The following is a 72,089-nucleotide window of genomic DNA, read 5'->3' as shown; positions in this document are numbered from 1 at the left end:
CACTTCGTACGATGTGGAAAATAGAGAGTGTAAGAGAAAGTACCAGGTAACCTGTTATTATCGTGTTGCAGTACCACAGAGGCAGTATACCCAGTAGTTATAATTACCCTAAAGATATAGAGCCTGTATGATAATGTTTGCTACACAATTTTTTTTTACCAGTGGAGGTGAGAAGATGAAGTGTCAAACAAATCTTTCAATTTTGTCTCTCATGGAGGTTACTAATTTTCAATGAAGAGAAGATGAAATGAAGAGAGAGATAGATGAAGTATTTGGTTATTTTGTTGCATGAATCATTAATATATCTAATATCATATTGTAAATGGTTTTTTTTTACAGCATTATTGTAAATGGTTATGGTATAATGAATGCAAATTTGACATTCTTTTTGGATTAGTGAACTAATGTATAATATTAGTCGAGATAATCCATTGACAAGTTGTATGAATGGTTTTGATTTTTTTAACTTTATTGACATGTGTATATAAATGTATAATATTATATTGTAAATATTTTAACTCAACAGCAAATTAGCAATGATTAAATACCATTATAATACTTTAAAGTTCATGGATTTTAATACTTCAATAGCAATCATATTAGTATATTAAACTTCCACATAAAATCATTTCAATTTTGAATCGTTAGTGTAGGATGAGTAGTTATTTTAGGTAACGAGACAAGTACAATACTACAATATCCAATTCATTTAAGGAAACTACCATAATTAAGTTTTTTATACTTTTTGGGCAGTGGGATAAAAAAAATCAAATTACAATATCTATGTACAATATGAAAATGAAAACGGTTTATGTTATAATCAGAAAATTAACGAATTAGAAGTTTTAGAAATGGTATATGTCAGTTGAAACCAAGTATATAAGAAAAAAAATACCCTGCTTAACGATTTTGACAAAAACCATTTTGATTTATAATATTAGTCACATAATAGAAATGCACTTTAACAATATTATAGAAAGAGACTTGAACAATTTAGGTAATAAATAATAGCACCATCATAAAAAGTTCGTTAAAAATCATATAATCCTAAAATAAAAGTTAAAAAATGATAGTACATCCATCTTTGTAAGAATTAAATAAAATGTTGAAACATCATTAATATTTGGCCAAAGTCAATATTGATTTGAAGAATTTTTTTTTTCCCGATTTCTCTAATTAACTTTGTTTGTTGTTTTTTAATTAAAAGAAAGTTTCAAACAAAAAACATTTCTAATTATAATGTGAGTATTATTTTGTAGAACAGGAAATGAACATCCCTCTTTTAGTGATCTAAATTACATTAGAAACCATATATTTTACATTCAGAAGTAGTCTTTGTTTTTGCCAATAATATCAATTAGTATTATATAAGTATCAGCTAAATTAAGTACATATGAATCATTTACTTGCTCACACAAACAAAAACATCAAGGGATGAAAATAAATCAATTGATAAATGGAAAAGTTTTAGATCACAACACAAAATCGAAATTTATCCCTGAATAATAACACTCTTAAAATTTAAAACTTAAACTTTCATTTACTGCTTTATAGCATACTCTAACAATATTACAAAAAGAGTCATATATAATGAGCATCACTATACAAATTTACATAAAAATCATATTACGATCATCTTTTTTGGAAAGTGAAATACAATTTTGAAATAATATCATTAGCTGGCTTAACACCAAGTTAAGAAATTCTTTTGCTCCAACACTATGTCATTCAATCTTTTATACGAACCAAAATTTGGACCCCAAATTGTGCAATAATTATTTTTCTTAGCACTGAAACGGGAATTTCTTCTTTTAGACGCCATTGTAGGAAATCGTTCTATAAAGTATACTCCCTCCATTCTTGAATAATTGTCATGTAATGTTTGGACACACATATTAAGAGTATATAGTGGGGGTGTAGGTATTGTTGACAAATAGTGTACAAGTATAAACAAAAAAATTGATTGAGTAAGAAAAAGAACAGTGTAGGGCTCCACATCACATGAATATGAGAAGAATGTGTGAGAGAGATGTAATTAGTGGAGGGATTTATATCAGATGGGTTTGGAGGAGTATATCATTTAATTAAGGTAAAAAGATAATTATTTATGAATGCGTGAAAATTTGATGACCAATGGAGTCTGTGCAAACATATTATCACATAATGTTACTAATAGGATGAAAATATAACTGTAAGAATGAATGTTAAACATTTGCATATAGTTACAAAATATCAAGATACGTGAAATAAGCAACATATTTGGTGCTTTCTAACAAATAGAAAAAAACATAGTAGTTGAAATCTATAACTGGAGAACAAAATGAATAAAAAAGGAAAAATAACATAATACAAGATGACAAAAAAAATAATGTAACAAAGTCAAAAGTTGCTTTAAATAGAAGGATCCTTTCCACCATAAAAGTGTAAATACTATTAAGAGAAAAGATATGAAAGGTGATAGGATTACTCTAAAGCAAAGGAGTATTAAAAATTAATTCATATTAATTTTGAATGTGACATACAATGATACAAGACTATAAAAAGGTATATAACGTTAATAATATGATGAGACTTTGTGACAAGTCATTGAAGATTATCATTTTTGTGCAATCACTCCCTTAATTAAATTGTACAATGACCAAAATTTTCTAAATAGATAAGTTTGAAGAAATTCCCCGTGCAAGTAGTGGTTGCTTGGTGGGTGACCTGGTGTATTGCAATGATGATGCAATATTATAAGAGAAGAGATGGTGAGTGGGCTGGGGAAAGTGGGAGTGAAAGTGGTTGCATGATAGAGTGCAAGTACTGATGCGAATTGTGATTTTGTATGAGCTTCTAAGTGAAGCAATGAGCACATCGACGACCTTCTCTGGTAAACCTTTTTAAAGAAAAACGGTTGGTCACGTGTCCCACCATAATATTAGATACGTTAGTTACTGAACATATGGGTCGTAAGCCAGTTTAATATATTCTTAATACACGATATGATTATAAAAAGGTTGCTTGGAATTTCAGGAATATAATGACGTATTATATAAAGGAAATAATATGATGAGACTTTTGTGATAGATCATTGATGATTCCCATTTGTGTGCAATCACTCCCTTTATTTATACAATATGCCATAATTTTCTATAAGATAACATCTGATGAAGTTCCCAGCCGCAAGTAGTGGTAGTTTGGTTCATTGGTTGGTGGTGGCCAGTGGGTGGCCTGGTATAGCGCAGGCGTGCAGCAGTGATGCAAGACAACAAGAAAGAGGGGGAGAGCATGACTGTAGAATGTAGGAGTGGAAGTGGTTGCATGATTGAGTGTTAGTAGTGGTGCGAATTAAAATTTTATTTAAATGGGCAAAGCAAAGAAATTTCCAGTCAGATTTTCTAAAATATTGTTGCTCACATGTTCCACCATAAATTAAATAATGACTATATAATTTAAATCACAAGTTAATATTCAGACCATGATTTAGGAGAAACATATTAAAATTTTAAATTTATAAAATAAAAAATTCCTGTGTAATTTGCACACCTAATGAAATAGTTGAGAAGGTAAATGATCGATCATGTGTTGTCCACAGTTCCAGGTGATGAGAAAATGTACTTGAGTTGTGATGCAATTAGTAAAGATGAAGGGAACTTAGGGGCTCATGAAATATATTATACTGAATTCCTAAACAAAATAAAGTGTTCGGGACTGCCAAATCATAGTATTAAGTTAAAAGTTGGTGCGCCGGTCATGTTGCTTCGTAATATTGATCAGACATCTGGATTGTGTAATGGCACGAGACTGGTAGTCAAGCATTTAGGCAATCGAGTGATTGAAGCTACCGTCATTTCAGGGAGTAATGTTGGTGGCAAGGTATTCATCCCACGAATGACACTAACACTGTCTGACTTAACAAAATTTCCTATCAGATTTCAAAGACGGCAATTTCCTTTAACGGTGTGTTTTGCCATGACTATAAACAAAAGTCAAGGACAATCATTGTCGCGCGTCAGGTACGGTTGTATTTACCAAGGCCTGTTTCCAGTCATGATCAGCTATATGTCGCTATTTCTCGAGTCACGAGCAAAAAAGGACTTAAAATTCTTATTTGAGATAAAAAGAATAATGTGCAAAACAACTACAAATGTTGCTTTTACTGTAGTTGGTATATAAACACGCTTATTAAACAAAAAAGTTCCCGTGCATTTTTGCACGGGTCCAAAAGCTAGTTTAAGATATATTAAATCATCATAAATGATTTTCTTATTTTATCCAGGTATTTTTCCTAAAAGAACATACTTCTGGTAAGAAAAAATGGTTAAGTGTATCTTCTCACATTTGGGTGAAGTTGTGGGGGTTAATCACCATATGTTTAACCTAAACGACCTACTTTCACTTTTGAGCAAACCAAAGGGGACTAATCATTACTTTTGCCAAATGCGAACCATGCATTGATCATGCTCTAAGACGATAGTCCTTTTCAAAAAAAGTGGTATGGTCTTATAATAACTTTATTGTAAAATAATTTGACACAAAACTTATTATTTTACCTTATTTACAAGAATATTGTGTATGTAATATTTGAAGATACTAACTTTTGCTCTACTTTTTTCTTAAGTGGATATCGCTATTTGAAATAGTCACTTTCCGATATATTTAATTAAGGCTTTCATATTGATTTATTGATTTTAGGAAAACAAACATATGCACTACTCCCTTCACCTTTCTATTGGACATTCTGAAAAGTTGATTGTTTGGAATACTCATCAAGATGAATTAAATAAGATTTCACATGATAATATTTTACTGTTATATTAATTAAGGACAGTGATATAGACCCTAAAGGTTGACAATTATAAAGTAATATAGAAAACATAATAAATAATAAATGCAGTAGTTATGCTGACTTTTTATTCTCTGTAAAATATTTGTTTAATATTACTTTATGTCTCTTTCTCTCACAAAAGTTACAAACCCATAGGGACACCCAAATATTTTCTCCTGTGTCCATGGGAATCTAAGGTCAAATAGGGCCTTATTCTTTTGGACTTATTTTCAATTCAGTTCAGTTCACCTTACTTCAATTCAATTCATTTCAGTTCAGCTCAATGTTTTCATTATTATTTTTGTTTTTATTTTACTATTATTATTATTGTTATTATTATTAATATTATAATTATTTTTGTATTATTATTATCATTTTTATTGTTATTATTATTATTGTTATTATGTATTTATTTATTATTATATTACTTTATTATTATTATTATTATTATTATTATTATTATTTATTATTATATTACTTTATTATTATTATATATTATTATTATTACTTTATTATTATCATATTTTTTATTATTATAATTATTTCAGTTGTCAATTCAATTCAGTTCAATTTCTCATATTCCAAAAGAATATAGCCTAATTCTAAGTTTGACAACAAAATGTTCGAATAAAAAAAAATTTAAGGAACAACTAATTGATCAATAATAGTAATTGATAGAGGATAGGAAATGTAACCTATTGTTTGTATGAATAGGGTTTGAATCTTAGAAGCAACATATATATATTCATTCCCCCCTAGAATGCAAATATATAGGCTTTTATCTTATAAGGATTCAATCCATAGGACTTTACTTAATTAACTCATTTTCTCACTAATTGCTTGGCTTGTTTATATATAAAATCGTTTTGACTTTTGACTGAGACATGTCTTAATCATTCAGAATAATTGGGATAAGATTATTGCATTTCAATTTATGTATATTTGTTATCGATTTATGCATATACGATCTATGCATATTTTCTATCAGATGGACACATTTTCTTATTAGTTTAATAAAAATTTGATATCAATTTAACATATTTTCATATCACTTTATGCATATTCTTTATCAATGTATGGAGATATGTTGTTAGTTTATGACATAACTTATTAGTTTATATATATGGTGCATATTTCTCTATCGTGAAACTAGGCAATGCTTCTCTGATTATACAATAAAATTGCTTATTATTAAGGTAGATATTTATTTTTCAATAAATTCATTACTTCATATATGAATTTATTTATAGCCAGAGCTTCTTCTACTCCGATGTGGACAATATCTCGACAAATACTAAGTTTAAAATGTAGGGTTCATATGATCAATCCTTCCCTTTTTTCCTTTTCCTTACTTAATTTTTGTTCCCCATATATATATAGAAATAATATAAGAACAAATGAAGTATTATTTAATTTACTTCATTTTATCCTACTTCGTCTCACCTATCCCATTCTACAGAATTGCATAAATGGCACAACTTAAGATCGATTCATTTGACTCACTAGACAGAGGGCTTGGATAAGAAGTTTTGAAAAATGTTAAACTGTACTTGTTGAATCTGTTATTGTTATTGGGAAAACAAGGCTAACATAATTTCATAAACTTGTTGGCCTGTTTGACTCAAATTTACAAAAAATTAGATTTTAGTTTTTTTTTGAGGGAAAAAACAAGCTAGATTAATTTAAAGACAACTTGTCCATGAGTACATGCATAAGGTGCGACCTCCGGAGGGGAGTGGTTTTCCCATATTTGTTCTAACACCAAAAGGCACTAGCTTTGCTAGGTGATGAGCAACACAATTGCCATCCCGCTTGACATGAAACCAAACAAGAAAAGTAAAAGAAATAAAACAAGCTAAAATATCATGGAGAACCTTATCAAGGTCCAAGAGAAAGGTGACACTTTTAGAGAGACGTTTGATAACTACTTGACACTCATACTCAAGAATCACTTCACTTAGTCCAAACCTCTTGCCCAACCACAACGCTAACTCAATCGCTTTGGCCTCGACCACTTCGGGGATCCAATAAGCCTTCACACGCCTTGTAGCAAAAAACAATACCACACCATTCGAGTCACGCCCAACAACCCATAGACCCACCAAGACAACATAAGATAGAGAGGCATTTACATTAATTTTAACCATTCCCAGAGGGGGCGTTGTCCGTACCTTGATGTTGGGCGTAAAAGGGCAGCCTTGATGGTTGTAGATACGTGTCAAGTACTTCCCGTGGTCCTCAAAACCAATCTTGCAACACACTCCACTAGAACATTGTTGGATCCACTTGTTTTGAAATACCCTTTGGTTTTGATCACCCCAAATGAACTAAGTTAGGAAGACTCCCTTTGTGATCATGTTCTTGTCATATTTGCTCCAAATCTCCACCAACGCACGCATGTTAAGGGTTGATGCACTTTCACATATCTTCTCACACCCACATTCGACCCACAGCTCGAACACACGGGGACAAACAAACAAATCATGACTCGCCGATTCTACAACATCACAGCCCCATGGGCAAGGAGCATCATTAACAAGGTGCCTATGACTTAGGAGTGCATGGATTGGTAAGAATTTTGTACAAAAACGCTAAAGAAAATGTTTTACCTTTGGGCTAACCTCCATGCTCCAAATGACCACCCAAGCTTGATGAAAGTTGCCAAGATTACACCTTTTCCCAAGCATGTAAGCTGTTTTGACTAAGTAAATACCATTTTTTGTGAGAGCCCAAGTAAGATAATCAGGAATCTGAGAGTGGCTTGAAGGGATTGCCAAGATACATTTTGCATCACATTCATTAAATAACTCCTTAATAAAACTATCATTTCAATCGAGGGTGTATGAATTAATTAGATAACGAACTAACCTTCTTAATACTCCCTTAAGGAGCACTGATAGGTTGTCGTAAACCTGTCGAAAATAATTCCTGCAAAACCTTCTAATAAAGTAGTAGGGTAAGTAGGGTCGAATCCATATAGAGATGGTCGTTTTAATTTAACTTCTAAGGTATGAAGAAACTAAATAAAATCATAAATTTGAGATTTAAGGTTCTAAACTAGTAAAATATGAAAATCAAACTAAAATGATCTAGGGCAATGGTTCACCAAGTTCATAATCAAAATCAATCAAAAAATCATCAACAATTCAATTAATCAGATATCTAGACCGTAGGTTAATCCTACGGTAGGGTATTAATGCTCTCAAATAAACATATGCAATACGGTCGCTAACATAATCAGATTTGCTAATTGTAAGTAAGCCTCTAAAGAGTACTATCTCCCGATCTATGACTCAATATTAGCAATATTTAATTAGACAATTGATCAAATGGCAAGATTAATAATAAAAATACTAATCAATTAGAGATACAAAAAACTAATCAAACCATCCATGAATATCAATCAAGATTCATAGCATATAAATATGGATTCTCAAACCCTAGAATATAAGACTACTCAATCATTAAGTAAATAATAAAATAATCTAAATCTACAAAAAAAAAAAAAACATAATTGAGGAAATCAATGAAAGAAACTAATTGAACTCATGAATAAATGGAGAACATGAAAAACTAGGATTTAGTACTAAGCTAGGGAGACAAAGAAGAAGAGAAAACTAATTAAACTAAAACTAAAACTAAGAATAAAACTACGCGAGAGAGGAGACTTAGGGTTCATAATCTAAATAAAATTGAGTAATCTAATATGACTAGAAAAATAATCTACAAGATAAGAAAAGTCGAATAATCATTAAATAGGTGGAATTAATGATTTGCAAATACGGTTGACAGACAGCAAAAACAATTCGAACTTTCGGTAGGCGTAACTCATTGACTAGAAGTCTCCTCGGGGTGTGCCACTTATCATTGGAAATTTCTTCAAGTCTAGTTTCCAAATACACTGGAATCATCTAATTCACATAATCACATTAAAATTTATGGTCAAAAGAGTAGACATCACACTTTTTTCACATTTCTTCAAATGATTTTACGCTTTGTTTTCGCTCAAACTCGTACTATGAGATATCCATGACGGTCCTTATGCAATGTACCTTCTTCCAAATGCTCCTAATCCTCAAGCTTAGCTAATCATTCTCCAAAGACATTCTCTATACCTAAAACTCATCAAAAACAAGAAAACGTACCGAATAGGAGTAGAGTAACATAACTTAAGAACATAATGCAATATGAACCTTAAAACAAATCCAAATGTTCTGAAATGCAACCTAAATGCACCTAAAAACCATATATAAATATTACACATCAAGCACTAGTAATGAACCAACCTGCATCATCAACGATCCTTGGATCTTGCCACACACGAATTTCCGCACCATCCCCAACGCCCTAAATGCTCTCTTCTTTGATTAAAGCCTTCGAACTCCATATACTTCTTCATGAATAAATACAAGAATAATCAAGATAAGCATCAAGAATGTCTTTAGTAGGATAATACTTGGCCTTCACAACTCGACCAAGCAAAGATTGAGGTTCGCGGGTTAGACGCCAAGCCTGACACCCTAGAAGGGAATCATTAAAGACATCTAAATCCCTGAAATCCATTCCTTCAAAGTGCACAAATATTATAAGGATTGGAGCTACCCCACCAAAAGCACGCCATAGCCGAGTGGATTTGTTGAATCACCAATCGTGAAATTTCATACCCACCCATAAGATATGTGGGAATGGCTTGGATAACAAATTTTAAGAGTGTTTCTTTCCCTGCTTTAGATAATAACTTCTATTTTCACCCTTGAAGTTTCTTCGAAATTCTATCGAGAAGAGAATCAAAAATAGATTTCTTTGATTTTCCTCCAATAAAGGGGATACCAAGGTGCTTGTCAACTAGCCGCATCTTTAAAATACCCACCAAACTCTCTTTTTGATCAATGTTGACTCATCTGCTGAAAGAAACTTTCGACTTTTTATAATTAATTTTTTTATAGAATGCTAATTCATAGTGGTTGAGAATATCAACTATTACACTGCATTCCTCTCGGGTCGCTCTTATGAAGAGAAGACTGTCATCTTCAAAAGGAGGTGAGTGATTTTCGGACCATTACGACTAGCTTTAGCACCATGAATCTGCCGTTCCTGAACCTTACTCTGAATCATTTTAGAGAAAGCGTCAGTTATAAAAATGAATAAATAAGGAGAGAGGGAATCACCTTATCGAAAGCCTCTAACAGGTTTTGTAAAGCCACAAACTCCCCATTCACAATGAAAGAGTAAGAGACAGATGAAACACAATCCATCACCAGATTTACCCAACGCCCATCAGAACCCATAGTCCGGAGAAGCTTCTTAAGAAAACCCCCTCAACCCGATCCTAGGCCTTACTCATGTCAAGTTTCATGCATGGCCATAGTACCCCTACGACTTCTATTTCTATGCTTCATCGTATGAAAATTTTCCAGAGCAATGAGAGCATTATCAGTTATAAGGATCCCCGGAACAAAAGTACTCTAGATTTTCCAGTAACGAGATCAAGGAGGAATTCCTTCAATCTGATGACAATAGCCTTCGAGATAAGTTTATAGAGAATATTACAGAGGGTTACAAGGCATAACTCTAAAGCAGCAATAGGGTTTTTGACTTTGGGAATAAGAAATATATCCGTATGATTGATGGAGCTTGAGGACGAGCCACCATGAAGAATACTGCAGACAAACTGAGTAACATCATCTCCAATAATGTGCCAACATCGCTGATAAAATATGGCATGCATACAATTCGGGCCTGGAGCTTTACTGGGATGCATTTGCTAGAGAGCATCAACAATCTCATCTTTTGTGAAAGGGTTTAGAAGAGCCTGGTTACAAGTTTTAAAGATCACAGGGCTAATACATTGCAAAACATCCTGTAAATTCGCATCAAAGAGATTCATAGAAGTGAAAATATCATGAAAATAAGCCCCAAAAATACCTTCTATGCCATCAACACTTTCGTGCCAAACCCCATATTGATATAATTCCTTTTCTTCCTCTGCGAAGCTTTGTGGTGAAAAGATCTTGTGTTTCTATCAGCATCCCTCATTGTAGAGACTCGAGAGCGAAGGTACGAGTAAGTTTGTTGTGCAAATCATCAATTTTTCCAACTCCGCATATTCTTCACAACTAGCATCTGTTACTGGACGTTGTTGGGCTAGTACCAACTTCTTTTCAATTTTTTCAATATGCTTGCCCAGCTTTACGAACTTGTCTACACTCCAACTTACAAGGTCATGAGCCATAAAAGAGATGCGAGAAGAGAACAAGTCACCCACAATTGAGTCCCACGCACCACGAACTACATTTTCACAACTTTCATCCAAAGCCAACAAGTCTCAAAGCGAAAACCACGACGCTTCCTTCTATTATTGTGCTGGGTGGGAGCACAAGTGACGATGGCCATGTGATCAGACTTCACGAAGATGCCCGGACAAAGATCAACCCATGAGGCAGACCCAACAAAACAGCATGGAAAGAGATTTACCACGTTTCCAAGTGTACCAAGCACCCATATACCTCAAGTCACGAAGATTTAGATCATCTATAAATTCATGAAAAGAGGTCATTTCCTTCCGAATTCTATCAACACCCCTTCTTTTCACCATAAACGAGGATCTCGTTAAAGTCACCACCAAAAAGAATTGGGATGGTTGATTCTACATAGAGGTGACGAATCACGTTCCATGTTTTGTATTTCTCTTCCTCTTTCAGCCATTCATAAATACCCACAAGTCTCCAAACATTACTACCATCTTCAAGATCTCCATATATATGATGTCGGGAGAAAGAAATAAGAGTGGACTTTAATTTATATCTTCTTTCTAATAAATGCATAACCCCCATCTTTCCCTATACTAGGAACAACAAAAGCATCTTTTTAAGAATGCCGCCCCCTCCCCCCTTTTCTCTTTTTCTCTCTAAACCTAGTCTCCCCTTTCCCCTTTTTCATCAATTAGGGGCTGCCATGGATGTTTTCATCCATGGTAAGCCCCCCTCCCCCTTTAATTTCCAATTTTTAGTTTTGTTGAATAAATTAGTATCTTTTATGGGATTTTTTTAGTCTCTATTGTGGAGATCTCCTTCTCCCCTATGGGAGTTGTGAGTAGGGTTTTTTTGTTTTTAGGTATGAGAAATTGTTCTCATTGGTTGAAGTTTGAGACTCAACATGAAGGTATTGGAATCTCGGATGCGGTAAACATGGCTCGATCAAGAATGTTCTTCCCAAACTATGTCAGAATGATAGACTTCCTCATCAATAGCTGTTTGATTCAGCAAATACAAGGGGGACGTGCTGTATTGCTCGATCTGGTTCATTATAGTTTTTTCAAAGACAAATTTGATTTAACCTTGTTTGATTGTATCTTATTTTTCTTTAATATCTATAATTGTAGATGCCGTTTGACCTTCAATCAATGAAATTTTCTCCTTCAAAAAAAAAAGGAACAACAAAAGCATTATGGAACCCTAATCGATCTTTAAGAGCTTTAGTCTCCCTCTTTTTAATCATAGTTTTCGACAAAAAAAGAATGTTGGGGGCATAAGTAACACTCTAGCGAAGAAGCTGGGGAACTGACCAAGGGTTGCACATCCCTCGACAATTCCAACACATGCTATTCATAATGCTTGGTGGGATTGGTTCTCGCCAACCTCCGCCGTAGTCATAGAGTTAAGATCATAGGGAGTACTATGTTTAGTGTGCTTCATAGAACTCTCATACTCTCCAAACTCTAAATCTCGATATCCACACTCGAACGCTTGTTTGTTATGCTTTCAAGGTCTATTTCCATGTCCTAGGCTACCCCTTTATCCACCATATCACTTTGGGCTAAACGCTTCCATGATCGAAGTTGGGAAACTGCAGTCCCCTTATCCACCTTAGCACTTGTAAAAAAAAGAACTTCATGTTGCTTGGGGATTATTGTGGCTGCGTTCCCCACAGAAGGTACAACAATGTGTTCATTATTGGAACACCTTGTTTAAATTCATGCACAACAAGGTCGTTTTCTCGAGGTAATGGGATATCATGGCTGACATTAATGTTTTCATTAATTAGTCCAACATCTAAGATATTATTAGGAATATTTACTACTTCATGCAGAGGGTTCGAGACAAGGGCCACATCCTTCACAGTAGGGCTGACAATCATATCAAACAAAATTTTCTTGCTTGAGTGAAACTTCTCCTCCTCTTCAATCTTCTTTGATCCACCCTTCCTAGGAGTGGCTTTTAAGTCAAAACTCCACCCCAATTTCTCTTGTTTCTCCTCCTCCAGAACCATATGGCAATTACGCACAAAGTGCTCCATGATCCCACAAGAGAAACAAAAGTACGACAACCTTTCATAGGCGAAATCAACCTGCAGTTCTCACCCTTTTGTCTTTTAGTTTTCGGTATCTGCAAGGGTTTAGTAACATCGAGTAAAACTTTGACACCCCTATACCTCCCAATTCCTAAAACATCATCTTCCATCTCTATAATTTCCCCCGTGTTACCAATAAGGGCACGCACAATATCATCAGTGCGGTAGTTAAATGACAAATTCTTAATGTGCACCCAAAAGGGGGATTTGGTGATTGTTACCTGGTCTAGTTGCTCCACTCGATCATTCTCCTTAAGCAAAATAACCATGTTATCAAAGCACCATGTATGCCCTTCAAGGACTCTCTCCAAATCCTTCCAATAAAAGAATTAGAAAGCATAAAAGCTTGGACTCTCGTATAACAAGCCCTTTTTCAGGAGCCCAAACGGATGTGATTGTACGCTTGAATGCTTCGACATTGTAGGATTTATCCGTCAATAATTGCCCAAATAGGACCAGAGATAATTTATTCTCTACACTAGGGTTTAATGTGTTTAGGTCAAGAATAGTGTCTTTGTAACAGCCCGTTTTCCCGAGCTGCTAGATAAACACACTTAAGATTCACTAATCAAAATCAAAGCTTAATAAGCCTCAAATTAAACATTAACTCGCAGCGGAAATATAACCTAGAAATCGATCCTGGACCTGTGGGTTATTGGCCCACAAAATAAAATCCTTAAAATAACACAATTATCTCAACTAGATTCCCAAATATTATACATCGAAAATATCAATAACTATTCTCAAACCAACTATCTAAAATACAAGCTTGTAACTAAGCCCCTATGACACCTTGATCTTGCTCCACTTCCAATTCCGAGCCTTTGATACCAAACCTGCAAATTCAGGGAAGAAATACAAAACAAACAAATTTCCAAAATGAGTGGAAAACTCGTAACCTTTACTTCAGCCCGTTATAAACATTTTATTTCTCAAATCATTTTCATTTCGTAATGACGCTGGCATAGCTCACTCTCTTAAATAAATCAGTGGCAAGTACAAGCTTTGGACAAAAGGACAAATGACAAATGCTGTCTCCAAGCTGCGCTATAGAGTCCAGCAACACTACCTCCAAAGTTCGTAATGGAGCGTAGCCGACCTGTACCAGGTCAAAAGAGTAACACTACAAGAAATTATTTCAAAGAGGGCAATATTTATCAATCAAGGAGGGCAATTAGCTATTTGCCTTGTCTAATAGTATCAAAAAGAAAATAAAATTCCCCCTTTTTGATAATAAATAAGAAGATAATTTTATCATTTTGCCCTATTTGATATCACCTAAAAGGGCAATATTAAATTTTCCCTCTATAATATTATCTAATAAAACAACTTCATAAATTTGCCCTTTTAAAAGACACCTACTAAGGCAATTTATTTGTTTGATATCTTTGAAAAATTTAAAGGACAATTGAAACATTTTGCCCTCTCTGAAATATATTTAAAAAGGCAATTTATCTAATTTTGCCCTATTTGAAATTAACTAAGAGGGCAAAATAATGTAAAGTATTTGTCTTCATTAAAAAAAAAGTAAAGTATTTGTCCTCCTTGATATTCATAATCCATAACTTTTTAAAAGTGGCAAAATATTTACTGTAGCAATCAAAATATTCATAATCTCTCTCTGAAAGCATCAGCAAGTAACAGAGGAAGGGAGGAACCTGAAAAATTAGCAATCAGTCAAAACTCTCTCTCTCATCTTATGGAGCTTCAATTATCTCGTCAATGGCGGCCTCTGAGACCGTCAATGTATCATCTTCTAGACAAGCTTGCGGAAATGTACTTGTTGTTTTCATCCTCATATTGATCGGAGTTCTCGCTTTCTCGATCCGTCTCTTCTCTGTAACTTCTTATATTTCCTTATTCATGCTTCTATTTGTAGATCTAATCGTAATTAGGTTATACAAATTCGACGATTTGAAGCTATGATTTGTTGAATTCTGTTTGATTTTCAATTTTTTAGATACTAATTTCAAATGCATTGTGATTCTGGTCTGGATTTTGTGTTTGCAGGTCATCAAGTACGAGAGCGTCATTTATGAATTCGATCCGTATTTTAATTATCGAGTTACTCAGGTCTTCGATCTAATTTTCATGCTGAAATATTATTTTTTCCGTCGAATTCTGAAATTACAGTACTTTCTACAATTTGGACTTGCGGAGTTTTTGCCTTTTTTTTAGGTTTATGTGTCTTTTAAACATAATGATTTGTTGAAGATGCTGAATTTTGCAAGTTAGGTTATTAGGTGTTAGATAGTCAGCGGATAGCAAGTGTTAGGGTTAATTTTCTGTTTATTTTGCTTCCATTTTTTTTCCCTTGCGCCTTTCATATTATCAACATTTCCACATTTTTTTCCCCTGTACTGCTTTGAAATGTTAATATCTACAGAAATGTGTAGTACTAAAGATAAACTATTGTTTATTGCTGGTGTAAGAGGGACTAGGTATAGTGAATGATGATGTTTCAAGTCAATTAGCAAATGCAGTTCAAGTGGAGTTTTCGGGTTGCGGAATAATATTGAGCTTTTGGAGACCATTCAGGTTTATCTTGGTAGGTCTCTTTCGTTCAAATCTGTAGTATGATCTGTATTGCTTTGTGGCTTGATTGTGTTGGTGCTGCTTCATAGAGTGGATAATGATAGAAGTTGTGATAACACAGCTTATCAGAAAACAACAATGTCTATTTGTGATAACACAGCTTATAAGAAAACATCAATGTCTTAAGGCGCACCTGATGTATGGACTCACGAACCATTAAGGATGGTCACTTCTTGAACATGATAAGATGATTTGAGGCAAAGTTTTTTAAACCTTAGAGACTTAATTCCTCATGGGAGTGTTAATCCCTTATGGGGGTTCAGTTGCATGAATCAATAGTTCTCCTCGAAATAAAAGCTTCTTATACTAGGGTAATTATTTCATATATGCAGTTGTTTGCCTTTGCCAATCGTATGCCTTGTAGTTCATATGAAATGTGAACTTATTCGTGTCTTGGTTGTATCTCCAGCAGCCTGTGCGGCATATCCTTAATATATTATGAAATTTTTATGTGCTTAGTCGCTTAGTTTCATACTAATGTGGTATTTATAACTTGGTCCCCTACGCCTAATTTTCTTTAAACAATGATGATGTGCATTATTGGGATGTATCACGACTTTCTGGCATTTCATCTTATGGTTTCATTTTTGTTAAGTTATTTCAGTTATTAATAAGTAGATTATATCAAATTCGTCAAGTATATATGTTATACTATTCACATAAAACTTTTATGTCGGAATTTATTAAAACTTATAAACTTAGGTGTAACATCATGAACATATTCATATTAGAAATATGTCCAATAAATTAAAGTTGTCTGCAGGCTGCAGCTTCCAGCATACTTCATCCTTCTTGAGAATGTGAACTTGGTGTGTAAGCTGCTGCATATTTCATTCGTTTTGTGAATTGTGAATTTTTGTTTTGTCTTTGTTTCATGTGCTTCTCTCACGTAGTTGATTGTGGTATCAACTATCATCTAAATATTTTATTAGATACACTCACTGTCTGAATCCTACACTCCATTACCACCAAGAATTCTTGGAAAAGCATAAAGTCCTTGAAATATGTTTGATATCCTTGTTGTTTTTGTACAGTTCAACAGTTTTAGAAGAATAGGCTGCAGTTGTTTCTTTGACAGTTGAAGTAAATTCATGAAATCTATTCTTATTACACTAGAATAGAAGCGATTTCGTTATTCGGTTGTCATACTTACATTGTGATGAATTTTAAGGAGGTGCTAGAACCTTTGTTGTCTTGCTCTGTTCCCCTATTCAAGCTAAGCTACTAAGAACTTGGGTTCAATCTTAATCTTAAACTCCATAAGCTTGATGTTAATATGATCAGATTAGATCACTTGGATGTCTAGCTATGTTTTTGTAACTGAAAAGGGCAGCTTCACGTTTCACATCAGATTTCTAGAATCCAGCAATTTCACAGTACTAGAACAATTTGAGATTCATGAGAATGTCATTTTTTCTAGTTTTTATCTAATACTATGTGTAATCTAGTTTAACTCTAAAATACAAGCACTAGATATAGTTAAATATATGTTGAAGTTTTTCTTATTAATATATGATAATGTGTAACACCCCCAAATTACTCACTTTTAAATAAATAATTTAATAAATAATATTTGAGTAATTTAGGAGTATTACCGCCACGTGACTAACACGCTTTCGGCAACCAACTACTAACTAACCAAAATAACTTGCAGCGGAAGACTTTAACCAAAAATAATAATACTTCTTTATTAATAAAAGTAAATATTGTCTCAATACTAAAAATAAATGAAACACTCTAATCTAGGTGAAGATCCCCTTCCTAGTATGCTCCCATGCACATCCAAAATTCACCTGCAAATCTGCTTACCAAAAAGGTAAACAGGACAAAGCCAAATAGGAAAAAGAAAATACGCGTCAGTATAAAACTGAGTACGAAATGTACTAGATAAGTAACACATTTGTTAGTTCGTAACAATTTTTCATTTCGGAAACTCCATCACCAATAATTCAAGAATAACTCTTTAAGAATAAACTGTTTTCAAACACTTAATAATAATTCAAGAATAACATTTTAAGAACAAACTCTTGCCAAACACTTGAATAATAATTCAAGAACAACCTTTTAAGAACAAACTCTTTCCAAACACTTGAATAGTAATTCAAGAATAACCTTTTTAAAAATAAACTCTTTCCAAACAACTTGGATTAAAAATAATCCTGAAAACAATTCATCTTCTTATCTCCCCTTCTATTTTGCTAAGTGTGCACACCCCCCAAGCTAGTCATCCCATCACGGAGCTATATCAAGGGGTAACTATAATTGCCAACAAGTGGACTTTGAATCTCTTGATATTAATCAAGCGGAAATAATAATAATATGACTTGTAAGTCATGAGTAAACCTCCTTCCTCATAAACAACTTTTTGAACATTCAAAGTTTATAAAAACCAATCAACCTTTCCTTGTAAAAATAATTTAATTTTCCAAAAAGGATAACAAAACTTCTATATAAAAATGATTGATAAAATCATTCATTCTTTTCACTTTCAAGCGTGAATAATAAAACATTGTAACCATTTTAAATCAAATTTCTAAACCAATCCAACCAATAAAATCAATAAACAACTTTATCATATAAACCACATTCTTAAAAGATCTAGCTACATAACGTACCTTGATCTTGCACAAACTAATACTAGTATCTTCACTTATTCTTATACTTGAGCTTTCTCATAGCCAACCAACAAGCAATCTACCACATGAACTTAATCATGAATTTAAACATGAATGATCTATCATGAGCATAATATTTTTGAGTAAGAAATATGAAAATATTTTTTAAACAAAAGAAAATTGAAACTTGAATAAGAAATATAAAACTAGAATACATAGGAAGAGAAAGAAGAACTTTGAAGTAAGAAATTATAGATTCTTCAAAGTTTTTGTGTGGAAAAGATGGCTAAAGGTGTGGGGTATTTATAGGAGTAGAATAGATAGTACTTAATTTTCAAAATTAAAGAGTTTGTAACATTCACCATAAATTAGGAGATTAAACCAAGATTTGTAACCTTCATCATAAATTTGGAAAACAAAACTCCCCCATTTACTTCACAATCCCGTCAAAAATAATGGCCTAAAAAAAATTTTTTTTTTTTTTTTTTTTTTGGTTTTTTGAATAATTTTGACTAGGATTTAAAACCAAAAGTTTAACAAATCCAATTTTGGCGCCATATTCCCGCCAAAATAATTTAAAATCAATAAATATACTAAAATATCCTTTGCTTAAAATATTTATTTTAGAAAATAAATATAAAATACATATTTATTTATTTTAATAAATACTAAAAATACGGGGTATTACATAATGTATGTACATTGTCATTCTTATTTAAGCATGCTGCAGAATTCCTTGAGTAATGTATCCTACTTTTTCTTTGTTATAGGTGCCATGTGCCATGGAGGTACTAATGTGATCAAATCTCCTTCATATCTCTTTGTTCTGTGTAGTTTATCAGCACATGACAACTTTGGCTCGAAATCAGTGCGGAATTGTTATCAAATGATTGTAGAAATATTAGTTCACTTGAGCATTTTCGATGAGTTCACTTTTGATCCTTTTATTCCTTTTCTTTACATGTGTTTAGATGAATAAATTGTTTTAGTACATTTGTTGAACTATCTCAAGTAAACATTATGTGAATATGATTTTGTTAAAATTTTAGTAAATCAGTATAATAATATTTTTTTCCTTGGTATTACCATGGTGTTATGTAGAATAATGTACGAGGTTTATCTCTCAACTTATATTAGATTGATCTTTGATGCATAATGGTTTTTAGATAATGACTAGCAATGCTTGACAAAGTAAAAGAGGGCAATATCTTATTTTTGCTCTGCTTGATAAAGTACAAACAGGGCAATATCTTATTTTTGCCCCGCTTGATAAAGTACAAACAGGGCAATATCTTATTTTTGCCCGGTTTGTTGTAGACCAAATAAGACAATTGTATTTGTCTTCCTTGTTTTTGAGCAAAGAGGGCAAAAGTATTGCCCTTTCTGATGATCATAGAGGGCAACTTTATTTGCCTTAGTTGATGAAGCAAAGAAGGCAAAAAATTTTGCCCTTTTTTTATTGGATCAAAGAGGGCAAAAACATGAGTTTTGCCCTTGAAACCTAATACAACGGAGCTACAAGGGCAATGGAAGGGCAATTTCAAAATTGCCCTCGTAGCCTATGAAGGCAAATTTTGTATCAAAGAGGGCAATTTTAATTGCCCTCCTTGAAGCTGTTTGTTGTAGTGTAACCCTCCTCCACCCATACCTTGCCCACTTACTATTTTCAGTTCATAAACTAAGCCAGCAAAACAGTTTTCGTATTCATACTCATCGAATAATATTTCATAATCAACTCACAACATCACATTCATAACTATGGCCATAGTACGAAGTTATATATGAAAATAAAACACTCCACACACATGGGCAAAAGTAATACATTTTACTGAACATAAAAGTTACCTGAATCGTAATACAAATCCAACAACACCTTCAATAATCTTCATCTCCAAAATCATCCTCCAAGAATCACCTCACAATTATAACGATAATTAAAAACCAAACTTAAACTAATCTAAACTAGGAAATATAATCATAGGTAATTCCCAATATGAAAATCCTTCACGATCTTAATTCCAATCATATTACTAAATTCCCTAAACTAATTCTACACTACGTATCATGAACAGCAGCAAAACAACAACGCATCACCACTACTAACAACCATCACAACGCCACCAACCATAACAACGACTAGAACTACAACAACAATACCAAAGCAACAGAACAACAATACGACTTCACTCCACCACAACCACGACACCAAACTCCACAACAACAACAACTACACAACAACAACATCAAACAATGACAACAGCAACAACGAACCACCTAAAAATATAGCAACATCAACCCAACAACCATAACAACACCGAACAACAACAACAAACCAACAACAATTCAGACCAAATGGCATCACTGTGAACTCATAGTGACCATGACGCGTCCTAAATGCAGTCTTAGAAATATCACCCTCAGCAATCCTCAATTGGTGATAACCTAACCTCAAATCTATCTTCGAGAAAATCCCCACTCCTTTCAACTGATCAAATAAATCATCTATTCTCGGAAGTGGATACTTATTCTTGATCGTCACATTGTTCAACTCCCGATAATCAATGCACAACCTCAAACTACCATTCTACTTTTTCACAAACAATACAGGTGCATCCCAAGGAGACGAACTAGGTCTTATATACCCTTTTTCCAATAACTCCTCCAACTGAACTTTTAACTCTTTCATCTCAGCTGGAGCCATTCTATAGGAGCCTTTGAAATAGGTCCGGTTCCTGGCATCAAGTCTACGATGAACTCAAGATCCCTAACCGGTGGCACACTCGGTATCTCTTCAGGAAACACATCAGGAAACTCAGATACGACGGAGATCTCCCTATTCTCATCTTCCTTTTCAATCCTTTGAACTCCACATAAGAATAATGGACACCCCTTCTTCACATAAGATTGAATTCTCATCGCACACTATCTTCATTCCCTTCTCCTTCCCAAGCTTCCTATAAGTCACCCTTTCTTTCTTAGGGACCGACTAAGGACACCTTGTGGGCCTCACAATCAATCTGAGCCTTGAATCTTCCCAACCAATCCATCCCCAAAACCACATCGAGGTCTGACAAATCAAACTCAACTAAGTCGGATGGAAAGTTCACCCCAACTATCACTAAAGGTACTTGACTATGCAACCTAGTACAATTAAACATTTCCCTGATGGCAATGCAATTTCAAAGAAATAGACACTGGACTGCTTAACTGGAGCGTCTACTAAAGTGCTAGAAATAAATGAATGAGATGCTCCTGAATCAAATAACACTTTGACAGACAACGAATTAATGAAAAAGGTTCCAACTACTACCTCAGAAACATTATGAGCCTCACGGCGGTTCATGATGAAAACTCTGCCTTTAGACTGATTCTCCATCCCTGGTTTAACACCAGCACTGGAAGAAGCTAACTTCTGTTGATCATTCTGAGGTGCCTTACTACTCGGGTCAGGTTTGACTGCAGGTTCTCCACCAGCTTTTCTAAAGCACTCATACTCACGGTGCCCCAATTTCTGACAATAATGGCATGTCACCAAGTTGCCTTGACAATCTTTTCCAGGGTAGTTCTTATCACACCTTTTGCAGAAAAAGGTTCGCTCACTTTCTTCCCATTCCTTGGCTCCCATTAGGCTTCCGACTAGGATACCTATTGTCTTTTTCAGTTTTTGAAATCCACCATTAGGCTTAGGCTTCTTATCTTCAATTTGTTGGTTCCCATTGTTGTTATACTTCCTCTTTTCCCAGAGAAGTTCGTGCAATCTTCCTTCCTTTAATCCCATATAAGTGAGCAGCTCTACCATAAATTTCATCAAGAGTCTCAAAAGTTACTCCTCCCAACTTACTTTGGAGAGTTAAGGTTAACCCTTGCTCAAACCTTTGGGCCTTCAAAGTCTCAGATGGTACTATCTCAGGTGCGAACCTCATTAACTCCAAAATTTGCTATAATACTCATTAACAGACATAGTCCCTATCCTCAAATTGGTGAACTCCATAGCCTTTTGCTTCCTTAAGTACGCAGGATAAAACTTAGTCCTCAGGGCTTCTTTAAACTCGTTCCACCTGAAGTCCGGATCCTCTAAAAGATCATCTTTCCTTTGTTTCCACAATAGGTCTGCCTCATCTCTCAAATAATAAACAACATTATTAACTCTAAGGTTTTCAGGGCACACTATGACATCAAAAAGCTTATCAAATTCTCAGATCAGTTTTCTAAACTAGATGGGTCCTCTTTCCCATGGTAAGTCGGAGGTTTGACAGCTGCTACCCTCTTAAAGACCTCACCAAAACTATCGGTCTCACTCTGCTTGGTTGCTTGATTAGCTATCACTTGAGTGATGTTTTCAGTTATCTTTGCTAGCCTTCTAACCATAGAACTTATACTCTTTCTCCTTCTTTCTGCCATTCTACTAGATATAAGGGTGTTTGAGGATAAATCTCAACTAACATTCATAGAATAGTTGTGTAACTACCAAAAAAATTAATAAATAACCATGCGGTATAACTAGTTCAAAACATAGCAATCACATATTTCATATATCACGGCCAAATATGAAGCCTTATTTATAACAACTACTAGAATATTTGAGCATATCAAAATATTCTTAAGACAACTAGAACGTTTCATGACCAAAACAAAACTATATATGTCTACGATCTGAAAACTTTAAACTCTGGTACGTAGTCTGTCTAAATAACATTCTCCAACTCATCAATGGCCATATAATCAGACTGGCCTGAGTATTTTCGAAAGGTAAAAAAAATACACATAGTACTACTATTTGCTCGCCAATGCAGCATGACTTCTTGCTTATCCCATACATAGGGAATAACATAAACTTTTTCCTTAACTTCCAACAACGATCATATAAAAGCAAAAAGAATTGAAATATTACAAGTACATCATCATAAAAGTAATACTAATATATGATAACTAAATATATATAGTTTAAGATTTGTACTAGATGCACCACTATGGCTTAAAATATTTATTTCAAAAATTTTAAAGTGTACTTGATTTCAAGATATAGAATAGCCAAGGTGATTATAGCTCCCAGGTAAGGAAGTTACCCACAGCGTCGGGGAGAGCCTTCCTAATCCTAGACAGAGCTTGTCACCCCAACATATCTACACCCTTCATCTTTCAAAATAAAATAATAATATAAATATATATTACCTTTTTGTGGTACTAGCAAGATGCATCTATACAAATCGTCAAAAAGAAAACAATTAAGCTTAACAAAAACAATTTAGAATGCAAATGCGAAACTCTTATCTACCCATCCTATGTCTACCCATCAATTTTAAATTCAACTTTTATTTTTTAAGACCTGAAAAACTGATACCACTTTGTAACACCCCCAAATTACTCACTTTTAAATAAATAATTTAATAAATAATATTTGAGTAATTTAGGAGTATTACCGCCACGTGACTAACACGCTTTCGGCAACCAACTACTAACTAACCAAAATAACTTGCAGCGGAAGACTTTAACCAAAAATAATAATACTTCTTTATTAATAAAAGTAAATATTGTCTCAATACTAAAATAAATGAAACACTCTAATCTAGATGAAGATCCCCTTCCTAGTATGCTCCCATGCACATCCAAAATTCACCTGCAAATCTGCTTACCAAAAAGGTAAACAGGCAAAGCCAAATAGGAAAAAGGAAATACGCGTCAGTATAAAACTGAGTACGAAATGTACTAGATAAGTAACACATTTGTTAGTTTCGTAACAATTTTTCATTTCGAAAACTCCATCACCAATAATTCAAGAATAACTCTTTAAGAATAAACTTTTTCAAACACTTAATAATAATTCAAGAATAACATTTTAAGAACAAACTCTTCCAAACACTTGAATAATAATTCAAGAACAACCTTTTAAGAACAAACTCTTTCCAAACACTTGAATATAATTCAAGAATAACCTTTTAAGAATAAACTCTTTCCAAACAACTTGGATTAAAAATAATCCTGAAAACAATTCCTCTTCTTATCTCCCCTTCTATTTTGCTAAGTGTGCACACCCCCAAGCTAGTCATCCCATCACGGAGCTATATCAAGGGGTAACTATAATTGCCAACAAGTGGACTTTGAATCTCTTGATATTAATCAAGCGGAAATAATAATAATATGACTTGTAAGTCATGATAAACCTCCTTCCTCATAAACAACTTTTTGAACATTCAAAGTTCATAAAAACCAATCAACCTTTCCTTGTAAAAATAATTTAATTTTCCAAAAAGGATAACAAAACTTCTATATAAAAATGATTGATAAAATCATTCATTCTTTTCACTTTCAAGAGTGAATAATAAAACATTGTAACCATTTTAAATCAAATTTCTAAACCAATCCAACCAATAAAATCAATAAACAACTTTATCATATAAACCACATTTAAAAGATCTAGCTACATAACGTACCTTGATCTTGCACAAACTAATACTAGTATCTTCACTTATTCTTATACTTGAGCTTTCTCATAAGCCAACCAACAAGCAATCTACCACATGAACTTAATCATGAATTTAAAACATGAATGATCTATCATGAGCATAATATTTTTGAGTAAGAAATATGAAAATATTTTCTTAAACAAAGAAAATTGAAACTTGAATAAGAAATATAAAACTAGAATACATAGGAAGAGAAAGAAGAACTTTGAAGTAAGAAATTATAGATTCTTCAAAGTTTTTGTGTGGAAAAGATGGCTAAAGGTGTGGGGTATTTATAGGAGTAGAATAGATAGTACTTAATTTTCAAAATTAAAGAGTTTGTACCTTCACCATAAATTAGGAGATTAAACCAAGATTTGTAACCTTCATCATAAATTTGGAAAACAAAACTCCCCCATTTACTTCACAATCCCGTCAAAAATAATGGCCTAAAAAAAATTTTTTTTTTTTTGGTTTATTTTTTGAATAATTTTGACTAGGATTTAAAACCAAAAGTTTAACAAATCCAATTTTGGCGCCATATTCCCGCCAAAATAATTTAAAATCAATAAATATACTAAAATATCCTTTGCTTAAAATATTTATTTTAGAAAATAAATATAAATACATATTTATTTATTAATAAATACTAAAAATACGGGGTATTACATAATGTATGTACATTGTCATTCTTATTTAAGCATGCTGCAGAATTCCTTGAGTAATGTATCCTACTTTTTCTTTGTTATAGGTGCCATGTGCCATGGAGGTACTAATGTGATCAAATCTCCTTCATATCTCTTTGTTCTGTGTAGTTTATCAGCACATGACAACTTTGGCTCGAAATCAGTGCGGAATTGTTATCAAATGATTGAGAAATATTAGTTCACTTGAGCATTTTCGATGAGTTCACTTTTGATCCTTTTATTCCTTTTCTTTACATGTGTTTAGATGAATAAATTGTTTTAGTACATTTGTTGAACTATCTCAAGTAAACATTATGTGAATATGATTTTGTTAAAATTTTAGTAAATCAGTATAATAATATTTTTTTCCTTTGATTACCATGGTGTTATGTAGAATAATGTACGAGGTTTATCTCTCAACTTATATTAGATTGATCTTTGATGCATAATGGTTTTTAGATAATGACTAGCAATGCTTGACAAAGTAAAAGAGGGCAATATATATTTTTGCTCTGCTTGATAAAGTACAAACAGGGCAATATCTTATTTTTGCCCCGCTTGATAAAGTACAAACAGGGCAATATCTTATTTTTGCCCGGTTTGTTGTAGACCAAATAAGACAATTGTATTTGTCTTCCTTGTTTTTGAGCAAAGAGGGCAAAAGTATTGCCCTTTCTGATGATCATAGAGGGCAACTTTATTTGCCTTAGTTGATGAAGCAAAGAAGGCAAAAAATTTTGCCCTTTTTTTATTGGATCAAAGAGGCAAAAACATGAGTTTTGCCCTTGAAACCTAATACAACGGAGCTACAAGGGCAATGGAAGGGCAATTTCAAAATTGCCCTCGTAGCCTATGAAGGCAAATTTTGTATCAAAGAGGGCAATTTTAATTGCCCTCCTTGAAGCTGTTTGTTGTAGTGTAACCCTCCTCCACCCATACCTTGCCCACTTACTATTTTCAGTTCATAAACTAAGCCAGCAAAACAGTTTTCGTATTCATACTCATCGAATAATATTTCATAATTAACTCACAACATCACATTCATAACTATGGCCATAGTACGAAGTTATTTACGAAAATAGAACAAAGAGATCCACACACATGGGCAAAAGTAATACATTTTACTGAACATAAAAGTTACCTGAATCGCAATCCAAATCCAACAACACCTTCAATAATCTTCATCTCCAAAATCATCCTCCAAGAATCACCTCACAATTATAACGATAATTAAAAACCAAACTTAAACTAATCTAAACTAGGAAATATAATCATAGGTAATTCCCAATATGAAAATCCTTCACGATCTTAATTCCAATCATATTACTAAATTCCCTAAACTAATTCTACACTACGTATCATGAACAGCAGCAAAACAACAACGCATCACCACTACTAACAACCATCACAACGCCACCAACCATAACAACGACTAGAACTACAACAACAATACCAAAGCAACAGAACAACAACAATACGACTTCACTCCACCACAACCACGACACCAACTCCACAACAACAACAACTACCACAACAACAACATCAAACAATGACAACAGCAACAACGAACCACCTAAAAATATAGCAACATCAACCCAAAAACCATAACAACACCGAACAACAACAACAAACCAACAACAATTCGACAACCCATTAACTATAAACCACCACCACTGAACAACCCAACTACACCACTAAAACAGAGCAGCAACAACAAATAACAACAACTTGGGCATAATTTACAAAACATGAAATCAGAATTTCAAGAGGAAAAGAAAGAGGTAGTTATTACCTCTGCTCAACATGAGCAGCGAAGAACAAAGGAATGAGGGGGGGGGGGGTTCGAAGCTTCGGTATCCAGCGGTGGAGCACTGACGAACTACTAAGCACCGACGAGAAGAGGAAAACAACGACAACAGTAGCACAAGCGACGGCAAGGCGACGCGGGTGACGCGAGAGCAGCGTCGAGCAAGGGCGCCCAGGGGAGGGGATCGAATTGCGAGGAGAGTGAAAGGAAAGAAGAAGCAGCAATAACAAATACTTCAGTGGCAACAACAGAAAAACAGAATCGCGCATCACCGGCGAGGCTCTGGCGACGAAAAGAAATGGCAGCGAGGCAAAGCACAGGGGAGGAGAGAGACACGAATGGGGTTGAGGTTTCACTGGGTTGGGGGTTTCTTTCACAGGAGAGAGAGAGTGGTAATTTGAGTTTTGGGGTTTTGATCCTGTTCACCGCCAAACGAATAAGAGAAGAATTTTGGTTTTGTTCCTTACTGAATTCAACCGACAAAAGGACGGGTGCAAGACCGACTTTGACTTCCTAATTTGGCCAAATACCGCTCAATTTAGTCGCACATAAGACCCAAAATAATTTTTATAATAATAATAATAAAAATAATCTCATATAATTAAATAAATAAATATATTACAAACACGATAATATAATTCACATTCCACAACTCAAATGAAAATAAGAATTTTCGAAACATAATTAACTTAATAAATATAATTAATATTTAATAAACGCACTTAAAAACAGGGCTATTACAGTCTTCCTCCTCATCAATCTTTAATTTTGACACAATGTGGGTGATCTCCTCGGCCATGGCTGAGGAGAACGGCCGCGACGGTAAGGAAACAACTAGTAGGTTAGGGTTGTCGACCTATAGGTAGAAAGAGAAGCCTTTCTTTCTAGGGAGTTTTTGTCTCAAAACTTCAATTAGAGTTTAGTTTGTAATTTGTTTAAGAGTAGTTTATAATTATCATGTGTTGATTATGATCTTAGAAAAAAAAACATGATTCTCATTATTCGCTGCAACCTTAACCTCACACTTGATTTTTCTTACCTCCTCTTACAAACTTGCACTTTCTTAACACACATTAATATAGGTCATATCATTAGACACATTTTACTTTTTATAGTTTATGGCATTATTCTTGTGTGTGACAGTGTTGTTGCATGGAATGTGAATATTGTTTTTTCCAATGTTGGTAATAACAAACGAATCTAAATTTTATAAAGGAACTTTCAAGCCCGTTAATATGTGGTTGGCAAGCCCGATCAATTTACTAGATTGAGTTGGTTAAACCATATTAGGCTCATTGGTCAATTAAGAAAATAAAATTTTGGTTTGATCTATATCTAGCGCAAACCCGTTGATGATCACCTTTAAAAGAAAGGTATTAAAATATAGCACTACATCTCTTCTAACATAATTTTCTTTACTTTAACCCCCTTATATCTCTCTCTTTCATGTCTTAACATGTATGTCCACACTCCACAGTAATAATTACCAAAAGAAAAAAACGAAGGGGATGCATACATAAGCTATCATGTTATCATCCACCACTCATCTCACATGTCTTGCCACAAACCTATGCCATGATGATGATAGGTTTATTTCTATGTATAATATTTGTTATTTATAAAAAAGGTATGAGATCCAGTATTAGCTTTAGTGATATATGGGAGCCATGACCCATTGATCTCCTTCATATGTGAAAAGCAGCATATCAAGTAAATATAATGAAAATAATACATTATCGCACTAATTAATTATATTACCGCACTTTCGAAGAAGGAAAACACTAAATACCTCTGTCCCATCTATCAATTGCAATAATTTAGCTTTTATTATATTTACATTATCACTTTTGACCATAATTTTCTATTAGTATAGAAAAACAAATGCTAGTATTTGAATGTTTCATGAGTTATCTAATATAATGCACCTAAAAAATGCTCTTTGAATAATTAGAGATACTAATGAGCAAAGTTGTGCATGGTAAGTGTACCAGTTACCAATGCTAATTGAAGATATTATCTTAGCTTCCTCCCTCAAAAAGTTAAGATAAGGTGGATCAAAGAAAGGGATGATAATATTAGGGTATTTCATCGAAGTGTTTAGATAAGAAGAATTCATAATAGAATGAATACTATTAATAATCCTCAATGTGTTTGGGCTAATACCTTTAGAGAAGAGTGAATGATTTCTTAAAGTTCTATCAGGAGCTTTTAGAGGAGTAGTAATGCTACCAGGCAAGTGGATTTAAGGATAATTGCTTATGGTAAGATTCTCTCTCAAAAACAACAACAAGCTTTGTCTTTGAATTTTGATGCAAGGAAAATAAAATATGCTCTTTCTCCATTCCAAATGAGAAATCGCCTGATATTCATGGTTACTCTAGCTTGTTCTTCAAGACGAGTGGGGATATAGTTGGGAGAGATGTTACTGAAGCCATTATGGAGTTCTTCACAACTGGGAAACTCTTGAAAGAAGTAAATGTGACTGCAACCACTTTGGTTCCTAAAGTTAAATGCTCTGAAGGAGGGGGAGAGTACAAACCCATTGCTTGTTGTTTAGTCATTTAGACTATAACAAAGCTTATATGCTCCAGACTAAACCAGGTGTTGCTTGATCTTGTGGCTCAAACTAATGGTGCTTTTTTTTTAATAACAGGCAGGAGTATTATTAGTAATATTCTTATCTGTCAAGATTTGGTTAAAATATTTAACAAAAGAAGTAATCAAGTCAGTGGTATATTGATGAGACAGACTTAAGAAAAGCCCATGACTTAGTGGAGTGGAAGTTCCTTGATTTTGACCATTGATTTTGACCATAAAAACCCTTCTTTCACCATTGATTTTGACTTTAAATACCTCTCCAAGAGAAACTACAAGAGTAACCTAAATAAGCATCAAAGAGCTCACTATTAGGGTAGTATTTTTCTTTCATTACTCTACCAAGTAGGGAGTCTGGGGTTCGGATAAGTCTCCAAGCTTGTCTTCAGAGCCGTCCCTGACATTTTATAGGCCCTGGGCGAAGTAAAAATATTTGGGCCCTTCACGTCCACTTTGATATATATTAGACATCCTAAGGGAAAAAAAATTAAGCAGAATTTCTAATGCCTCAAAACTTCCTTCAATCTTTCACTTAAAACACTAATCCTTCAACTACATTATACAATTAAGTTGTAGTTTTTCCATTATTAAATGGTCAAAATCTCGAATATACAGATATATTGCAGTTCTTATATGACCAAAATATCTATTAGTGTATAAATATCAATATATATGATTTACATTCATATTCGTATACTCGTGAATATTTTTTATTAGATGGATGAACTCATGATAAATTCAGTGTTGCATTATATATTTACATTAGAAACGATAGTACAGTATATCTTATTTTATAAATCAAATCGTAGATATTTACACATTAGGAGTAAAATCCACTTAAATAATAGTAAAAGAATCAGATTAACCATACTATCAGAGAAAATAAAACTACCGAAAAGAAAAGGAGGAAGCACCATGAAAAGAAATATACAGTGAATATATGATGTGAAAAAAGAGTAAAAAATTAGTTGGTAAAATTGTAACTTACAAGCATCAGAAAATATGGCACTATCATCTAAGACTGTATAAATCCACTCGTCATACCAAGGAGATTCAGTTATTTGGAGCCTCAAACCCCATAATTTTTTTATTATGGCATAAACATTGAGAAAATGGGCAGAATAAAAAGAACCATATATAATCTTGGAAAATACAGAATTGAACAGAATTACGTTATAGAGTAGTAGAAATGCAACAAAGAATTGACTTTCTTTTTGGGAATTGTAAGTAATTCCAAAAGTTTAAAAAATTGCCTTGAACAATGGATTAATAAGTGCAAGTTTCAAAAGTTGCCTTGAATAGTGTATTAATAAAAGAAGTTTCAAAGCCTTAGTGTAATACGGAGCAGATCTTGGAATTAATATTTGAACATTAAAGGGCTTACGTTTTACGCTGAACAATAGGGCCCTTAAATTCCCGGGCCCTGGGCGGTAGCCCCTCTTGCCCATGCCCAGGGACGAGCCTGCTTGTCTTCCCAAAAGAGCCTCATTAAAAACCTCTAAATCACAAAAGCCCATCCCACCAAGGCATTTTGGAGTGCACAACATCGCCCAACTCTTCTAGTGAGTTCTCCTTTGATCACTATTTTTCCCCTACCAAAATCGAGCCATGAAAGAGTAGATTCGTTGGATAATTGTGCTAGAGAGTTTGTAGACTCCCATGAGGTATGTGTGGATGGCTTGAATAACGGATTTTAGGAGCACCTCCTTTCCTGCTCTTGATAGGAACTTCTCTTTCCATCCTTGAAGCTTTTTCCAACTTCTATCAATAATCAAAGCCTTGGAAACCACCTTTTTTTGATCTTCCAATGACGGTAGGGATGCCAACTATATTTCGTGCTTATCCACCTGCCTCATGTTCAAAATGCTTATCAATTCTTCCTTTTACTCTTGACTTACTCCTATACTGAAAGAGACTTTTGATTTCAGATAAATAATTTTCTGCCCGAAAGCGGCTTCATAATATCAATTACAAATGCGCATTCCTATCGGGTGGCTCTAGTAAAAAGAAGGCTATCATCTGCAAAAAGAAGGTGAGATATGATAGGGCCATTTCGGCTTACTTTAGCTCCGTGTATCTGATTCTCTTGAACTTTGCTCTGTAACATACGAGAGAAAGCATTAGCAACAAGGATGAATAAATACGGGGACAAAGGGTCACCCTGACGAAGACCCCGGGAGAGGCTCACAGAACCACATACTCCTCCATTAATAACAAAGGAGTACAGAACAATGCTCACACATGCCATCACCAAATTCACCCATCTCCCATCTTGGCCAACCTTCACCGGAAAGGGGGTAAGTGATGATTGAGTAGGACTTTGCTTCATGCGCTTCATAGTGTGCCTTATCCTCATGTACCCTAGTTTCATCATCAGTCCCTTTGTGGGATACATCACTTGAGTCCATCTCCATATATTGGTTCTGACCTGTTTTCACTAGTGGAAAAAAGCCCATCTGATGCGGTCAAAATCGGGTTTACTGATGCGGTTTTGGTCCGCATCAGATGGGCCCGGAGCAGCTAACAAAAAAATAACGCGGTCAAAAGCCGCATATGCATGGTAAGAATCTGATGCGATTTTCAAGAATGACCGCATCAGATTGTGTGTTTTTTGAAAAAAAAAAAAGTTACAGCAGCAGCAATGAAACAAAACAACAACAAATTTATAACATAAACGCAGCAGCGAAACAAAACAAATCCAACAAACGAAATTCTTAACTCCAACAAATTTATACAAACGAATTTAAACTAAAAAATAGCATAATGAAATTATAACATAAACTAAACTAAAGAATGAATTTCAATGATAAAATACTTAAATTACAACGAATATGAAACATACATGAACTAAATTACGAAACATAAATTATATAAATTACATAAATAAAAAAATAAAGTAATTAACCAAATCTAAAATTAAGAAATAAAAATAAAGTGAAGCCTAGATCTAGAAAAAAAATCTCAAAATAACAATGAAAATAAAAATTCAGAAATGAAATTATAAATTTAAAACTGTTCGAATTGGAAACGAAAATAAGAAAGCGGTACGAAAATGAAAATTAAAAACAAAAAAGATAAACCCAACCCTAGATTTAGCGAGGGTTCGTGGAGGTGGTTGTTGATAGCAACGAGTGACGGATGGAGATCTTAAAGGAGAACGCCACTGACTGAGGAGCGTGTAGATCGAAGACGGTTCGTGGCGGTGGTTGTTGATGAGCGAATTTTTGATAAGCGACGAGCGATGGTTGTGGATGGTGAAAACAACAGTGGTTGATAATGAAAATGACAGTGAGACAGTGAGGAGAGGAGAGGAAGAGGAGAGGATTTTTAGGGTTTGTGAGAGGAGAGGGCGTCGTTTCGGTGAGAGGAGGAGAGGGCACCGTTTCGGTGGGAGTTTTAGGGTTTGTGAGAGGAGGAGTTTTAGAGGGAGAGGATTATGAGAGAGAGGGGAGAGGGAGAGAGAGGGGGTTATGAGAAAGAGGGGAGAGGGAGAGAGAGGGGGTTATGAGAGAGAGGGGAGAGGGAGAGGGAGAGGGGGAGGGAGAGGAGGGTTTGTTATGCAGCCATGAGGTGGGATGGGAGTCATGAGGCCACGGAACATGGGCCACGCGAGGAAAAAGTAGGAAAATTTGATGTAGTCCACCAAACCGCATCAGATTTTAAAAAAATCGCATTAGATTTTGTAATCTGATGCGGTCCTCTTGTGGACCGCATCAGATTCTCCTTCCAGCTTTCCCTCCTATTTTTAATGTTGATTTTCGGATGCGGTTTTACTAAAATCGCATATGTTACTAAGTGACATATAAGGTTCTTTCCACTAGTTTTTATCCTCCATGCCTCCTCTAGTAATTCTTTTCCACGAGGTTTTTTTTACCCCTTTTTTATTTCTGGTACTTGAGAAAACAAAATTATTAGCTTGAGTAGAGGGAATAAATTCCCCCTTCCCCATATTAATTGTTGGTTCGTGAGTGGTAGTAACCAAAATGGGCATTAAATTATGGCCAACAATATTTATTGCATCATCATTTAAAATATAATAGCTGTAGCTTTATTCTCCCCACCATCCTTTTCCTTGGGACACGTGCTAATAGTGGAAAGAGCACTATGTTCCAAGGTTTTGGGACCTTTGCTAACAATGAAAATGACATCTTGCTCCAAGACTTGTACACTCTTCAGCACTAAATAACACTTTCTTGCTTTTTCGAAACTTTGCTTCTTCCTCCATCTTCTTCAATTTGCCCTTCCTTGGAGTTGCTTTGAGGGCAATGCTCCACCCTAGCCTATCCGGTTTATCCTCCTTCGACACCTCATGAAAATCCCTCTTCGAATGCCCCATTATCCCGCATGCAAAGCAAAAGAAAGGGAGTCGTTCATAGGCAAAGTCAATCTGAAGTTCCCTCCCTCTTTTGTCTTTGATCTTCCTAAATCTGCGAAGAGGCTTAGTAACATCCAGAAAAACTCTAACTCATCTATGTCTCCCAATCCCCAAAGCATCCTCCTTAATGTCACTGATTTCGCCCATATTTCCTATTAGGGCCTTTATGATTTCATTAGAACAGTAACTAAAGGGAAGATTTTTTATCCGAACCCAAAACGGTGAGTCGGTGACTTAGTGATGATTACCTGTCCCGATTGTTCGTCTCCACCAGCCTCCTTCAAAAGCACCAACATGTTGTCGAAGCACCAGTGCCTTTCTTCCATCACTTTTGCCATATCTCGCCAGTGATAAGATTGGAAGGCATATAAATTAGGACTAAGAACTCGAATAACCAATTCGTGTGAGGGAGCCCAAATGTTTGTTATCGTCCGTTTGAACGCCTCAATATTGTAAGATCTCTCAGTCAATAATCTGCCCAGTAAACTAAAGAAAGTTTTTTGGTCCTTTGTAACAGGTTCAAAGGGTTCCAGATCTACAACAGTTTTTCCTCCTCATCTAGCAAAATTTTTGAACAGATGTGTGTGATCTCCTCCGCCATCACAAAGGAGGTCGGCCGCCGCAACGGAGGGCGAAGCTTTTTCTCGAGGAGGAAACCCTTTTTTCCAACAAAAATTAAATTAATTGTGTACAAAAATTGTCTTTGTATTTTGTTTTTCAGTTTAAATGTAGTACCTTTTTAGAGAAAAAAAACCAAATAATTTAACTTTGAAAAGAATTTGGCAATAGCATATGGCAATCCACGCGCAGCCGCATGTAAGAATAAGGCTATGTTTGGTTCACCAGAATTTTTTTGATCTGAACTTATCTGATCTGATCTGAATTTATTTTTTCTGATTTGATCAGATATGATTTGATTACAAGATCTTATCTTTTAGATTTTTCTCAATATATAAGAAAAAATATAGTCATGTGGGGTCTTGTTTGATTCGTCTCAATGAGTACTTTATTAATATTCAATTATTATAATTTTTACTAATATGTAATGAAAGATATTTAATAATATAATGATTTTTAAATATAAATAAGATCTGATTTGAACTTATTTTTTCTGATCTGATTAGATCTGAAATAAGCAAAAATAAGATGAACTGATAACCCTAGTTTGAAATAAATGAAACATGGCATTGACTTTGGCCGTAAACGACACAAGGCATGGGTAATGTATTACTATATTAGGAATTTCAATCTCCAATTCTCCATTAACCTTTCTCCAGTAATCAGTATGCAGCTTGCACTCTCCTTAGTTCCTTCATCCCAGGTACATAATTTCCCCTGATTCTTAATTCAATTCTCCCATAATTTTTTAAGCCCAACTATTTCCTCTTCAAAAAACTATAAGGTTTGAGCCTTGAGGCCAATTTATCATATAATTGAACTATGCTAGCATATCTTTATCTGGGTTTGAGTTTTCGCTTTTGATCAACCTTGTGTGAAAATTGCATTGAATTGGTGATGTGGGGCACATATATATAGTAAGAGATATGGGAAACTGTTTGTCTTATAGATTGAAGATTGTTCATGAACAAGACCCAGAACATGACCTAAATGAAGATACTAATTTACCCAAAAATGTGACCCGTTTCTCATATAAATCATTGCAAAACGCGACTAATAATTTTAGAACTAAGATTAAAGATAATGGATTTTCATCCTTTTACAAGGGTACTCTAGAAGATGGCTCTGAAGTCATGGTTAAGGTTTTCGAAACTGTAAATAATAACATAGACTTCAATTCACTAGTCAAAATCATGTCTGGGGTTAAGCATAAAAATGTGGTTGAACTCATTGGATTTTGCCTTGAGGGTAATCACAAGATGCTTGTGCATGACTTTGTAGGAGACTACAGCTGGTTGGAGTTGTTGTTTCCGGCTTCTGGGGTAAGAACTTTGGTGCTGCCTTGGCACCGGAGAGTGTCCATATGTCACGGGATTGCTCGAGCTATTGAATATCTTCACTATGGGATCAGTCCTCGTGTTGTTCTTTGTGATGTCAAGCCTCGTAATGTATTAATGGATTCGAGTTTCAATCCCAAAATTGTAGATTTTGAGGTTGCATGTCTTCTTGAGGATGATGAATCACATGATAGTGGTGCCATCCGTGGAACTATTGGCTACATGGATCCTGAATTTTATTCGACAGGAAGATGTTCGGAGAAGGTGGATGTGTATGCTTTTGGCATCACTATGCTTGAAATCATCAGCGGTAGGAGGAATTTGAAGTTTGTGCAAGATTCCGTGAGGATTAGTTTGGTGGATGAGGCTTGGGAACTCCGCGAAAGTGGTAGGATTCCTGATATTGTTGACTCTACTTTATCTGAATTTTCTGAGGATGAGGTGATACGCTTTGTCACTGCTGCACTATCTTGTGTCCAATTACCTTCAGAACTCAGACCAAGCATTTCTGATCTAAGGCTAATGCTCTCGGACGGCTATGACTTTAGTAATACAGTACTAATTAGACCACCAAGGGATTACTGGCAGCGCAGCAGTCCTGATGAACTATCGGTAAGCTGTTCAATGTTTTTTGTTCTTATATTGACCCTGTCCAATGAGGATCGCCCACCGGGTGACTGTGTTTACTAACTAGGCCTTAACTAGAGTTAATTGTTGTTGTTGTGTGGACAAACGAAACATTGGTAAGATATTTCAGAGTATGCATAACTATAAGTTCAATACTAGAGTGGTAGGATTCCTGATATTGTTGACTCTACCTTACGCTTTGTTTGGATAGCAATATAGGATGGAAAGAAGGGGAGGGATAGGGGCTGAAGGGCTAAAGTGGAGGGGCAAGAAAGGGAGGGGGAAGTTGGAGCTCCATTTTCCCTCAAAATCTATCCAATTTGGGAGGAATGGTGTTATTAACGGATCATTCCCTCTCCCGCCCCTTCCTCCCGCAATCCCTTTCCCTCCCTTCTCTTTCACTCCAGTTCTTCATATACAAAGTGTGAGTGTTTTTGGTCGAGGGGCTTCTCACAACCAATTCAACTACCTAGAGCTATATAAAGATACACATATGCTATTTACTTTTGATGAAGCATGTTGCTCCTATGCACAGGCTAATACCTGATGAAAGCAAAGACGTTCTCTGGAATCTGGTCTTCCCAAATCAGTGTCCATTTTGTTTCTGTGTCAAATTGTGATTTCTTATCTATCACAAGAGTTACAATGATTCACAATATGAAAATGAATGTTTTTATACTTATCAAATAGTTTTGAGTGAAAGGAAAATTTGCGAGAAACAACTTTTTTTTTTTTTTTTTTGGCATTTTATAACCTTAACCAAAATTGGTTTTGCGAGATCAAGCCTAAAAGCTATTTTCCGACATTAAATTTCAATCACAAGCATTGGTGAAGGCATTGAACACCTTTAAGTGCGAGGATTGCACATAGAGAACGCCTTGATCACAGCTTAGAATTGAGAATCAAATCTGGAAAAAAGCCTTGAGGTCTCATCTTGCAAAAAAAGTAATTCAATTAAGGTTGTTAAATGCTAAAAAAAATTTAAAGGGTTGTTTCTCGCAAAAAAAGTGCTTATAAAAGGTTGTTTCTCCCAAGTTATCTTCTATTTTAAATTTTACCCATATACTCTTAGAGATTTAAATGGTCAAATTTTGACTTTGAAAGGTATAAATGATCCTTATTTGCTATCAGGACGAGACCTATGTAGTATCAAATGAGTTCATATTCATAGTTAACTCCCTGCTCTATGATATATTTGATTTCTTTTAATACAAGTCTTAGCTTCCACTTTCGCAATCAGATTATGCAAGAGCGTCTTTGCCATTCCTGGCCCTTCTTTCTTGCCTAGTACATATTCTTTCTCTCTCTTTTTTCAAATCCTTTGGTTGTCTATCATGGAACATCAATGTCTTTTGCATGCATAAATGCATCTTTCATGTCTTCATCCCCCTTGGCTCTTGTTGGAACTCCTTGCTGAATGCTTCTTACTCTTCCTTGTATTGGTTCTTGTAGGACAGTCCATTAAATAACGAGGAATGAAAATGTTTCCATCAGCTACCTGTGTTGTGAGTTGTAAGGGTGAAGAAGATAAAGTTGGTGACAGAGCACCATGCATCTATGCGGGTAATATACTTGTCGTACTCATTCTGCTGCACTGATACGAGTAATCTCTTAATCTCTTTGTTAATTTAATTGCTTAAGTGTCTGTCATTTTGTATAACCCTTCTTGTCAAAGTCTTGTATTAGACAGACTTACAAGTCACAATTACATAAAGTAAGTACTTATCATGCTGACTTTCTGTCTTTGAGGGTACATATTGTTTACGGTAGCTTTTAATGTTTTACAATAAATTAGTGTGAGATGGTCTCACCCAAGACTTGATCTATTCTTTGGATGTGTGTTGTGTAAGTTAGTGTTGTAGGTTTTTGGAACTGTTGTTATTTTCTTAAGGTCATTCTTGTGTATTTCATTTGTAGAAGCATTTTGCATTTCCCTTCTAGAAACAATACTACACCCAAAAAAAACATATAATGGAGACCATTTAAAAAAAAGTTCTCATAATAAACTTAAACGGACCTTTTCTAAAATCACCTGCTTTCACACCTTGTTTTGTGTTCATAGGCCTTCTCTGATTTTGCAATTGTTTCGAGATAGAGATTGTTTTTTCTTTCTGATTTTGAGAATTTACTCCAACCTGTTTTGGGTGATAATGAATAGATTATTAGGTTATAGATCTATTGGTTCACAATCAAGAGAAATGTAATAATACCCTTCCTAATGTAGGGAGTTTTTCTCTTCCTAATGTAGGGAGTTTTTCTCTTCAAATTGTTGCGAAGGACAAGTAACCTCCAAGTTCCATGGCAAGAAAGCATTGGGGGAAGGCAGCATTTAGACTAACCCTCAGCAATCAGAAACATGCGTAGCTTTCTACTAATTGTTTCTTGTAGTTTCTTCTGCCCTGACTTCTTTTTGGCTCTGAATACTGCCGACCTCATCATATATAGGATGTAAGTTGTAAATGTAACATGCCTTCTTTATGTCATAGGATGATTTTGTTTAAAACTTGCTGACACAAAACTTAGGAATGTCACGATCCAGTATTAATGCTGTAGGGGGAACAGCCTCAGCCAGGGAAAAAAACGCGCTCGCGGTCGCGTTCGCGGGAACGGTCGCGTTGTCGCGGGAACGGCTTGTAACGGCGAAATAGAACGTTTCGCGGCCGTCGCGGCGTGAATTTTTTAAAAAAATTCACATTAATATGTTTTAACCTTATTTGCATTTTTTAGTTTATGAAGCATTATTACAACATAATATAATCAAATCTAATAGAATATCATGTTTCCTCAACTATATAATTAAATCATAAAAAAAATTTGGCCAATGTTTGAAAAGAACGGATGTAATGAGGATAAAATCGTTCTAACGCGGCGAGTTCGCGTTACGGAACGGACAACGCGGGGAGAAGTACGTGAATTTAATTATGGCGTTACGTAACGGGATTTCGCGGAATTTTCCTGGCCTCAGCTGCCAGCTTTCCCTTCACTCATCTCTTCATGGCAGTGCGAAATTTTCCAGGTACTAGTTTGATTTCCATTCTTTGATAATAAGTTACCTTCATTCTTTACTTCAATCCTCCTCCAATCTTTTTGGCCCATCTTTTCCTCTACGAATTCTAGGAAATTGAGAGGTCAATCTATGATCATATAATGTAGTCTTTGTAGTTGTTTGAAGTGTTATTTTTCCCGGATTAGGAAGTTGAATCACCTAATACCCTATTATATTGGTGATTTGGGTGCAGATTATATAGGAGTGTGTGTGTGTGTGTGTTTGTCTTCTATATCAAAGTTAGTCTCGGATCCAGCTGATCAAGCCCCAATCGACGATAAATTGCCTGAAAACGTGATTCATCTTTCAAATCACGGAAAAAAGGCAACAAACAATTTTAGGACTAATGAAGGCATGGATGTGTCTCATCTCATTTGTTAGTGATCAACTGATCATAGGGTATTTATGCATATGACATTGGATTGTCATTCTCAAGCAGGGACAAAATAAGTCTAAGCTGGGTTATAAGAGATCTTCTCTATCTCTATTTGTCTAGATAGTAGGCACTGCTCTGATGTATTCTTGCCTGGCTGTGAGAATATATGAATTTCTTTTTTGAGGTACAATAGAGAGTTAGAGCACTCTTCTCTCAAGGGAGAATATATGATTTATTGCATTAGAAAGTTTCAATATAAAACATTTGTTGTTGAATAAAAATGTTGTAAACCAATTTTTTTATAATAACATATACGAGCTAGAAAGTTCTCCACTAGATCTTTAATTAATTTTACCAAGTATACTTATTGCCTTATACTATTCAATTCATCGCGTAGGTATCATAGCTTAGTTGAGTGATCTTAAGGTTGAGAGTTCGAGCTTCTCTCACCCAAAACCAAAAAACAATTTTTAGTATTCAAAGAATTGGAGTAAAGCTGACACTGCATATTCCAAGTTTGGGGATATCATCTCTTATTAGTCCCAAATTCGATATATTTACAAGTGATCTCAAGTTTGGGGAGTAATCCCACTTTAAGGATGTTTGATTTAGAAGTTACTAGAAAGCAATGAGCCATGACTAAGGTAGCATAGTGGATGGAAATGAGAGGAGGAGAGGGGAGAGAGGAGAATGAGAATTTGGACCCAAGAAAAAAGCAAGATGTGAACTGTAAAACAAGTAATAATTTACACGGGACCAATATGGGAAAGATTTCCACAAATTTGAGACTATTAAGAAATAAATCAAATATTGGATTAGTATGTTTAGACATCCAAACTTCTGATTCATCGTTCATGATGTCAAAATTTCCAGAAAAAGTATTATTCTTGCATTTTGTAAGCTTGCAAGCATTTTCTAAGATTTATAAAATAAAGAGTGGGTAAGTTTCTAAAACAATAAAAGGCCTGGTATGTAGAATGTATGTAGTTATACATATATCCTTTATTTGTATGGGTTTCATGCATGTACCTTGTTTTTCTACTAAAAGCAAGCAAAATTGCCAAAGTTTGTAAATTCAGTGTTTGTTACATAAAGGTCAGAATGTAACTGTTATATGAGAACATATGAGCTACTGCAAGAGAAATTGGAGCTATGTAGTGCCGGGAATGTGCATTAGTATTTCATCTTCAAAATCTGCAAGAACTTGCACAACTGATTCCATTGTTGGCCTTTTATTTCTATCATCCTCCACGCAAGAAAGTCCAACCTCAATTATCATAGCCGCTTGGTGCCTGCTAAAGTTTCCTTGCAATCTTTGGTCTACTAAGTCTTCTACCCATGCCACTTCTCCATTCTGCAATCTTCTTTTAGCCAGTCGAACAAATTTTACGAGTTCTGTTATATCCTCCAAGCCAAGATGATCATCCACCGCCCGACTTGTTAGTCGAATTCCCTTAACAAGCTCTAGGATAACGACTCCATAGCTGTAGACATCGACCTTTGCAGTAATTGGTAGGTTCATTGTCCATTCAGGAGCCATATAACCTTGTGTGCCTCTGATCTTGGTCAATTCTGATAAACCATGATTCCCTCTCTGATGTAACTTTGACAGACCAAAGTCTGAACTTTTCGGCTCAAAATCCTTATCCAAGAGTATATTTTCAGGTTTGACATCACAATGGATAACCCATTCTAAACATTCATGATGGAGGTAAGCTAAGCCTTTAGCCATGCCTATTGCAACTTTAAATCTCTCTGTCCAGCCCAGAAGGGTTTGGGTTGAGAACAAGTGTTTCTCCAAAGATCCATTTTCCACGTGTTCATACACCAAGAGTCTGTGTTTCCTTTCGCGACAGAAACCCCACATTCTTGCAAGGTTCATATGGTTGATTCTGCCAATTATGCTCACTTCTGCCTCAAACTCTTCCTCTCCTTGGACCACATTCTCTAATTTCTTCACAGCAACTACTCTCTCATCTGCCAGAACACCCTTGTAAACAGCACCGAAGCCTCCTTTTCCTATAACTTCTGCAAAATTTCCCGTTGCAGTCCTGAGCTCTCTGTAGCTAAAGCTCCTAAACTGATTTGAAATGGCACGATACCCATCTTCCATTGAAGCTGAAATACCATGCCTCTTAAAAAGAAACCACCACCCTGCTACTAAAAAGACAACTTCAAGTGCACCAATGACAGAAGCAAAAGAGTACAGATAAACCCAGTTGAATCTTTGACTCGTGGTGTCATATGTTTTGGGCAATACAACAACTTTACCTTCCCCACTCCCACAACTAAGATGAGATACTTTAAGGCCAGTTATAGGCTTCAATGTCTGTGCACTACTTCTTGGTACTCGAAGATATATGCTAGATGGGAAATCAACAGACCTGAATCCATCAAAAAGAGAATTTTTTGTGAAACACATCCCTTCACCAGTAAGTCTGTAGTTGAATGCCTCGCAACGGCAATCTCCCAAGCAAAGTTGCCTGCACTCTTCATAGGAAGCAGGTCGACTGCGGTTGAGGTCAAACCCATAGTAATCAACATGGGTAATCTCAACAAACTCAGGAGTCTGAGCAACCTGTATGGAATTTCGGCTTGCATCCTTTACCCCAATCACTTGTATCAGTGGGCTCATAGTTAGGAGGGCAACTACATTTGGGGTTCGGCGTATAAGTACAAATACCATTTTTACCACAAAGACCATGGATATCACATGGTTTTGCAACTGCTTGCCATGTTATATACCAAAAGCCAGACAACTCATTTAAGCTATAAATCCTCAAATTGCCATCGTAATCCAATGTTAACCTTCTTCTAATCCCAACACCTACATCTGAAGCACTAAACTGTAGCTGATCACTTGAAGAAAAGGTCCCCATATCATCAAGTATTGCAGTCCTACTATTATTGTAATTTGTTCTACCATTCTGATATGCAGCTAAAGCAGTATTAGGCCAATAAATGCTGGACATCTCAGGACCATCGTATATCAATTTAAGCACATTATCACTATCAAAAAAGAAATTAAAATTCCCAGAACCTAACATCTGAGGACCAATCCTAGACACCAATCTTGTACTCTTTGTAATCATTGTATGAGGAAGCAAAGTATCAGTAGGAAAATCGAAGCTTTGCCAAAGAATATTACCACCATGATCCTTAAGAACAAGGTTCCCAGTATTGAGAAGCTCAGCTCTACCAATATATGATGTTGTGGTATTTGTTTCCCAAGCCGTTGCGCCATCATAGTCTGTCAGCACCATCACACCATTTCTTCTAAGAGATATGCGCGAGCCTTGCCGATTAACAGGCTTGTCTCGGTTGGCCGTCCAAACAACGGTTCTTTCCTTTGAATTGGTGAACCAAACTGAAAACCAGTATGCATTGGTTCCAATGCTGTGAAACCCACAGCTGAAGGTTTTGTCAGGGGAAGTGAGGAGATTATCTGAGTTTAAGGCATCTTTGACAGTTAATGAGGAGCCTCTTGAGAGGAAAGTTTTGGCAAAAACTACTGATGATAAAGGGGTGAACATAAAGAAAAGGAGGAAAACAATGGTTTGGTTTGTCATTGAATGGAAATTTATTTCATTTTGCTGCTTCACTCGGATAATGTAAGTGTATATATAACACATACTTCCTCCGTGTCTTTTTACTCGCTACACTTTCCATCATGAGAAGTTTCACATTACTTGCTACACTTCTTTTTTGGGCAATAAACTCTCTCTATCTCTCTCCTCCCACATGGATCCCTTTTCTTTTTACTCTCTACCTCTCCCTTCTCCAAAAATTGCCTAGGAGTCCGTAAAATGAGAAATATAGCGAGTAAAAAGAAACGGAGGAAGTAGTAGTATACAAGTACTAATACAACCAGCCAACTTGTCCCCGTACTTGACGGGAGTACCGAGGCTCAGGTCCAAGGTCTTAGAACAATTTGAGAATGCAAATTAGACATTACCAAAGTTTAGTATATGTGGACCAATGTGAAAAGTGATGTTCGGTAAAACACGAGTTCTTATATGTGGCCAAAACATTAATTGGTGATGTGACGCCTTCTAACTAAGATGAGTAATTTGTATAATTGCACTCCCTCCGTTTTATTTTAATCTACACACTTACACTTTTCACGCATGCCAATGTAAAATTTTGAGGACATATATCTTTAGTTTTGTATTTGTAAAAATTATAAAAAGTACATATTAATAAAATACATATTAAGACGAATCTAACAAGATTCTACATGACTATGTTTTTATTCACGTATAAATCACAAAAGAGGGTCAAAGTGCAATTTGTGAATAGTGTAAAATGTCAAAGTGTGTAGATTAATATGAAACGGAGGGAGTATATAATATATATAATGAGTAATCCATTAAAAAGCAATAAGTCACCCCTAAATTATACTTCCTTTATTGCATCATTTGAGCTTTCAAAAAGTATTTAGAGATATTAATAGTTAACAATTTAACACTAGATGTTTCAATAATAAAGAGGAAGTATGATATGTAACTTCTTCATAATGTAATATAGTAATCTATACAAATATATTAATACGCATGCATAAACAATAAATTGTGCCACGTGGTGCTCTCCCTAGGGAGTTTTAGTTCATGTAATCGATGCACAATAAAAAAATTAGAAATTGAGTATATTGATAAATGAAATTTTTTCTTACCCGGGGCATAGCTCGAGTTTAATAACTAGTTTATCCTTAAATGATGTAATAAATAATCCTTATATATTATTTATTACAAGTGGCCCTTCTAAATTATACTCCTTTCGGTTTTTATCAATTAACCTACTTTTTTAGGCACATAGTTTTAGAAAAATAGGTATGTGGGTCATAGAAGGAAAGAGTATTAATTTATTAGCATATTGTATTGAAGTTAATGTTGTGGATACAGAAACTCATTTGTTAAACGCCACCCTGTTTTTTCCTACTAACGCTCTGTATTTTTGTATAAAAATACAAGGACCTTTCCTTTTCTTTCACCTCCATTTCTCATTCCCCCATTTTCTTTCCATCCTCCTTCCATTCCTCCTCACCTTTTCCATTTCCTATCATCTTTCACTCCCTCTCATCCCCTTCCATTTCCTCCATTGAAGGACTACGATATTTTAAATATTTTCGATAATTCACATTTTCGAAGGACTTCAAGTTTTTTTACCATCTCGTTATATTACTAAGGAAATGCTAATGTAATTTAAATTTTTTTTGAATAAAACTGATAGAATGTCTTAAACATGATGATACATGGGGTTTAGAGTAATCATTTTTTGTTCTGGTCTCTATTTTCACCGATTTTATTTAACTTTATTAGAACATCTCATAGTAGACCATTGTACCATAAATTGACTTGAAAATGCCGAAAAAGTACCTAGGCGCCTAAAATAGGCGCCGAACCACAGGAACAAGCGCCTAAAATAGGCGCCTGAACCTGTGGTCAGGCGCCTAAAATGGCGCCCAACCACTGGTACAGGCGCCTAAAATAGCGCCCAACCATTGCTACAGGCGCCTATTTTAGGCGTCTAACCACAGGTTTGGACGCCTAAAATAGGTGCCTATATCAGTGGTTGGGCGCCTATTTTAGGCATATGTGCCTGTGGTTGGGTTGAGTTTCAATTTTTCTAAATCGAAACTGCACCATAAACCGCAATTTATATGATTTTGTAAAAATATACTTGACAAGGTGGCATACAAGTATACAACTGAGAAAAGAAGTTTGAGATAAAGAACTTGGACACTTTTGATAAATTATTATTTATTTTTAGTTATGAAGTCAACTTCATATTTATTTGGACTCTTTATATTTATTAATAATTTTTTTTTACTCTTATAATACAAAATTAATGTTGCGGAGGAAGAAATGGTTAAACCGCAAACCAAACTGCACCAAATCGTTTTGCGCGGTTCGATTTGGGTTAGTTTGGGCAAAAGTATGATGTGCTTTGCGTTAGAAAGATGTCAAATTGTATATTTGCGGTTTGGGTTGGGTTAATCCCGAAACACCAATCCAAACCGCAAACACCCCTTGTGCACCGTGTTCGGACGACAATAGAATTTTCATTCTTAACCGTATGTTCTTCATTCTTATAGGTCCGGTCTGTCGTCTGTAAGGGCGAGAACCAAGAACACAAGAATCAAATCAATATCTTTTGTGGTAGTCTTATAAGTATTTTTTTTTTTTTGACAACGGCGAAACGTACAAGAAAAGAAATAGGAAACAACAAAAACAAGAGACAGAAAACTAAAACCCGGGACAAAAACAAGAAAATAAAAACGTCTTCATCCGAAATCCATTTCATGCTGTCGGCACCAGAGAGCAACTTGTTGCGCTTCCGTAATCTGTAACTTGCTCACACGAACCACCTCGCAAGAATTCAAAGTAAAGGCATTGTTCCTTATCGCATCAGTAGTCCATTTGATAGAAATATCTGGAGAACCCCTAGTCTTAAGATTCTGAATGAGGCTCGTGGATGACGTTGTAAGAGTGATATGCAAGTAGCCAGCGAGTTGAGCCCAAGTTACAACCTTTAGGCAAGCCAGTGACAAGGCAGCTATGGTTGAAGAAGCATATGAATAACACCCAAATTGCCTGATAGGTTGATTCGGAGATTCACGAAAGGCCCATCCGATCCCCGTTGACAGGGTATGTTTGTCCCAAACTGCATGAAACTGCAGCAGTATATGCGAGTCCCTGGAAGTCTGATGGGTCTGATGGCCAAGTTGGATGTGAAGGAAACCCGGAGGAGTAACTGGATCCCGCAACACGCTAGCCTGCGCCCTACAAACCTGTGAAAAGGACGCCTGTTGGTCGTCGCTCTTTTGAAGGCTTCAAAGAATTGAGGCCTCAGTGGGTCTCACCTGGCGAAACACTTGCTCGTTTCGTAATAACCAAATTGTCCACAAAGTAGCAACGAAAGCAGGTAAACGACTCCCGTAGTACCCGTCTTTTTTATAAAAGAACATAATCCATGAACGAAGCCATTCTCGCATGGGCATAGCCAAAACGGGCGCTCTGTTGATGCCTAAGTCGCGGTTTCCCCAAGCCTCAATTGCTAGGGGGCAATAACGAAACAGATGATTCGTATCCTCACAGTCATGAAGACATATGGGACATTCACTCGAATCGCTAATCTGACGTCGATAGAGGATCTTCTTCGTAGCAAAGCCATTGTGCCACAGTTTCCAAATAAAAAGTTTCCAAATCGGCATGATGCGCGATCCCCATAGGACACGAAAAAAATCCTTGTCCAAGGAAGATGTCATGCTGTAGATTTCATTTTGCTGTTGGAGTAAGATTGCATACCCCGATTTCGTGGTGTAGGAACCAGATTTAGTATGAGGCCAATATTGCTCGTCGCATATGTTGGGCGCGGGAGGGAGTTCAATGCTCCTGATCTGACGGGCCGAGCTGGGTTCAAACATAGCATAGAGTTTACTCAGATTCCATCGACGTTGGCCTTCCACCATTAGATCTGCCACACGAATGTCTCGAGCAGCTGAGAGCGGAACCTGGTCCCGAAATATCGGCGTAGAGCCATTCATCCAAGTGGGAGTGGTAACATGAATGTCACGTCCATTGCCTATTTTCCAGTTAGAAAGCTTATCGAGAAGGGTACTAGCCGTGACTATGCCTCTCCGTCCCCAAGAGGAAAGTGTAATATGAGTCATATGATGAAGCCGAGAGCTGGTTGACCTTTTGTAAATTTGCGAGACCAGCAAATTAGGGTTTTGTCTGATGCGCGAGGCCTTTCGCATAAGTAACGCTGTATTAAACAAACCCACATTTCGAATACCTAATCCTCCCTCTCCTTTAGGTTTTTGGATCGTGGCGCGGTTTTTCCATTGCAGACCTTTTCCATGACTATCTTTCCAGAAAAAAGCCGCAAATAAACTATCCAGCTTGTTAGCTATTGTAGTGGGAATACGAAACACTGCCAAGTAATGCATTAAAGCCCCGATAAGGATCGAATTTATGATAATCACCTTTGCTGGCTGAGATAAAAATGATTGATTCCAGCTGGTAATACGTGAAGAGGCCTTATCCAGTAAATGCGTGAAAAGTGTTACTTTCGAGCCTTGGAAATCGATAGGAGCACCCAGATAATTACCCAGAGATGATCGTGTTTCCATCGCGAGGATTCTCTGATAATCTTGTTGAGCATTCTCTGGCACATTAGGACTGAACTTAACAAAGGATTTTTGTAAACTCAACATCTGACCCGAAATAGTACAAAAGTCTTATAAGTATTATTACCAAAAATTGATAACAATAGTGTGATAGTGAAGCACGTAAGCAGCATTTATAGCGACAAATTTAGGAAATTCTTTAGAAAGAAAACTAGAAAATTCTATTCAATCGCAAGGAAAATCTTTCGAAAATTATCGAAGAATCCAGAGTAAATTACAACCAAAGAATAAAAAAAATAGTGGACCATGTCTTAGAGCATTGTCAATGGTGAATAATATTTCCCTTCTTACTCATGTTTTGTTCATTTCATAAACAAAAATATTATCTCTATTTCACTCATGAACAAATAAATCATCATTATACCTCATTTCATTTAAAAGAAAATATTCCGAAATATTTTAATATGAGTATCATTTTATAGAGGGAAATAGAGTATGAATTTTGGTATATTTGATAAAGGAATTTTGTTGGGGAAAATTCCATGGAAATTTCCACAAAATTTCCCAAAGTTACCCAGGACATGTGGCAACTTGTCATTAGCTTGTTTTGTGTAGTTTAGAATGAACAATTTGTTCACATGGTGAACAATGAACAATTTGTTCATATCATGAACACATTATTATCACCAATGAGAGAGGTGTTTTTTTTGTTCACTCAAAAAAATTGCAATTTCAAAGACAATTGTGTCACCATTAGCATTGCTCTAATGAAAATGGATAGTGTGAAGAGTAATGTGGGTTGGAGATAGTACTATAAAAAAAAAGCTATACTGCCCAAGTTTGTCAATTCAGTGTTTATTACATACATGTCCATTGAACTTTGAAGGTTGAAGAATTGCAAATCTAAATGTGAATGCTACACAAGATCACACATGAGCTCTACGGAGAGAACTTGGAGCTACTAAGTGTGGGGGGGGGGGGGGGGTGCATTATATTTCGTCTTCACATTCTTCAAGAACTTGCACAACCGATTCCATGGTTGGCCTTTTATTTCTATCATCCTCCACGCAAGAGAGTCCGACCTCAATTATCGTAGCAGCTTGGTGCCTGCTGAAGTTTCCTTCCAGTCTTGGGTCTACAAAGTCATCCACCCATGAATCTTCTCCATCTTGCATTTTTCTTTTAGCCAATCGAACAAATCTTACCAGTTCCGTTATCTCCTCTAAGCCAAGAGGATCATCCACCACTCGACTAGATAATCGAATTCCCTTCACAAGCTCTAGGATAACGACTCCATAACCATAGACATCAACCTTTGCAGTAATGGGTAGGTTCCTTGCCCATTCAGGAGCCATGTAGCCTTTTGTGCCTCTGATTCTTGTCAACTCTAATGAACATTCACTCCCTCTTTGATGTAACTTTGATAGACCAAAGTCTGATATTTTCGGCTCAAAATCCACATCCAAGAGTATGTTTTCAGGTTTAATATCACAATGGATAACCCATTCTAGACATTGATGGTGAAGGTAAGCTAAGCCTTTCGCTGTGCCTATCGCAACTTTAAATCTCTCTTTCCAACCAAGAAGGGATTGGTTTGAGAACAAGTATTTCTCCAACGACCCAATTTCCACATGCTCATAGACTAAGAGTCTCTGCTTCTTTTCGCAGCAAAAACCCCACATTCTTGCAAGGTTCAAATGGTTGATTTGACCAATTATGCTCACTTCGGCCCAAAATTCTTCCTCTCCTTGAACCACATCTCCTAGTTTCTTTACAGCAACTACTCTCTCGTCTGACAGAACACCTTTGTAAACAACACCAAAGCCTCCTTTTCCTAAAACTTCCTTGAAATTCCTGGTTGCAGTCTTGAGCTCATTGTAGCTAAAGCTCCTGAACTGATTTGAAATGGCACGATATCCATCTTCCATTGAAGATGACAGACCATGCCTTCTAAAAAGAAACCACCACCCTGCAGCTAGAAGGATTACTTCAAGTGCACCAATGACACAAGCAAGAGTGTATAGATATACCCATTTGAATCTTGGATTCCTGGTGTCATATGTGTTGGGCAAAACAACAGTCTTACCTTGCCCACTCCCACAATCAATACGAGACACATTAAAGGCCATTACGGGTTTGGCATTGCTTCTTGGTACTCGAAGATATATGCTAGATGGAAAATCAACAGACCTGAATCCATTAAACAGAGAGTTTTTCAGGAAACACATTGCTTCACCAGTTAGTCTGTAATTGAATGCCTGACAACGACAATCTTCCAAGCAAAGTCGCCTGCAATCTTCATAAAAAGTAGGTATACTGCGGTAGAAATCATACCCATAGTAGTCAACATGAGTAATCTCGACAAACTCAAAGTCCGAACAACTCCTATGGAATATTGGCTTACACCCTTGGTTCCAATCACTTACATCAGTGGGTTCATAGTTAGGTGGGCAACTACATCTCGGTTCTGGCGTATATACACAAATACCATTTCTACCACAAAGACCATGGACATCACATGGCTTAGCAACCGCTTGCCATGTTATGTTCCAAAACCCAGACGTGTCATTTAAGCTATAAACTCTCAAATTGCCATCGAAATCCAATGTTAACCGTCTTCTAATCCCAGCACCCACGTCTGAAGCACTAAACTGTAGCTGATCACTAGAAGAAAAAGTGCCTGTATCATCAAGCATTGCAATCCTAGTATTATTGTCATGTGATCTACCACTTTGATCAGTAGCTAAAGAAATTTTATCAGGCCAATAAATACTGGAAATTTCAGGACCATCATACATCAATCTAAGCACATTATCACTATCAAAAGTGAAAGTATAATACCCTGAACCAAACATCTGAGGACCAATCCTAGAGACCAATCTCTTGTTCTTTGTAAACACTGTATGAGGAAGCAAAGTATCAGTAGGATAATCAAAGCTTTGCCAAAGAATATTATCAGCAGGATCTTTTAGAACAAGGTTTCCAGAATTAAGAAGCTCAGCTCTATCAACATCTAATTTTGTGGTGTTTGTTTCCCAAGCTGTTGCGCCATCATAGTCTGTCAACACCATCACACCATTTCTTCTTAGAGATACGCGTGAGCCTTGTCGATTAACAGGCTTGTCTCTGTTTGCTGTCCAAACAACGGTTTGTTCCTTTGTGTTGGCGTACCAAATTGAAAACCAGTATGCATTGGTTCCAATGCTGTGAAAACCACAGCTGAAGGTTTTGTCTGGTGAAGTGAGGAGATTATCTGAGTTTGTAACATCTTTGACTGTTAAAGAAGAGCCTTTTGAGAGGAATTTTTTTGCCAAAACTACTGATAATGAAGTGCTGATAAAAAAGAGAAGGAAGAAGAGATTAGTTTGGTTTTTCATTGAATGGAATCTGGGTTTTGAGCCTTTCACTTTGATGCTTCACTCGGGTAATTAATTATGTATATTATGCAATCACAAGCAGCCAACTAGTTGCATAAAAGAAAATAAAATAAGAAAACCACCAACCAACTAGTTGCACCAAGATAAAGTTAAAAAAAGACTAGCAGTCAATAGAAAAGAAGTATAAAACAAAAGACTAGCAGCCAACTAGTACCTGTACTCCACGGCATCAGTAGTACCCAACTTTGACTTCCACAGAAGTACTTGAAATTGCAGAAATTTAGGCTATGTTTAGCCAGTTGGTACTTGGTACCCGGGTAATGGTAGAGGTAATTTTGAGTAACTTATAAGGCAGAATGTCATGTTTAAAGATTGAGGTAAAACTAAACCAATCTTTTAACAAATACTAAAGATTATTTATCAAAAATACTAGTGGTTGTTTGGTTCATTATAATTGATACATAAATAGTGCAAATAAAAGTGTTGCTAGTTGGAACCTTTAAAAAAATCGAGGAAGTATATTTATATGATGCTATTTTTAAGGAAACTCAAGACGAAGTCCCTTGCAAAGAAGGGGAGAAATTAAGGATCCCTCCTTATAAGGAATGAGAATCGATCCTGGATCTCTAGGATCGGAGGTGATGTCAACACCACTAAGCTATCACATGCTGTTACTACGTTGCTAGTGACATGCCATTACAAATTACTATGCAATTACTTTGCCACAACGACATGTTCACCTACCCTTCATTTCTAGATTTGGTTGGATATTTTTGACATTGTTTAACCAAGAATTTCTTTTTTTTATATATTTATGAGATTCCTAGATTACATTACATTTAGGGTGCATTCTTAAACTTATCTTTTGATAGATTGAAGAGCACACACCCTGATGAGAGATCCTAATATCGAGAGTTCCAGCCTCTATCACCCTGACCATAGTTTTACACCTAAATTAAAGTATACTTTTTGCACCTTACATCCCTCTGCTGCACCGCCTGCACAATGGGTTAGATAATCAAAGAATGCGCAACTCACCCCAAAACCAAAGTTTATCCTTTTGCACCTAATATAAATACTAGTATTATAGGTCATGTATATTGTAAGTTTGCCTCATATATAAGAACAAGAGTTGAATAAAATTGCAAAACTTATTCCATTGAGTGTCGTTACATAAAAGTACATTGAGAGTTGAACAATTTTAATTCAGGACATATATGGTACAACAAGAGAAATTGGAGTCAGATAGTGCAGGGAGTGTGCACTGGCATTTCTTCCTCACATTCTGCGAGAACTTGCACAACTGATTCCATGGTTGGCCTCTTATTTCTATCATCCTGTACACAAGAGAGTCCAACTTCAATCATTGTAGCAGCTTGATTCCTGTTAAACTTGCCTTCTAATCTTGGGTCTATCAAGTCTTCTACCCATGAATCTTCTCCATTCTGCATTTTCTTTTTAGCTATTCTCATAAATCTTAAAAGTTCAGGTACTTCTTCAAAGCCGTCATGATCATCCACCACCCAACTTGATAGTCGAATTCCCTTCACGAGTTCTAGGATAACAACACCATAACTGTAGACATCAACCTTTGCAGTAATCGGTAAGTTCATTGCCCATTCGGGAGCCATATAACCTTTAGTGCCTCTTATACCGGTGAAATCAGATGAGCCATGACTTTCCCTTTGACATAATTTTGCCAGGCCAAAGTCTGAAATCTTCGGCTCAAATTCCCCATCTAAGAGTATGTTTTCAGGTTTGACGTCGCAATGAATAACCCATTCTAGACACTCATGGTGAAGGTAAGCTAAGCCTTTAGCTGTGCCTATTGCAACTTTGAATCTCTGTTTCCAGTCCAGGAAGGTTTTGTTTAAAAACAGATGTTGGTCCAAAGATCCATTTTCCACATGTTCATAGACCAACAATCTTTGTTTCTTTCCACAACAAAAACCCCACATTCTTGCAAGGTTCATATGGTTGATTTTTCCAATTGTGCTCACTTCAGCCCAAAATTCTTCCTCACCTTGGACCACATTTTCTAATTTCTTGACAGCAACTACTCTCTTATCTGCAAGAATACCCTTGTAAACAGCACCGAAGCCTCCTCTTCCTATAATTTCCTTGAAATTTTTTGTTGCATTTCTGAGCTCACTGTAGTTAAAGCTCCTAAACTGATTTGAAATGGCACGATATCCATCTTCCATTGAAGCTGAAAGACCATGCTTTTTGTAAAGAAACCACCACCCTGCTGCTAGAAGGACTACTTCAAGTGTACCGATGACAAATGCAAATACGTAAATATAAATCCATTTGAATCTTTGATTTGTGATGTCATATATGTTGGGCAATACAAGTACTTTACCTTGCCCCCTGATCCCACAATCAATACGAGACACATTATAGTCCATTACCAGATTCAATGTCTGTGTTCTACTTCTTGGTACTCGAAGATACATGCTCCCTGAGAAATTAACAGACCTCACTCCATTAAAAAGAGAATTTTTTGTAACACACAGTGCTTCACCTGTATGTCTGTAATTGAATGCCTCACACCGACAATCTCTCAAGCAACTTTGCCTACAATCTTCATAAGAAGTAGATTGAGTACGGTTAAGGTCAAACCCATAGTAATCAACATGTGTAAGCTCAACAAACTCAGAGTCTGAGCAACTCCTATGGAATTTCGGCTTGCACCCTTTGTTCCAATCACTTAAATCAGTGGGTTCATAGTTAGGCGGGCAACTACATTTCGGCTCTGGTGTATAAACACAAATACCATTTCTACCACAAAGACCATGGACATCACATGGCATAGCTACCGCTTGCCATGTTATGTTCCAAAACCCAGACGACTCATTCAAGCTATAAACCCTCAAATTACCATCGTAATCCAGTGTTATCCGTCTTCTAATCCCAACACCTACATCTGAAGCACTAAACTCTAGCTGATCACTTGAAGAAAAAGTGCCCATGTCATCTAGGATTGCAATTCTACTATTATTGGCATGTGTTCTACCATTCTGATATGCATGTAAAGTTATATCAGGCCAATAAATGCTGGAAATTTCAGGGCCATCATATATCAGTTTAAGCACATTACCACTATCAAAAAATAAACTAAAATAGCCAGAACCAACCATCTGAGGACCAATCCTAGAGACCAATGGTTTGTTCTTTGTAAAAAGTTGATGAGGAAGTAAAGTATCAGTAGGATGATCAAAGCTTTGCCAAAGAATATTACCAGTGGGATCTTTTAGAACAAGGTTCCCAGTATTGAGAAGCTCAGCTCTATCAACATTTGATTTTGTGGTGTTTGTTTCCCAAGCCGTTGTACCATCATAGTCTATCAACACCATTGCACCATTTCTTCTTAGAGATAGTCGTGAACCGCGTCGATTAACGGGCTTGTCTGGGTTGGCTGTCCAAACAATGGTCTGTTCCTTTGTGTTGGTGTACCATATTGAAAACCAGTATGCATTGGTTCCAAAACTGTGAAAGCCACAGCTGAAGGTTTTGTCAGGGGAAATGAGGAGATTATCTGAGTTTGTAACATCTTTGATTGTTAAAGAAGAGCCTCTTGAGAGGAAATTTTTGGCTAAAACTACTGATGATGTGGTGCTGATAAAAAAGAGAAGCAGGAAGAAAAGAGTTGTTTGGTTGTTCATTGGATGGAATCTGAATTTTGAGCCTTTCACTTTGCTTATTCACTAGGATAAATAATTATGCATATATGATAATGCAACCAAAAGCAGCCAACTAGTTACACCAAGAAAAATATTTAATACAAAGAAGCAGCCAAGTAGTATCCGTGGTTGAAGGGAACAGTAGTACCCAAGTTTGACTTTTCTATAACAACTTGAAAATGCACAATTGTTTCCGAAACAACTTTCTAAGTATTTCTTCATTCTTTTTTGGGGTAGTTTGAATTTTTTTATAGATTTTTATTTGGTGAAGTTGATAAATGATAAAAGCAGTGGGATCAAATATGAGATTATGAGAGTAAAGTGGTAGGTCTTTATGTTTTTAAAAGTTTTTTTTTTTCAAACCACTTTAACTTTGTGCCACTTTGCGAGAAACTACCTTAAGTAAACGAAATTGTCCAAAACTACTTTAAATAGTAAAAATAATTGTTGACTACTACCTAAATGGTTTAAAGGGGAGTTGTTTTCAGTTCAATAATAACGACGTGAGCACGTGACCCAATTTTTTTTGCCATTTTTCATCCACTTCCCTCACTTCCCTCCATTCCCTCATTTTAGTGTTAATGATGGTGGTAGGGTGTGGGTGGGGCAATTATTGGTTGTGGGTTTTCAATTTGAGATCTAGGTTTTCGAGTAGTGGCCTGGGTTGGGCAGTTTGTGGGTTGTGGTGGGTGGTCGTATAGGCTGCGGCAAGTACGGTGGTGGCTGTATATGGATGTGGCTTGTGGCGGGTTCTCGTATTGGTGGTTGTGGGTTGCATTGGGTGGTTGTAGTGGTTGTGTCAAGTGCTTGTGTTGGGTGCACATATTGGTGGTTGCGGGTTGCACTAGGTGGTTTTCGGTTGCAATGGGTTGCCCTAGTGATTGTAGCGAGCAACGTTAGGTGCTTCCATTGGTAGTTGTGGCTAGGCAAAGATGACGACTTTGGATGGTGAATGGTAGCCACAAAGAGGTGAAACAAAAAATGGCAAAAATTCGACTCACGTTCTTGGCACGTGACTATTATTGACCAAAAAAACCATGGTCAACTGGTTGGAAAACCATTTGGGTATTGGTCAACAATGGTTTTATGGAGTTCAGGTAATTTTGGACAATTTCATTTATTTAAGGTAGTTTCTTGTAAAGTGGCACAAAGTTAAGTTGTTTGGAAAAAAAAAAATTAAAGTAAAAGTTTGGGCAACTTTTTAGAGACATTCGAAAAAGAAAATTCAGACAAACAAAAAGGAATAGAGGGTGGAGACTGGAGACTGGTGGTTTCTTTTGAGTTCTTGAGGAATGAGGATGCATATTTTTTTTATGTTGGCGTAGAATGTGTTGAATTGGATCTATTTTCTTGGAAAAATGACTTTTCCATTTTATTTTGTTTCATTATGGAGCGTGGAAAACAAATTTCTACACGGTAGAAAGTAATTTCAACATTGATGAAAAACATATTACTTCTCAAAGAAAGGGAACTTTCCTCCCATTTCTCATCCTCCTCCCATCCATCCTCCCCAATTTCCATTAAATTCTTCCTTTTTTTCCCTAACTTTTCAGGTAAGTAACCAAATATTGAAAGACTGAACTATAGTTATGTTTGCCCTTAAAATATATCTTTCTAAGGAAAATCATTTCTCATTGAATGTTTTTTGTCCAATCAAATGGAGTCTTAGGAGTTGTTTAGTTGACATAAAAATTAAATATATGAGAAGTAGAACTTCCTAGCAAGTCAAATAAGTTGAGGTTGTCTGGTTGATAAAAAATATAGGAAGTTTTACTTCTCACAAGATAGAGAAAGTTTGCTACCTAAGACTTAGGAGGACTTAGGGTCTGTTCTCCCTAGCTTATTTTCAATTCAGTTCAATTCAGTATTTCACTTGAGCTGATTCTCTAATATACTCCATCTGTCTCTGAATAAGTGAGATGTTTTGACTTTCGCTTTTGCCAATGCACAACTTTAATACATCTAATTATGCATTTTTAAATATTTTTATGAATTCTTTTTTTGGGGCCACCATGGTAAGATGAAGGGCCCTCCCAAACCAGAACCTCTAGCAGGTTAACCCGACCTAGGTTTATCGGGTAGACACTTTAGAGTGAGGGGGATGGCAAGGGGAAACCCTCTCCCAAAGTACCCCTAGTGGGGAGCAAACCCCGAACCATAGGTTGGAAGGTTCTTTGTTTACCACTAGACCAAGCTTAGCTTGGTTTGAACTTTGATGTTATGAAATACTCCTTCATTCCCAAAATATAGTTCCTATTTCTATTTTCAGTGTCCCAAAAATATAGTTCTTGTTTCTATATTTAGTTCCACAATTTTCCGTAATTTGCCTAGAGAATTTGTGTCCCTTTGCTTCTTGAAATTAGTTATTTGCTTTATTTATTACCCCAAAATCTTACAATTAATGCTTTTTCACCAATTATTTTTCATTTCTCCTAAAATCATATTTTCCCATACAGGGAACGGGGATAATATCTCATTTTGGAATGACAATTGGGTGTTTAAGTACCCTATTAAAAATAAGTACTCCCCTATTATTGGGTCAGAGGAGTTGATGGTTAACTTTTTCATTACAGATGCTGCTCAATGGAATAGAGATCTTCTCTTAAATTATGTTCCGATTAATGTAGTAGATGCTATTATAAAAATCTTTATCCCTTCTAATAAAGTTGCAGATAGGATTTTTTGGGGTCTTACTGCAAATGGAGAATATTCGGTTAAATCAGGTGCTGCTCTGCTTCAAGGGTATGGCTTAGATCCGCCCAACCAGGTTAGTTTTGCCTGGATTTGGGGTTTGTCCGTTCCACCTAAGATTAAGAAATTCTTTTTGTGGAAAATTTGTCAGAATGGTCTCCCTACTAAAAAGAGGCTAGAAATGAGTCATATTTTCCTCCCTTTGGAGTGTGTTTTTTGTAACATTCACTCGGAAGATGCCGATCATTTATTTCTCGACTGTTCTTTTATGCATGATGTTTTGGAAATGGTTAATGCCAATGGGGTTTTTTCTCCCCTTCCTATAGATAACAATGATCTTTCTTTCATTGAGTACTTTTGTAATCTTAAGTCTTGTTTGACTCTTAAGAACCTCAATTTCTATGCTATTGTCTGGTGGTTCATTTGGTATGCTAGAAATAGTGTCACCTTTCATCAGGAAAGCTTTTCTCCAACCAAACTAGGAGCTATGATTAAAGCTTATATGTATAATCTTGATTGTTCCTATTCTAGTTCTTCCGGATTGGATTATAGTAAACAAGTTGTTAAAGTCTCTAAAATGCCTTAGGCCAAATATTATTTGGTCCCCCCCCCCCATCCGCTTAATTTTGTTAAACTTAATTTTGATGGTTCCAAGTTGCAGAATGGTAGCACTGCATATGACTTTGTTATTAGAGATGCTATGGGGAATCTTGTGCTTAGTGGTGCTAATGTCATCGCTGATAATAATTCTATTTTAGTAGTTGATGCCTGGGGTTTAAGAGAAGGTATTAGGGGAGCTCTATTTCTGGAGGCTAGAAATATTACTATTGAGGGTGATAATCTCTCGGTTATTCAAGCTATCAAAAGAATCTGGAAAATTCCTTGGTCAATTAATGCTCTTATTAATGATGCAACAGAAGATCTTAAAAAATATGATAATTATAATATTCAGCATGTTTTTAGAGAAACTAATTTTGCTGCCGACTGGATGGCAAATTATGGCCATTCCACTTCTAATCTCTGTTAGTGGTTTGATTCTCCTGATATTGCTTTTTCCAAAATCATCCGTAATGATGTTTTAGGGTGACCTGTTGGGTACCTTCCTAGTTTCTTTCTTTCTGGCTAAAAAAAATTTAATTAAATAAACAAAAAATATATATTATCTCTCTTAGATTCTACTTAACTTAATTCTCATGTAAAAATAGAATCAAAAACTATATTTTGGGACGGATGAAGTATATCACTATTAATTCACTAACACCATTCAATGACGTCATATCCATACGTACATATAAACATGCGTACATAAAATTACTGTCAAACTAGTGTGTGTTGAAAGAGAAAACTTCTTAAATTTAATATTCAACAATTGGGGTGGTGGCGCAGTTGGCTAGCGCGTAGGTCTCATAGCTAAGTTGAGTGATCCTGAGGTCGAGAGTTCGAGCCTCTCTCACCCCAAACCAAATGGTATTTTTTTTGTACTCTAAAAAGAAAAAAAAAAAAAAACAGAATTCTAGTATCATACAGTTGCGTACTTGCAAGTTTGAAATGACAAGGTACACCGAGAGGAATTGGAGTTACACGGTTGTATGAGTGTGCATTTCTTTCTCACATTCTGCAAGAAGTTGGGCAACATATTCCAAGGTTGGCCTTTTATTTCTATCATCCTCCACACAACAAAGCCCAACTTCAATCATCATAGCCACTTGATTCTTGCTGAACTTTTCTTCCAATCGTGGGTCGACCAAGTCTTCTACCCATGAATCATCTTCAGTTTGCATTTTCTGTTTAGCCAATCTTACAAATCTTACAAGTTCAGGTACTTCCTCGAATCCGAGATGATCATCCACCACCCAACTTGATAGTCGAATTCCCTTCACGAGCTCTAGAAGAACAACACCATAACTATAGACATCAACCTTTGCAGTAATTGGAAGATTCATTGCCCATTCAGGAGCCATATAACCTTTTGTACCTCTTATCCTACTAAACTCAGGTGAACTATGACTCCCTCTTTGACATAACTTTGCGAGTCCAAAATCTGAAATCTTTGGCTCATAATCTTCATCCAAGAGTATGTTTTCAGGTTTAACATCACAATGGATAACCCATTCTAGACACTCGTGGTGAAGGTAAGCTAAGCCTTTAGCCGTACCTATTGCAACTTTGAATCTCTCTTTCCAACCCAAAATGGTCTTGCTTGAGAACAAATGTTTGTCCAAAGATCCATTCTCCACGTACTCATAGACCAAGAGTCTATGCTTTCTCTCGGAACAAAAACCCCACATTCTAGCTAGATTCATATGGTTGATTTTACCAATCGTGCTCACTTCTGCCCAAAATTCTTCCTCTCCTTGAACAATATCTCCAAGTTTCTTCACCGCAACTAGTCTCTCATCTGCCAGAATACCCTTGTAAACAGCACCAAACCCTCCTTGTCCTATGACTTCCTTGAATTTTCTCGTTGCAGTCTTGAGCTCGTTGTAGCTAAAGCTCCTAAACTGATTAGAAATAGCACGATATCCATCTTCCATTGAAGATGAAAGACCATTCTTCTTGAAAAGAAGCAGCCACCCTGCTACTAAAAGGATTACTTCAAGTGCACCAATGATGATAGCAAATGAATACAGATAAACCCAGTTAAATCTTTGATTTCTGATATCATATGTGTTGGGCAGTACAACTACTCTACCCTGCCTGTTGATCCCACAATCAAGACGAGACACATTGAGGTCTATCACAGGATTCAATCTCTGTACAATACTTCTTGGTACTCGAAGATATATGTTACCTGGGAAATCATTCGACCTAAATCCATTAAAAAGGGGACTTTTTGTGTAACAAGTTCCATGACCAGTAATTCTATAGCTAAATCCTTCACATTGACAATCTTCCAAGCAAAGTTGCCTGCACTCATCATATGAAACTGCAGCTGGGTTGGCGAGATCAAATCCATAGTAATCAACATGGGAAATCTCAACAAACTCAGAGTCTGAGCAGTTTCTCTGGAATCGCGGCTTGCACCCTTGGCTCCAATCACTTAAATCAGTTGGCTCGTAGCTGGGAGGACAACTACATATTGGCTCCGGTGTATAAACACAAATACCATTCCTACCACAAACACCATGGACATCACATGGCTTTGAAAGTGCTTGCCATGTTACATCCCATAACCCAGACGACTCACTCAAGCTATAAACCCGCATATTCCCATCATAATCCAACGTTAACCGTCTTTTAATCATAACATCACCGCCTACATCAGAATCTGAAGCCGTAAATTGTAGCCGGTCACTTGAAGAAAAAGTGCCCGTATCATCAAGTACTGCAATCCTACTACTATTGTAATTAGTTCTACCATTTTCATATACATTAAGAAAAAGATTAGGCCAGTAAATGCTTGAAACTTCAGGACCATCATATATCAATTTAAGCAAAGTATCACTATCAAAAAAGAAATTATAATAACCAGAACCAAATGTTTGAGGACCAATCCTAGACACCAATCTGTTATTCTTGGTAAACAGTTGATGAGGAAGCAAAGTATCAGTAGGAAAATCAAAGCTTTGCCAAAGAATATTACCACCATTATCCCTTATGACAAGGTTCCCCGTGTTGAGAAGCTCGGCTCTATCAACATCAACTACAGTAGAATTTGTTTGCCAAGTCGTTGAGCCATCAAAGTCTGTCAACACCATCACACCATTGTGTCTTAAAGATAGTTGTGAGCCACGCCGATTGACAGGATGGTCACGGTTAGCTGTCCAAATAACGGTTCTTTCGTTTGAATTTGTGAACCAGATTGAGAACCAATAAGCATTGGTTCCAAGACTGTAAAATCCACAGGTGAAAGTGTTGTCAGGGGAAATGAGGAAATCATCTGTGTTTGAAGCATCTTTGACAGTTAAAGAAGAGCCTCTTGAAAGAGAATTTCTGGTTGAATATACAGATGAGATAGAGATGAATACAAATAGAAGAAGAAAGAAGAGAGTTCTTCTTTGGTTTCTCATTATAGCAACTTGGTTTTGCTGCATGCTACTTATTTTGCTTTAGCTGAGGAAGCATTATATACTTCATGTATGTAGGCATTTAGCATAACATTGATTTGGTGGAAGTACCCCAGTTTTGACTTTCATATAATCTAGAAGTACTTCAATAAATTACTTCAAATTGCAAATGTGCATATTTGTTATTCTTTTGTTTCCTTTTCTTGACGTGGTAAATGTAGCCGAGCTTTTCCTTTTTAGAAATGATCTATATGATGGTCTAATGGTGTTCGCATCACCTTCAATATAAGAGATTCTAGGATGGGGTCTCACCTCTTGCAAAATAATTCCCAATTTCCCCAATCCTTGCAAGAGAATTCAACTTACCTATCTAAAGAAGTAAAGTGAGTGTATGGAATAGAAACAATTACAATATTGGTCACACAAAATGATCTGTGACCATATATTTTGTTATCAATTTCTGGTAAATCTTTCTATACAATATATCGTTGCATGAGCCAACATTAAAATTGGTTTCGCCCTTTACTTCCAACTTTAATGTTTGTATTCCTTTTTTAAATGATGTCAGGCTATGCAAGCAAGCATGGTTAGGTTTAAGTTATGTGAATGGAGCCTAAAAACAATTTAGTAAAATTCATGAATCATGATTAACTTATTCATGTTGTCCAAGTCCAACATTGCACAGAATTGAATATCTTTGAAATACAATCACAAATGGGATGCAAAAGCCAGAAACAAGAGAATAAATCCGAGTATATGTTTAAGAATTACTAGTTAAGAAATGTTAACCGGCCGCCGAAGAACCCATGTCTCCAAAGATATTAAGAAATGAGTTATTATTAATCATAGTTAAAGACTAATTTATTAGTAGTTAATCTTAGCAAACAACAATAATGTAATAGATATTGATCTGCATATATCATTACGCAACTTGAGCTTATCTAGCTCAAAAAATAACAAAAGGGGTAATTGCTAGAAATAGGGTTGTGCAAAAACTGTGGTCAGATCGGAGTTTGGACAAGACCGGACTGGACCAAACCAGAATGTCCTCGGTCTACAAAAAATCTCGATTTTGGGATTTGATCCGGTCCGGTCCCAACCCAGAAAATTCCGGTCCGGACCGATATACCATAGTTTCAAAAAATTTAGTTAAACAAAAGTTAATATGTTAAAAAAAGTTTAAAAGGTATAAACTTAGAAAAGTTAAAAACCTACTATTTATTACCTTTAGGATGATTCTTATTAAAATTATTAAATTTAATATATCTACTTTATAAATATCTTGAACTAATATTTTTTTGGAAAAATTGATTTTATCAGCCCCAACTTTGGGCGCCCTGATAAAAACAGTCCCAACTTCAATTTATTATTGTTCAGTCCCAATTTTGGGGGGTGTTTTACAATAACGGTCCAGGTTAACCAGTAACCGGTTTAAAAGGTCACCTCCCCTCGTCGTCGCTTCTTCTTAGTCGTTGGTCTTCATCTCCTCTCACTCAGCCCTCGTCGAGTCGTCGCCTCCTCTCAGTGTTTGCCTCGTCGTCGTTGCAGCGGCGTTTGCGAGGGAAGGGGAGGGGGCGGTTGCAGAAGAAGGGGAGGGAGTGCTGCGGCAGTTGCATGGGAAGGGGAGGGGGCTGCGGGGGTGGGGAAAAGGGGAGGGGGCTGCGGGGGGTGGGGAAAAGGGGAGGGGGTGCGGTAGTTGTGGGGGAGGGGTGTGACTGCGGGGGGTGGGGGAGGGGTGTGACTGCAGGGAGGGAGCTGGTGGGCTGGTGGGCTGGTGTTGGTGGTTTCGGGGGAGGGGGCTGGGTGGCAGGGGAGAGGAGGAGGAGGAGGGAGGAAAGAGGAAGAAGAAGATAGAAAAAAAGGGAATTTTTTTTTGGCAAGTTTACTTGCTACAGCAGGTTAGAAACCTGCTGGGATCGTTATTGTAAAATACCCCCAAAAATTGGGAGTGAACAATAATAAATTGAAGTTGGGACTGTTTTTATCAGGGCGCCCATAGTTGGGACTAATGAAATCAATTTTTCCTATTTTTTTTTTGAAAAAACATATACATTCCGTTCCAACAAATCCAAAATCGGACCGCACTGGAATTTTTGACCCAAATCGTTCCGGTCCGGTCCCGTCCAAAAAATCCCATATTCTGATCCAACCGATTCCGTTCCTGTTCAGTGCTGGACCGGTGCAACCCCTGGCTAGGAACATACAAATAATGCATCTTAGCTTGTGCAGGTTTCTTTAACATGTTTGTTATTCATATTAGGGGGTGTTTGGTTCGCCAGGTGGTATGGGTTCGGAATCAGAAATCAAACCAAGGCGCTATAGGGTTAGAACTTGAGTTCTAATACCTAATGTTTGGTTTGAACCTTATTTTACATCACAAATTCTTATATACAGCTGGCCACACGTGTGGCCGGCCAAGTCCAATTTGAAATAATGAACTCAGCGCTGAAACATGACCCATATATGTGGCCCACACGAAAGTGGATTGAATTTCGCTTGTATGAACACGCTTCTCACCAACCCCTCCTTCTTCTTCTTCTAATCCTCTTTCACACAGTACTATACCCACCAAACCTTTAATCTCCCTATAATCTTTCTCTCTCCTCAATCTTCTTTGCTGAATTTCCACCACAAGATACACTTTCTCTCTCCTCCTTCAATCACTTCGTTCAATATTCTCAATTAACCCCGAGTTCAACTCGATGCGAGTCACCTGCAAGATGCATATATCCAGCTCGACGCATAAACTCACCATTATAGGATAAGATTATGAAAAATAAAAGGAGAAGATCACCACCGAGCATCGCGGCTAAAGAATCACAAGTATCTAAACCATTATGATCGCAACATGGATCAATTTGTTTTTGGTCTCCATGCCTAATGGATATTTGATGTTTGTTGACTTTAGTTTTGTATAGATTTCATCCACATTTTTCAATTAAAATACATTAATGGACGGTGAGTGGTTGATGATGTGGTGGAGAGAGAAAATGGGTTTTTTTTTGTGTTTGGTGAGATGTTATGGTACACTACTCACTGAAAGTCTGCACTTTGGACTTTGTTGTGGGAATTAATGGGGAATTGTTAGTTTATTTTTCTTAGAGTAACCCTACTTAATCATACAAGTAATCTTGTGTAACATCATTTAAACTTAAAGTATTTCCATTTAATAATAAAATAAATTTCATTTATTCATATAAGTAACCTCACTGAATCATATCAGTAACCCCACTTAATCATACTAGTAACCATAATTATTTATACGAGTAACCTCATTTAATCATACGGGTAACCCCAAAGGTTGACAAAAGTAACACCATTTATTCAAATGAGTAACCTCATTCATTCATAAAAGTAAACTGATTAGTAGCATCATTTAATCAAATATAACCTCATGAATAACCTCATTTGTTCACAAAAGTAACATCGTTTTTTCATACGAGTAACCTCATTAGTTCACAATATTAACCTTATTTAATCATACAATGACCCTATTTGATCAAGTAATCCCAATTATTCACAAAAGTAACCCCATTTTTATCATATGAGTAACCCAATTAATTCATACTAGTAATATCATTTAATCTATGAGTAATATCATTTAATCTTATGAGTAACCCAATTAATTCATACTAATAGTAACATCATTCATTCATACAAGTGACTTCAATAAATCATACGTGTAACCTCATTTAATTATACGAGTAACCCCAAAGGTTCACAAAAATAACCGCATATATTCAACCGAGTAACATCATTCATTCATAAAAGTAATCTAATTAGTAACCTCATTATTCAAATGAGTAACCTCATTTATTCAAATGAGTAACTTCGTTTTTTCATACGAGTAACCTCATTAGTTCATAATATTAACCTTATTTAATTAATCATATGATGACCCTATTTGATCAAGTAACCTCAATTGTTCACAAAAGTAACCTCATTTCATTATATGAGTAACCCCGTTTTTATCGTATGAGTAACTCAATTAATTCATACTAGTAATGTCATTTAAACTATGAGCAACCTCATTTAATATTATGAATAACTCATTTAATTTATACTAGTAACCTCATTTGTAACCTCATTTATTTATACAAGTAATTATTTCAATAAATCATACAAAAGTAACTGCATTTGCTTATAAGAGTAACCACATTTCTTTATAGGAGTGACACCCTTTTTATTGTTAAAAGTAACCACATACTCATACAAATAACTCCATTTGGTCATAAAATTTGGCTCGATAGCTTTCCAATGCCTGGTCAAGAGCTCGATTCCGATGAGAAATGAGTGATATATGACCATTTGAAAATGAGCTGACGGGCTGACAGCGTGTCGCGCGCGGCCACACCTATAATTTCGCGTGTGGCCGGCCACACGCAAGACGCTCTGATATATTATTTTTAACAAATCACTTGTATTATCGTAATATTGTTCTATTGTTACTTTTTTTTTCTTTATGTAATTTTTTGGAATCGAGTATAACTATAATTATGATATTAAAAAGGAAAAATGAAAACTAATAATTCCACCTTTGGCACTTCTTTTGAAAACAATCCCAACTCTTAGAAATCTTGAAACAGTCGTACTTTTACCCCCATCTTCTCAAAATGATCGAGCCTTTTACCGGTTTATGAAATTGTTAACTTATTTTAGAAGGTGACTTGCCACATATCACCTTCTGATTGGTTTTTTTTTTTTAAATAAAGTCAATTTGTACCCTTGCCTCTTCTCTCTCCCGCCGGAGCCCCCACCCTCTTGCCTCTTCCTCGGAGCCCCCATCCCTTTGCATCCCCTGCCGCCAGCCGAATCCCCCATCCCCTTCCCTCTCCTGCGATTTCCTCCCCTTCCCCCTTCCCCCTTCCTCCTTCCCTCCCCTCCCCTGCCGGAGCCCCCATCCCCTTCCAAGCAGCCTCCCCTTTCCTTGACTAGTGGTGTGGGTTTCGGTTCGTGGTGGTGGGTGTTGGGTGTGAGGTGGGATTTCGATCTAGTGGGGTGGGGTTTTGGTCTAGTGGGGGTGAGGGTCAGGTGGAAGTGGGTCGTAATGAAGGTGGGGTGGGGTTACGGGTTCAGTTCAGGTGGTGGCCGTGGTGGGGGGTTCAATTCAGGTGGCATTTAGGGGTATAGTTGGTCGAGGTTCTGGTTTAGTGGTGGTGGGATGGGTTTTCTCTTCATCGATGGTCGGGTGAGAGGGGGTGGTAGTGGTCAGGTGAGAGGGGGTGGCAGTGATCAGGTGAGAGGGGGGCGTGGGGGTGGTGGTTGTGGTCGATTTAGGGATTGTGATGAGCCATGAAAGAAGGATGTAAGGTGGGGAGAGAGAGATTAAAGGACAAAAAAAAAATTTAAAAAAAATAACCTGGTAAATAGGTTGGAGGTAAAAAGACCTGTTTTGAGAAGATGGGGGGTAAATGTGAAATTGTTTCCAGATTTCGGAGAGGTGAGATTATTTTCAGAGGGATTATTAGTTTTCATTTTTCCTTTTAAAAAAAGTACAACAATAACTATTCACACTAATACGAGAGGCAAGTATAACAATTTAGAAAAAAAAAGATAGAGCAAATGAAGTTACATAAAGAAAACGATGCTCACATAAACAATGAAGAAAATAAAATTGCAAAAGATCCATTTCAAATCACATAAACAATGGTCAATGTCTAATAATCTGTAATTTATATACTACCTCTGTTTTTATTTAGTTGCAACGTTTTGACTTTCACGCTTGCCAATGTACAATTTCAAATCGTTTTATCTCTAATTGTATGTAAGTAAAAATTATAAAAATTTGATATTATGAAAGCTTACATCGAAACGAATCAAACAAGACCCCATGACTATATTTTGTTTAACATATAAATCAATAAATGTGGTCAAATAAGAGAACATAAATAGTGCAATTTGTCAAACGTTGCAACTAAAAAAGAACGGAGGTAGTATTAGGTCACCGATTTGAATTTCCTTCCCCATTTGTAATTTCTATTACCCTTTGTGGTTCATACATTCAAAGTAAAAGCTGAATATTTGCAAGTCTAAATTCAAAGGAACATTAAGAGAAATTGGAGCTACATAGTGCCGAGAGTGTACACTAGTACTTCTTCCTCACGATCTGCGAGAACTTGCGCAACAGACTCCATGGTTGGCCTTTTATTTCTATCATCCTCTACACAAGAAAGTCAGTCATCATAGCAGCTTGATTCCTGCTGAACTTTCCTTCCAATCATGGGTCGACCAAGTCTTTTACCCATGAATCTTCTCCATTTTGCATTTCTCGCAGCTCGGAACATACAAATAATGCATCTTAGCTTGTGCATGTTCCTTTAACATGTTTGTTATTCATATTAAGGGGTGTTTGGTTTGCAAGGTGGTATGAGTTTGGAATCAGGAATCAAACCAAGGTGGTATAGAGTTTGAACTCGAATTCTAATACTTAGTGTTTGGTTTAAACCTTATTCAAATCAGAAATTAAATAAAAGTTACTATATTTTACGGTTTTTTCACTTTGTATTACTGTGGTTTTTCAAAATTCATGGGGTACCCCTCCTTTTTTTCAATACACCAGGTACCCTTACTATTTCAATAAAATTCATGAAATACCCTTAATGACTAATGGTGATAAGTTTTCGTTAGTCATTAACCCTATAATCCTAATTGACTCTCTAACCCTAACCCTTAAGCCCTAATCCTAACACCCTAATACCTAACCCCAACCTTAACCACCCAACCACCACCTTTCTCCACCCCTCTCTCACCCACGCAGCCTTCCACCCCTCCCCCACCACCGCCGTCAAATTCCCCCTCCCCACCCCCACCCCTAGCCCCGTCGAATTCCCCCTCCCCACCCCCAGCCCCGTCGAATTCCCTTTCCCTTTGCTGTTGTTCTTAGTCTCTCTCTCCTCCTTCGTGGATTTCGAAAACTGATTTCATGGATTTCGAAAATTATTTTCGAAAATGATTTCGAAATCTATTTGGAAAATTATTTTCGAAAATGATTTCAAAAATTATTTTCGAAAATCAATTGGGGAGGGTGAGAGGAGGTAAGGTGATGGATGGTCTCGTATCGTGATGTTGATGAGCGGCGCAGTGGTGGCGGTCTGGTGCGACGGGAGTGTCAGAGGAGGTGAGGTGGTGGGGTTTTGAGAAAATTGAAAGGGAGGGGGCTGTTGCCAGGGGAGGGGGGCTGCTACCGGGGGTGGTGGTGGGGGTGGGTCGGGGAAATCGACGGGGGAGGGTAGCTGTAGGGGGTGAGGGAGGGAGAGGGAGGTGGTGGTGGTGGTTGGGTCGTCAAAGTGTGGTGGTTGTGGGGTTAGGGTTTGAAGTTATGGGGGTAGGGTAGGGTTAGAGGTTAGGGTTTAGTTAGTTGATTAGGGTTTACTGAGGATTAGAGGGGTTAATTAACCCTAATGACTAAAGGAATCTTGACACCGTTAGTCATTAAGGGCATTTCGTACATCTTATCCCCAAAGTAAGGGTACCTGGTGTATTTAAAAAGGAGGGGTACCCCCATGAATTTTGAAAAACCACAGGGGTACCTGGTGAAAAAAACCCTATATTTTACATATATTCTTTTTAACAATTCACTTGTATTATCGTAATTGTAATAGCTCGAAACTAATAGCACCAGAAAACACTTTGATCACTCTATATGTGGGCACAAAAATATTACATGTAGGTGTTCTTAACATTATTATGGTAGAAATCGCTTTTGAATAAGAAATCTACTTGCATGTCAACTATAACCGTAAAATGGTTTGTTTAGGATTAAAGTAATTATATGAACATAGAAGGCCAAAGAAGGGTGAAGGACTACCTAAGTTACGAAGTAGTTAATTTGCCTAGGAGGAAATAGGAGAAATAAATAAACTTTGGAAGGAATTTAGAAGATAACATTAATGAAAAACAAGTCTTATTTCAGATTTGAAACCTTGAACTATAACCCTATAAGTCCCATGGATTAAAAAGGGGGGATCTAAAAATATTTATATTGAGCCCTTTCATATGTGGGCTAGGCATATGTATCATTTAATTGGGTTAAGAGGAAGGGGTTATTGAAGCCCAAACATGTAATGAAGTTGGGTTAGAAGTTGGGTTAGGGACTGCTGGACAACATCTCAAAGAAGGGAGATTATCTCATTCAAAATTAAGAGGAAAGTCAAATCAGAGGATTGAAATAAGTAGTAAACATTCCTAGGCTGACGACACAACTCTCAAAACTCTTAAATTCTACTGTTTGGGAATTACCCAATCTCTCTCCTCTCATTGCTTGCTGCACGCCAGGAGGTAATACCTCCCCCCTCTCTCTTTTTCTTCTTCCATGTTCATTCTTCTGAATCACTTTGAGAAAATTTAATCTAGTGTTTGTATGTATTTTTTTCAGAAAAAGAAGACTTGGAATAAAGCTTTTTGAAGGAATATAAGAAGATCTAGAGGAAACCATCCCCATAGAAAGGTAAGAAGGCCAAAAGGAGTAAAAGAGTATGTTTCAAGTTGAGATTTAAGTTTAGATCGTGAAAATGATGGCATATATTGATGAATTTCTGTAGGTACTTAAGTATTTAAACCTTTTAAGATTAAAGAAGATAGGAGAAAGGTTCGAGTAATAACTAGGGGGGATTAAGGTACATAAGAACACTCTCTTTCTATTACACCTTTATTTTGGTGAAAAGATGATGAATTGTATCAAAATTATGACTTTATAAACCAAATTGATGAGATTATTACATCCATGTATTTTGAACCATGGTTATAGTTGCATGTAATTGATTTTGACTTATAAGTAACATTTGTTATTCATCCATCCATGAGAGGAAGAAAGTCACACTAGTATAATAAAATTGAAGATTTATATTATGTGTGATTTTGAAATATGTTTATAAGTATATAAGTAATTGCATGCATGTTTATAAAGTGATGAAATTGTTTTCTTGTTAGGAATATCTTTACTCCTATTTGAATTTTATGAAGGAATCCTCCTAGAAAAGAAATCTCTTTGAATTGGGGTGAATTCTATGAATATTGTTCTCGATTTTGGTGTGAGCAGTTACTGTAAATCGCATTTTAGTCCCTGGAAGCTTGATTTTTAGCCCTTTCTTGTTTCACGAGAAATTGTTCATAACGTAAAATTCTTAAGGATATGCTTTGAAATTTTCCGATTTGGAGTTTTAAGCAGGAAATCATATGCATTCTAAACTCACTATTTGTACTGGAATTTTTCTGACGAAAGTTTCATATGTTCAAATCAAATCAATCTTTTTAATAAATTTTTCACCAGCAGTATAGATTTGATTATTTCCTTAAATTTTTATACCTAACTAATATGTGATATTGTTAATGTTAAACTAAAAATTTCAAGTGAAGATGCAAGTCTTGCAATCAATAGCAATACTATAGTATCCGTGATTCTTTTTCCTCTCCATGAATGAATATGTTTTTCTTTGGAACATGAGTGGTATTGATAAACTGTACATGTAAACTATATGTGTAAATAAATTATGGAAACAATTGGGTAAAGGCCTAGACCAATCAGGGTACGATATAAACAATAACAAAAGCCCTTGGAGGATGAGTGATCTGCTTCCGAACCCTCGCTGGGTGGTTAAGTCCAGCAAATAATAAAAATGGGACATGTCCTAGTTAAGGCTTGCAAGCATAAAAATTTAAATGGTGGGGTGACGACCTCCTTAGTTTAGAGACAGTCGATTCCTTATGTAAGGAGTTACTCTTTATTCGTGTTCACATTACCCAAGTATTTTAAACGCTATTGACCTAAAGGGGTTTCGAATGACTTAAGAGGTACTCTTCATGATATAAATTTTTATTTTAAAGCAATTGTACAAGGATAGTAATCATGATATTATACTAAGCACTATACTTGTAAAGCATATTGATTTTAGCATAATTTGCATACATAAGGTTTAAGCCACC

The 72,089-nt window shown here is 36.1% G+C and overlaps 5 protein-coding genes, 3 long non-coding RNA genes, 1 other non-coding gene and 1 pseudogene across 20 annotated transcripts in view; 4 read left to right on the top strand and 6 right to left on the bottom strand.

The window, feature by feature from the left end:
* Positions 1-13,767: 13,767 nt before the first annotated feature.
* LOC125495993 (uncharacterized) lies at positions 13,768-20,507 on the bottom strand. The gene is made up of 2 exons (XR_007272551.2): positions 20,215-20,507; positions 13,768-13,995 (listed from the first exon to the last, which is right to left on the bottom strand). It is a non-coding gene; the product is annotated as an uncharacterized LOC125495993 (long non-coding RNA).
* Positions 14,622-19,454, top strand: LOC125495992 (uncharacterized). 4 transcript variants are annotated; one of them, XR_007272546.2, is made up of 4 exons: positions 14,622-14,998; positions 15,170-15,707; positions 16,518-16,563; positions 19,140-19,454. It is a non-coding gene; the product is annotated as an uncharacterized LOC125495992 (long non-coding RNA). The 4 variants fall into 4 exon arrangements; XR_007272547.2 differs by lacking the exons at positions 16,518-16,563; positions 19,140-19,454 and adding an exon at positions 15,855-16,511 and having other exon boundaries at positions 14,625-14,998; XR_007272545.2 differs by lacking the exons at positions 16,518-16,563; positions 19,140-19,454 and adding an exon at positions 16,789-16,949 and having other exon boundaries at positions 14,627-14,998.
* Positions 20,508-35,602: 15,095 nt separating the features above from the next.
* Positions 35,603-39,322, top strand: LOC104888981 (cold-responsive protein kinase 1). Of its 8 annotated transcripts, none has more exons than XR_007272541.1 (3): positions 35,603-36,842; positions 38,315-38,420; positions 39,106-39,322. XR_007272541.1 is itself a non-coding variant. In XM_010674099.3 (2 exons), the coding sequence occupies exons 1-2, from the start codon at positions 35,820-35,822 to the stop codon at positions 38,324-38,326; spliced, it is 1,035 nt and encodes a 344-aa protein (XP_010672401.2). In that variant the 5' UTR covers positions 35,603-35,819; the 3' UTR covers positions 38,327-38,762. The 8 variants fall into 8 exon arrangements, 2 of the variants coding, with proteins under 2 accessions (XP_010672401.2, XP_010672400.2); XR_007272542.1 differs by having other exon boundaries at positions 39,082-39,322; XR_007272539.1 differs by having other exon boundaries at positions 38,310-38,420.
* Positions 39,323-41,110: 1,788 nt separating this feature from the next.
* Positions 41,111-44,008, bottom strand: LOC104888982 (putative receptor protein kinase ZmPK1; annotated as a pseudogene).
* A 2,554-nt stretch (positions 44,009-46,562) lies between these two features.
* On the bottom strand, positions 46,563-48,497 carry LOC125495518 (uncharacterized). Its single transcript, XM_048640264.1, has 2 exons — positions 47,142-48,497; positions 46,563-46,952 (listed from the first exon to the last, which is right to left on the bottom strand). The coding sequence occupies exons 1-2, from the start codon at positions 48,495-48,497 to the stop codon at positions 46,563-46,565; spliced, it is 1,746 nt and encodes a 581-aa protein (XP_048496221.1).
* Positions 48,498-49,222: 725 nt separating this feature from the next.
* Positions 49,223-51,881, bottom strand: LOC104888983 (putative receptor protein kinase ZmPK1). Its single transcript, XM_010674104.4, has one exon. The coding sequence runs from the start codon at positions 51,785-51,787 to the stop codon at positions 49,400-49,402; it is 2,388 nt and encodes a 795-aa protein (XP_010672406.2). The 5' UTR covers positions 51,788-51,881; the 3' UTR covers positions 49,223-49,399.
* A 1,038-nt stretch (positions 51,882-52,919) lies between these two features.
* On the bottom strand, positions 52,920-55,519 carry LOC104888979 (putative receptor protein kinase ZmPK1). Its single transcript, XM_010674097.4, has one exon. The coding sequence runs from the start codon at positions 55,450-55,452 to the stop codon at positions 53,029-53,031; it is 2,424 nt and encodes an 807-aa protein (XP_010672399.2). The 5' UTR covers positions 55,453-55,519; the 3' UTR covers positions 52,920-53,028.
* Positions 55,520-59,471: 3,952 nt separating this feature from the next.
* On the bottom strand, positions 59,472-62,186 carry LOC104889104 (putative receptor protein kinase ZmPK1). Its single transcript, XM_010674248.4, has one exon. The coding sequence runs from the start codon at positions 62,169-62,171 to the stop codon at positions 59,739-59,741; it is 2,433 nt and encodes an 810-aa protein (XP_010672550.3). The 5' UTR covers positions 62,172-62,186; the 3' UTR covers positions 59,472-59,738.
* TRNAM-CAU (transfer RNA methionine (anticodon CAU)) lies at positions 59,533-59,619 on the top strand. Its single transcript is given in 2 exon segments — positions 59,533-59,570; positions 59,584-59,619. It is a non-coding gene; the product is annotated as a tRNA-Met (tRNA).
* Positions 62,187-70,360: 8,174 nt separating the features above from the next.
* The window catches only part of LOC130590897 (uncharacterized), a 2,231-nt gene continuing 502 nt past the window's right edge, over positions 70,361-72,089 (top strand). The window contains exons 1-3 of one of the 2 annotated variants that reach the window (XR_008968761.1): positions 70,361-70,445; positions 70,543-70,614; positions 70,709-70,783. This is a non-coding gene — a long non-coding RNA (uncharacterized LOC130590897). The remainder of the gene's footprint in view (positions 70,446-70,542; positions 70,615-70,708; positions 70,784-72,089) is intronic. The other variant, XR_008968760.1, reaches the window with a different exon arrangement.

Source organism: Beta vulgaris, chromosome 3, assembly GCF_026745355.1.
Source record: "Beta vulgaris subsp. vulgaris cultivar EL10 chromosome 3, EL10.2, whole genome shotgun sequence".
Taxonomy (NCBI): Eukaryota; Viridiplantae; Streptophyta; class Magnoliopsida; order Caryophyllales; family Amaranthaceae; genus Beta; species Beta vulgaris.
Note: the sequence above shows the minus strand (reverse complement) of the source record. Positions and strands in the feature narration are given on the sequence as shown.

Coding starts and splice junctions, on each gene's coding strand:
- LOC104888979 (XM_010674097.4), bottom strand. CDS start 55,452: ATGAACAACCAAACAACTCTTTTCTTCCTGCTTCTCTTTTTTATCAGC.
- LOC104888981 (XM_010674098.3), top strand. CDS start 35,820: ATGGGAAACTGTTTGTCTTATAGATTGAAGATTGTTCATGAACAAGAC. Junction 36,843..38,309: donor GCAGTCCTGATGAACTATCG/GTAAGCTGTTCA, acceptor TGGTTCTTGTAG/GACAGTCCATTAAATAACGA.
- LOC104888983 (XM_010674104.4), bottom strand. CDS start 51,787: ATGAAAAACCAAACTAATCTCTTCTTCCTTCTCTTTTTTATCAGCACT.
- LOC125495518 (XM_048640264.1), bottom strand. CDS start 48,497: ATGTTGAGTTTACAAAAATCCTTTGTTAAGTTCAGTCCTAATGTGCCA. Junction 46,953..47,141: donor ACGAGCAAGTGTTTCGCCAG/GTGAGACCCACT, acceptor ATACTGCTGCAG/TTTCATGCAGTTTGGGACAA.
- LOC104889104 (XM_010674248.4), bottom strand. CDS start 62,171: ATGAGAAACCAAAGAAGAACTCTCTTCTTTCTTCTTCTATTTGTATTC.